Source organism: Somniosus microcephalus, chromosome 1 (genome assembly GCF_052327205.1).
Source record: "Somniosus microcephalus isolate GS21.2 chromosome 1, FLI_Smic_1.0, whole genome shotgun sequence".
Classification (NCBI taxonomy): domain Eukaryota; kingdom Metazoa; phylum Chordata; class Chondrichthyes; order Squaliformes; family Somniosidae; genus Somniosus; species Somniosus microcephalus.
The window spans coordinates 443916325-443988413 of NC_140987.1; positions in this window are offsets into that span (position 1 = coordinate 443916325).

Here is a 72089-nt window from a genome sequence, read left to right on the forward strand (position 1 = left end):
TCACCATCAGACCTGCTTTCCCACATGCTGTCCCTCTCAGACGACAAAAATCCCGGCGCCCTTTTTCGCACGCTTTGCATTCGGCAGCTCCCCGCCAGCATCCGCCCGCTCCTTGAGGAGTCTGACTCCACGGACCTGAATGAGATAGCCGAAAAGGCCGACCGGCTGCTCTCTGCACAGGCCGCTCGCGACGTCGCGCCCGACCTCACGGCAACGACCACGCGGTCTTCCCGGGCCGCTAGGCCCGACCGCCCTACCACTCCGGGTCACTGCTACTACCACACCCGTTTTGGCGCTAGGGCTCAACGCTGCACGCCACCGTGTTCCTTCAAAGCCCCCCCCGCACCGGCCCCCGCGATGGCCGCGGGGCAGAAGGAGCCCCTACTGTACGTCACTGACGACAGAACCAACCGCCGATTTCTGTGCGACACAGGGGCCCAGCACAGCATCACCCCCGCCTCCGCCCTCGAGATCCAACGCGGCACACGGGGTATCACACTGGCTGCAGCCAACGGCTCTGAAATCCGCACATATGGCACCCGCATGGTCACGCTCGACCTCGCGGGCCGCCGCTACCGCTGGGAGTTCCTGACAGCCAAGGTCCTCTGCCCACTCATCGGCGCCGACTTCCTACGTGCCCACGGCCTCCTTGTCGACATTCCGAGGCACCGCCTCGTCGACATCAACACTATGGCCCCCATCCCCGGCGCCTTTACCCCGGCCCGTTCGGCCGGCCCGACGACCTACTGCCTCGCCAGAGCCACGGACGACTACTCGGCACTCCTAGCTGAGTTTCCCGCCCTCACTAACCCGACCTTTTCGGCCAAAGCCGCCAAGCACGGTGTGGAACACTATATCCCCACCACCGGCCCCCCAGTTTCTGCCCACGCCCGCAGACTCAACCCGGCCAAGCTGGAAATCGAGCGGGCCGAGTTTACCAACTCGGCATCATCCGCCGCTCCAGCAGCCCTTGGGCCTCGCCCCTCCACATCGCCCCCAAGCCCGGCGGAGGCTGGCGCCCTTGCGGGGACTACCACCGCCTCAACGACGCCACCACCCCCGATCGGTACCCGGTGCCACACATCCAGGACTTCTCGGCCCGACTGGCCGGACGAACCGTCTTTTCCAAAGTCGACCTGGTGCGCGGTTACCACCAAGTCCCCGTACACCCCGCGGACATCCCCAAAACGGCTGTCATCACCCCATTCGGCCTGTTCGAGTTCCTGAGGATGCCCTTCGGCCTCAAGAATGCAGCACAGGCTTTCCAGCGCCTTATGGACTCAGTCCTCCGGGACCTGAACTTCCTATTCGTCTATCTAGACGACATTCTCGTGGCCAGTTCCTCCAAACAGGAACACCTCGAACACCTTCGCATCCTGTTCGGGCGCCTAGCCCAACACGGGCTCATCCTCAGCCCGGCGAAGTGCCAATTCGGCCTAACCGAGATCGATTTTCTCGGTCACCACATCACCCCTGCCGGGGCCGTCCCCCTGCCCAACAAGGTGCAGGCCGTCCAGCAATTCCCCCGCCCCACAACCATCAAGGGCCTCCAGGAGTTCCTCGGGATGGTGAACTTCTACAACAGGTTCATCCCCAGAGCCGCAGCCCTTATGAAGCCCCTATACGACTCCCTCCGAGGGAAATCCGGCAAGATGGACGTAGCCTGGACCACTGACACGGCAGCCGCCTTCGACGCCACCAAAAACGCGCTCGCCGACGCCACTCTGCTCGCGCACCCGAGGACCGATGCCCGGGTCGCGCTCACCACCGACGCCTCCGACCACGCGGTCGGGGCCGTGTTCGAGCAGTGGGTCAATGGCGCGTGGCAGCCACTTGCCTTCTACAGCCGCCAACTGCGCCCCCCGGAGGTCAAATACTCCACTTTCGACCGCGAGCTTCTCGCACTCCACCTGTCGGTCCGCCATTTCAGGTTCCTCCTGGAAGGCCGCCCCTTCACCGCGTATGTGGACCACAAGCCACTCACATACGCGATGGCCAAGCACACCGAACCCTGGTCCGCTAGGCAGCAACGCCAGCTCGCGGCCATCTCCGAGTTTACTACGGACATTCAGCACGTCTCCGGTAGAGACAACGTGGTCGCCGACTGCCTTTCCCGTCCCGCCGTCTGTGCGAATCACCTCGCGGTCGACTACGCACAACTAGCAGCGGCCCAGCTCACGGACCCAGACCTCCTCTCGGCGGCTACCAGCCTGCCAGGGCTACGCCTAGCCAAGGTCGCGCACGGGCCCGAAGCCATGGCAGTCACGTGCGACGTCTCACTCGGCCAACCCAGGCCGGTCGTCCCTGAGACCTGGCGCCGCCGCGTCTTCGACGCGTTCCACGGGCTCTCTCACCCGGGTTCCCGCGCATCCGTCAAACTCCTCTCCAAGCGCTTCGTCTGGCGCGGCCTTAGCAGAGATGTTCGGACTTGGGCCACCTCCTGCCTCACCTGCCAACGGGCTAAGGTACAGCTGCACACCAAAGCACCCCTGGGAGACTTCGAGGTACCCAGCCGCCGCTTCGACCACGTACACGTCGACATCGTCGGTCCCCTGCCGCCATCGCAAGGCCAAACTTATCTCCTCACGATGGTCGACCGCTACACACGCTGGCCTGAGGCAGTGCCGCTGACCTCCACCACCACAGCCGACATCGCCAGGGCGTTCGTTAACACCTGGGTTGCGAGGTTCGGCGTACCGGCCGACATAACCTCCGACAGAGGCGCCCAGTTCACCTCCGAACTCTGGACGGCCACAGCACGCAACCTCGGGGTGACGCTCCACCACACCACGGCGTACCACCCGCAGGCCAACGGACTTTGTGAACGCTTCCACAGGTCACTCAAGGCCTCACTCTGCGCCGGCCTGCAGGACAGTACCTGGACTGACCGCCTACCGTGGGTGCTACTCGGCCTACGCACCGCGGTCAAGGAAGACCTCCAGTCCTCGGCAGCGGAGTTAGTCTACGGACAACCGCTGCGCGTCCCAGGCGAATTCCTTCCGGAGCCTACCAAGCCTTGGTCGGCCGAACAGCAGCGGCTCGACTCTTTCTCTTCCGCCCAGCAGTTCGCCCCACTTCCGGTCAACCGATACGGCGAACTCGCACCTCACGTCCCGCCAAATTTACAGCAGGCGCGCTTCGTCTTCGTGCGACACGACGCGCACCGCGGGCCCCTGCGACCCCCGTACGACGGTCCGTACGAGGTACTACAAACCGGGGACAAGGTATTCAAGCTGCGACTCGGCGACAGGGTCGAGACAGTCTCCATCGACCGGCTCAAACCAGCACACACAGAACCAGGGGAACAGGTCCCCATGGCCCAGCCTCCAGCCAGAGGCCGTCCCCCCGGCAAGCCAGCACAGCCGGCGGCGAACCGCCCGACCCAACCAACCAGACCGGCGACCACTCAGAGCCGCTGCGGCAGAACCATTAGACCACCGTCACGACTCGTCCACTCCTCCTAAGCGGATTCTGGGGGGAGCTCTTTGGCGACACGCCACCACTGGACATAATCCGCTCACGGCGGCACAGACAGTCTAAGCAGAAGCCCCCAGCCGGGGGCCCTTTCCTCCAGCAACTTGTTTCCCGCAGGGACAGGCTGCCGGGAGCACTTCCTGTCTGGGAAGTATTTAAGTGGATGCGCGGGCTTTTCTAGTTCCTGTTTGCCATGTGGTCAGAATAAAGAAGCTGTGTTTTCAATAGCTCTGTCTCGACTCCCACGTTTGCCGCGGTATCTCAACAATCTTATATTTATGGCCCCCTAGTTTTGGCCTCCCCCACAAGTGGAAACATCTTCTCTACGCATACGCTATCAAACTTCTTCATAATTTTAAAGACCTCTAGCATAAGGTCAGAGAATAAGGTCAGAGAATGCGGAGTCAGGGGACAAGTAGCAGATTGGATAGCTAGCTAGCTTCAAGACAGAAGGTAGAGAGTAGGGGTGAAGGGTAGCTAGTCACAGTGGCAGAAGGTGGGTATGGTGTTCCACAAGGATCAGTGCTGGGACCACTGTTGTTCACAATTTATATTAACAATTTAGACTTTGGAATCAAAAACACAATTTCTAAATTTGTAGATGACACCAAATTGGGGGCAATGGTCAATACTGAGGAGGACTGCAACAAATTACAGGAGGACATTAATAAACTTGCAGAATGGGCATATAATTGGAAAATGAATTTCAACACAGATAAATGTATTACATTTTGGTAGGAAGAATGGGGAGGTCACTTATTACTTGGAGGGTGTGAGTCTGGGTGGGATAGAGGAACAAAGGGACCTCGGAGTACAAATACACAAATCACTAAAAGTTGCGACACAGGTTAGCAAGGCCATTAAAAAAGCAAACCAAGCACTAGGGTTTATTTCTCGAGGGATAAAATTGAAAAGTAGGGAAGTTATGCTAAACCTGTATCGAACCTTGGTTAGACCACACTTGGAGTACTGCGTACAATTCTGGTCACCGTATTATAGAAAGGATATAGAGGCACTGGAGAGGGTGCAGAGAAGATTTACAAAGATGGTGCCAGAAACATGAGGGTCTATCTATCAGGAAAGGATGAACAGGCTGGGTCTCTTTTTGCTTGAAAAGAGAAGGCTGAGGGGTGACATATAGAGGTCTTTAAAATTATGAAAGGTTTTGATAGAGTAGATACAGAGAGAATGTTTCCATTGTGGGGAAGAGCAAAACTAGAGGCCATCAATATAAGATAGTCACCAAGAAATCCAATAGGGAATTCAGGAGAAACTTCTTTACCCAGAGAGTGGTGAGAATGTGGAACTCACTACCACAGGGAGTAGTTGAGGCAAATAGTATAGATGCATTTAAGGGAAGGCTAGATAGACAAATGAGGGAGAAGGGAATTGAGGGTTATGCTGAATGAGTTAGATGAGGAAAGACGGGAAGAGGCTCGAGTGGAGCATAAACACTGGCATGGACTGGTTACTTCTGTGCAGTATATCCTACGTAACCTTATGTAGGTCACCCCTCATTCTTCTCTTTTCTGTAGAGAAGAGCAACGGCCTTTCAGATTAATGATATATGGATGCTAGTTAATTATAGACGCCTAAAAGGTATAAGGACATTGTTATAAAGCTGCAAAGTTTCAGCGCAAGAATACTGATAACATTGTAACATTGAATAATATAATTGGTTTTACTGTTGATTGAAGAGGTTTCATAAGGAGGATGTAACAGAGTCTATTGAAAATTACATTTGGTTTTGAGGAGTTTGTGAACTTTCAGGACTAAATCTAATTAGATGAGTAGCTGGAAAAGTGCTTAATAACAATTTGGAAAAATCTTGATGTGAGAGGTGAACCTGGAGGTTCAGTCAGTGAACACTTCTTCCTCTGCTGTAATCCAGCCTAGACCTCTGCAATAAAAATAATCCTGCTATTATCGGGAGACTCTGCTGCAGTTCTTAGAGACTCTGTTTAAATAGACTCTGCTGAGTAAATAGATTCTGTCTGCTTTAAGTCCTCCAAATCATTGGCTGACATCGTGGTGTCAATACACATTCCGTAAAATAAATTCCTACGCCTCTTCTCCCTGTTGACCATGGTCTAATTTGTACAATGCAGTTCGACAATTTCAACCCAATTTCTATTCAATGTTGGTCCACAACTTAAAACTGACCCTAATTTGGAATATTGGTACTGAATTGACAGTTTCACTCAAAGGTCACACGGGTGGCTGGTATGAGATATTAAAAAATTCACACAAATGCATTACAGGAGAGTAAGGCATGTTGTTGGAGCAAAGTAGAGGATGTTTTTATCTACAGCAATCTTTTGACCCAGGAATATATAATGCAGAAGGATGAAGAAAAAATTACTTGAAGTTAAAAACAGCAACAACAACTTGCATTTTTATAGCACTTTTAATGTAGTAAATATCCCAAGGCGCTTCACAGGAGCGATTATCAAACACAATTTGACACCGTGCCACAAATGGAGATATTAGGGCAGGTGACCAAAGCTTGGTCAAAGAGGTAGGTTTTAAGAAGCGTCTTAAAGGAAGAGAGAAAGGTAGAGAGGCAGAGAGATTTAGGGAGGGAATTCCAGAGCTTAGGGCCTTGGCAGCTGAAGGCATGGCTGCCAATGGTGGAGGGGTTAACATCAGGGATGCGCAAGAGGCCAGAATTGGAGGAGTGCAGATTTCTCGGAGGGTTGTAGGGGTGGAGAAGGTTACAGAGTTAGGGTGGGGCAAGAGCATGGAGGGATTTGAAAACAAGGATGAGAATTTTAAAATTGAGGTGTTGCTTAACCGGGAGCCAATGTAGGTCAGCGAGCACAGGGGGTGATGGGTGAACGGGACTTGGTGCGAGTTAGGACACGGGGCAGCTGAGTTTTGGATGACCTCAAGTTTATGGAGGGTGGACGATGGGAGGCCGGCCAGGAGTGCATTGGAATTATCAAGTTTAGAGGTAACAAAGGCATGGATGAGGATTTCCGCAGCAGATGAGCTGAGGCAGGGGCGGAGTCAGGCAATGTTTTGGAGGTGGAAATAGTTGCTCTTAGTGATGGCGTGGATATGTGGTCGGAAGCTCACCTTGGGGTTGACATGAATCAGTCATTCATGAAAGAAAGACTTATGAAATAATACTGAGCGGCCTGCGGGTGGCGCTGTCCAGGGAGAGTATAAATACTCGGGCACGGGCCCAGCTTGTACAGGACATTCTTAACAGGAACCAGTGAAAGACACAACTAGACCTCCATGTTGTAAAACAGTTGATTAAAGTTTTGTTTAACGCTTAGACCAAGTGCCTAGTAGTTTTCTTACGTCAGGTGGTCAAGTACGACACCAAGGTGGTGAACACTTTGGTTCAGCCTCAGAGAGTTGCCAGGGAGAAGGATGGAGCCGATGGCTAGGGAATGAAGTTTGTGGTGGGGACCCAAGACAATGGCAACTCTGAAACATAGTTTAATACACCTGAGTCTTAAATAGACGAGCTATTAGAAGCAAGAAAAAAATGTTTCCATGCGGCCACCACAGCTCGGTAGCGATTCTTGTACTTGTTATCACTGCTCAATAGTCCAGTCTGAGAGATCCAATCAATCAGTTTGACTTTAGACTGCTCCATGATTAGTGCTTTGTTAAAAGTAACAAAGCCACTGTGTACTGATGCCAACAATCAAAGCTTGTTTATTATTTTTCTACACACCACGTAGCCCTTTCATTCCCTGGGCACTTGGCAATTATTGATTAGTACCTCGGTTGTTTTTGAGAAGTGCGGCATCATCGCCGAAATCTGTCAGTCATCTATATAATTACAATAAATTAGAAGTTTTATTCTGTAACCAAGTGTGACCAGACAAAATTGAAATGGAACGTACAGCATTGCATCTTCTTGGATAAATAATGGGAGTTTACGTCCAACCTCATTAAACCCCACTGGCACATTGATTTTTAATTTAAATAAGCTGTTTAGTTTTTATATTTTTTTCCTGTTGAACTTCGACACTCCAGACCTTGAATACATTTTCTTTGCTAATATGCACACAAATCGTACTTAGTGAGGAATGTAATACATTTACGACAGTAATGCAGCATGTCCTTGCTTGTTTTTGAAAATAGCTCTTTAATCTTTTTCTTGAAAGTCACCAGTGTAAGTGCCAAAAGGCTTCTGTTGTCCTCGAGGAGTTAAAGCTTCACCGCACAACCAATTGAAAAGTTAGCTTCAAGGAGCAAAACACAGTTTGAAAGTGAGCAAGTCTAACTTTCCCAATTCAATCTTCATGTGGTGGACAGTTTAGTCTTCCAATTGGCTCCCGACCATCCTCTCTTTGGCACATATTTGAGGATATTTTGGTAACACCTGCTGGCCACAGTCTGCTGCATTGCTGTACTGTAGACTTAACTCCAGCCCGAGATCAATCCATTCCTGTTTTCACAACAACGTATGTTCAAACTCTTCATCAAAGGATTCAATTTCTTCAAAATTTTGAAGGACCGATTGGACAGTAATAGCTTATTTGACATACGGGCGAAATACAGTTAGTTACATCTGTTGAAATCCTTGACCTATTGTCCGGCCTATCCACAACAGTGTATGAGCACGTAAATTATTCCTTAATCACATAGTTAAACTTTACTTACAATAGCAAAATACTGCGGATGCTGGAAATCTGAAATAACAGCAGAAAACGCTGGAAAAACTCAGCAGGCCAGGCAGCATCCATGGAGAGAGAAACAGAGTTAATGCTTCAGGTCGAAGACCTTTCGTCAGAACTGGAAAAAAGCAGGAAATGGAGCAGATTTAAAAGCAAGTTTAGGGGCTGGGAAATGGGGGAGGGGATGAAAGAACAAAAGGGAAGGTCTGTGATAGGATGGAAGGCGGGAGAAGTAAAGAGGCATTAAGAGATATTCAAGGCAAGAGGAGATGGTAATGGGACAGGTTAAGAAACAAAGGATGGCTCTAGATGGAGTGTGAATTGCGCTGGCAGAATGAAGGACAGCTGCCATGTGGGAGGGAAAAAAAAAGGCACAAACAAAAAGTGTGGATAAAAAATATAAACCTGATAGAGGCCGAGGTTATGGTCTGAAATTGTTGAACTCAATGTTGAGTCCAGAGGGCTGTAAAGTGCCTAATCGAAAGATGAGGTGCTGTTCCTCGCGCTTACGCTGAGCTTCAGTGGAACAGTGCAAGAGGCCGAGGACGGTGAGGTCTGAGTGGGAATGGAGCGGAGAATTAAAGTGACAGGCGACTGGAAGTTTGGGGTCCCCCTTACGGACTGAACGGAGGTGTTCCGCAAAACGGTCACCCAATCTGCATTTGGTCTCCCCAGTGTAGAGGAGACCACATCATGAGCAGCGAATACAGTATACAGCGATTTACTTGTACTTCTTGCAATTTAGTTTAATGTATTCGCTGCTCACGATGTGGTCTCCTCTACATTGGAGAGGGGCCTAGCACTGCGCGCACCGGGGCCCTGTTCGACCACCGGGGAGCGGGGTGCCATGAAAACAGCGATCGTGGCCGGCACCCCACATAAAATAGTGAAAGGGGGCAGGTGCTGGCATTTGGCCAAATTATAAATGGCCGCCCGACACCTGCCCTTTAAGTAGCGCCGCCACCGCTGCAAAAATGCCCCCCCGATCCTGTCAGACAGATCGTCCAGCGATAGGTCAGGCGGCGCAAGGGAATTTTGCGGCTGGGGCGCAAGGGGGCGCTGCGCATGGTGATGACGTAATTATTGCTGGCACAATGTCGCAGGGCGCTATTAGCTACCGCCGCCGCTAACCTCCTGCTGAATTTCGCGAAAGGCGTTAGCAGTGCCGTACCCGGGCGCTATGGGATTTGCCCCCCGTTAGTGCCCCCCGGGGGGCGCTAACGAGAGGTGCAAATCGACCCAATTTTTCCCCCATGGGTTTTAGTATCGAGACTGAATTACAAGAAATATGGAAATACTTTCACACCATATAAAACGCCTCACATTAAATCTTGGAACTGTATTATCAGTGGACTCAAGTGGGAATGTCCAAAGTACAATATGTGAGTCAACTGCAGCCCAAGACCCCTGGCAATCTGGCTCACAGAGCATAAATTATATTTGCGCTTTTCTTTCTTACTTGCTGCTTTGTCCAATTTGAATTTTGAGGGCCTGCACAATTGCAAAGGGGCTGTTCTTAGCAATGTTGCCTCCTTGGCCATTAAGTCCTAATTCTAAACACTGAGGCTGCCCTACATTGGCTCCTGGTTAAGCAACACCTCGATTTTAAAATTCTCATCCTTGTTTTCAAATCCCTCCAGAGCCTCCCCCCTCCCTATCTCTGTAACCTCCTCCAGCCTAACAACCCTCCAAGATCTCTGCGCTCCTCCAATTCTGGCCTCTTGCTCATCCCCCGATTTCCATCGCTCCACCATTGGCATCTGTGCCATCAGCTGTCGAGTCCCGAAGCTCTGGAATTCCCTCCTTAAACCACTCTGCCTCTCTACCTCTCTTTCCTCCTTTAAGATGCTCCTTAAAACCGACCTCCAACTGTCTAATATCTCCTTAATGTGGTTTGGTGTCAAATTTTGTTTTGATAATCGCTCCTGTGAAGCGCCTTGGGGTGTTTTACTGCGATAAAGGCGCTATTTGAATGCAAGTTGCTGTTGTTGTTGTTTTTCATATCTGCAGTTCACTTGAGATAGATGGAAATTAATGGAGGATTGATTTGAATTTCACATGTGGCCCATGGTAGGCACCAAAACAGCCCACACAGGCTCACACAGTCTAAGGGTTACTAACATAAGGAAAACAACGGGACTCTCCCTCTGCCCCGGCACCCAAAGTCTGCTGCTCTTATCAACAGCCCAGGAGCACCGGTATTCCTATCCCGGGCCATTATTGTGGCACAGGGGCACCCCCGGTGCAGACTTGGTCCCTGGCTGGACCTTGCATCCAAATAACAGGCAAAGTAGATATATAAGGAACACCTCCGTTCAGTCCGTAAGGATGACCCCAAGCTTCCGGTCGCCTGTCATTTTAATTCACCGCCCCATTCCCACTCGGACCTCACCGTACTCGGGCTCTTGCATTGTTCCACAGAAGCTCAGCGTAAGCTCGAGGAACAGCACCTCATCTTTCGATTAGGCATTTTACAGCCTTCCGGACTCAATATCGAGTTCAACAATTTCAGATCATAACCTTGGCCCCCATTACATTTTCACTTATTTTTTATCCCCACCTTTGTTTTGGGTTTTCCCTTCCCCCCCCTTTTTTTTCTCTCTCTCCCACATGACAGCTGTCTCCCATTCTGCCAGCGCATTTCACACCTAATCTAGAGCCGTCTTTTGTCTCCACTAGTCCTATCACCATCACGTCTCGTTTTGAATACCTCTTAATGGCCTAGAAATTCAGTTGCGTTCGCCAGCCGCTAACGCCATAAGAGGGGTAGATTTGCAGCGCTAGGCACTTAGCGCCCGGGCGCAGAACGATCTGCGCCTACGCCCAACTTCAGTTGACATTTAGCGACGGCGCAAAGTGTTTGCGCCCGCTCAGCTGCGCGCGCAGCTTATGACGTCATTTCATCATGCAACGCTGTTTGTGCGCCCCAAACCGGAAATTCAGTGTCGCCCGGCCAATGTGGGCGTGGCGCTGTTAAGAACTGTGAAGTGGAACGCAACAGAGGCCCTGTGGGCCTCGGGGAGCGCTAATTAAAGGGCACTTACACTGACCTATAAAGCCCAGCCATTTTGCTGCAATGACTTCAGTGCTTTGGATTTCTGGACAGAGACCAAGGAACAGAGCTTACTGATTTGGGACAACATAGGAGAGGTATTTTTGGCTTCTGGCCAGAGCTTGGAAATTTGAATCATTGTGATTTCACTGTTTGCAAGTTTATTATGGGGGCTGTATGGGGTTCCAACCCTCAGTTCCAGCATTATGTGCGAAGGGCTCGCAGACGCTGTGTGAGAGGGCCAGCCATGCCTAGACGCAGAGGGGCCATCAGGCGTCAGCAACGTAGGCCTTACCCACTCAGGGAATACCGGCAGCAGGTGTCCTATCTCACCATGACTGCCGCGCATTGTGTTAAGAGGCTGCGCTTCAGAAGGGAGGTGGTTGCAGAGATCTGCCAGCTGCTTCACAGAGATCTGCGTCCACAGCTGATGTGCAGGACGTCTCTCTCGGTGGAAGTGAAGGTCACGGTGGCTCTGAACTTTTATGCAAGCGGCTCCTTCCAAGCCGCTGCTGGGGACATAGCGAACATCTCCCAGTTCGCCGCGCATCGCTGCATCCGGCAGGTCACCGATGGCCTTTTTGCGAGGCGACACCAATTCATCTCCTTCCCTATGACCCTAGAGAGGCAGGAGCAGCGTGCAGTCGGATTTGGCAGGATCGCGGACTTCCCCATGGTGCAGGGCGCCATTGACTGCACGCATGTGGCTATGCGGGCACCTATCGACAATGCCGAGAATTACCGCAACCGGAAGGGCAACCATTCCCTCAATGTACAGCTGGTGTGTGACCACAGGCAGCGCATCCTAGCTGTCAATGCCCGCTTTCCAGGAAGCAGCCACGATGCATTTATCCTGCGCCAGACTACTGTGGCTGACATGTTCGAGGCACAGCCTCCACCAAGGGGATGGCTTATTGGGGACAAGGGCTACCCTTTGTGTACATGGCTCATGACCCCGCTCCGCGCGCCCAGGACCCCTGCGGAGGAGGCATACAATGAAAGCCATCAAGCCACAAGGAACATCATAGAGCAAACGATTGGCGTCCTCAAGCAACGGTTCCGCTGCCTGGATCGCTCCGGCGGATCTCTACAGTATTCGCCGGATAGAGTCTCCCAGTTCGTCGTCGTTTGCTGCATGCTGCACAACCTGGCTATCCGCAGGACTCAGGCACTGCCACCTCACGTTGGACCACCACCTCAGGAGGACGAGCAGGAGGACCATGAGGAGGAGGAGGAGGAGGAGGAGGAGTACCAGCCCAGGAGGGAGCCACAAGGTCCAAGGGCCGTCCGCCGGCGGCTTATTGAACGACACTTCTAGGCCCCCTGTCAGGGAATGGCTTGTGGCAATGAACGCACCTGAATGCAGCCGCTCCGCAAGCCCTCAGCCGCTTAACGCAACAACCACTGGAAACATGACACCTGGACAAGCTGAATAAATAAAAAGCTTTATTTAACAAACTCAGGGCCCTTCCCACATGAAACAGAAAAACAGACAAGACCCCCAAAAAACAGTCACAAAAATATCTCACTCCCACAACCTGGGGAGGAATAACAAAACTTGCCCATCCAATTGGCCTTCATCCTCGGCCTTACCAAAATAAGCCCCCCCCACAACACAAACACCCCCATATAAAAAAAACCGTTGCCACCACACTCTACTGGGTGTGCCGAGAGGGCGAGTCCTTGTGCAGCCTTGTGCGGCCCCTGCCCGACCTGTTGCTCCACCTCAACCTGGGCCCTGTGGGTGTTGCAAGGCTGGGGGAAGGCTCCTGAGGGGCAGAATGCGTGACGGCAGATGCCCTTGGGGGTCGGCCTAGACGAGGACCGGCCCTGGAGGTGCCGGCTGCTGACTGCTGCAGCTGTGGCTGGGCAGCATCAGTCTCTGCAGCAGCTTGTCGCACCTTGGCTGGGGGAGTTGCAGTGGCGGCTGCAGCAATGGGGGCAAGCTGGCTGATGCCAGGCGCTCGCTGGTCGCCAGAGACACTGGCACTCGGCCGGGCTGGCAGTGCAGCAAGCGCAGCAATCTGGTGGAGGCCAGACCGCTGTGCTGCAGCAGGGCGGCGGGTGCCCTGGCGATGCTTCCGCGACACAGCGAGTGTGGCAGAAGTGAGTGCCCGAACTGCCCTGGTCTGTGCCCGCATCAGATCAGTAAGTGTCTGCACGGCACCACTCATGAACTCGCGACTCGCGTCCTGCGCTGCCGCGAGTTGCTGGACACCCCTGCCCTGTGCTGCCGCGAGTTGGTCGACACCCCTGGCCTGTGCTGCCGCGAGTTGTTCGACACCCCTGGCCTGTGAGTCCCCGAAAGCGGCCACACTATGAGCCAGGGACTCAATGGCCTGAGGCAACTGTCCCACAACCCCCATGAACTCCTTGTGGCGGCGCTCAGAATCCGCGGACATTTCATCTAGGAGGCGCACCTCCTGGGCGAGGACCGTCTCCGGACTGGAGGCCAGACTCTCCCTCTGGGGAGAAGGCCGCCATTCTGCCCGACCCTTCCCACGTGCCTGGACGCCACTGGGCCCAGGAACTGGCCTCCCCTGCAACACTTGCCCCCTCTGGGGAGAAGGCCGCCATTCTGCCCGACCCTTCCCACGTGCCTGGACGCCACTGGGCCCAGGAACTACACCCCCCTGCAGCACTTCCCCCTGGCTCTCCTCCAGGCAAGACGTCTCCCCTCCATTGCCATCCCCTGGCGCGGATGAGGCTTCGCCCGATGTGCCGCCTTCCTGTTGGTCCTCGTCGTCCTCCTCTTCCGAGGGACTGGCACTCTCAGCTTCAAGGACCTCCTCCTCACCAGCTGAAAGCAGGAAGGCACAAGAGTAGCTTTAGAGTGAGGACAGGGCGTCAGCGAGGGAGGCATGAGTGGTGGCATTCAGCGCATTGGTCGGACAGTGGCAAAGGATGTAGATCTGATGCGCTTGGGGAACGAGAGAGGTCCAAACGGTCATGTCCTTACCATTGGGTCGCAGCACAGGGTCGGCATCTCCAATGGCAACAGGGCCAGTCACCCGGCCACGCATGAGTCGAGCCACGCTCTCCTCCAGCTCACTGAGCTCCTGGAACTGGGCACAGCCTCCCCCGGTGACATTCTGGCTCTTCAAATTCCGGGCCATCTTGGCCTGCAAGAGAAAGGACGGCCTCTAAGTACATTGTGGTGGCCTGTTGTTGTGTGCACTGCCTCCCATGGTGGAATAGCTTGGCCAGTGTGGTGGCCTGTTGTTGTGTGCACTGCCTCCCATGGTCGAATAGCTTGGCCAGTGTGGTGGCCTGTTGTTGTGTGCACTGCCTCCCATGGTCGAATAGCTTGGCCAGTGTGGTGGCCTGTTGTTGTGTGCACTGCCTCCCATGGTCGAATAGCTTGGCCAGTGTGTTAAGTGCAGAAAGTGCTATTGAGGATCATGCCAGTGCCATAGCTGCAGGAGGAGTGCTGGCCATTAGGCCTTTGAGGTCCCTTTGCCCATAATGTGAGGTGCACATGCAAGGATGAGGAGGACACTGGAAAGGGTACTCACCTTGACCATCCGAGTGAGGTCGTTGTACTTCTTGCGGCATTGGTCACCAGTCCTGGGGACATCGCTGTTGACTGACACCCTGAGAGCAATTTTCCTCCAGGCTCTCCTGTACTGCCTCCTGGGAGCCTTCTTGCCACTGTCCGGGCACAAGATCTCTTTGTACCTTTCCAACCCCCTAACCAGCACCCTCAAAGCATGCTGGGAGAAGCGCTGCGCTCGTTCACGGGCCTTCTCCATGGCTTCAGGTGCTATTTGGGTCCACCAGCAGTGTTCAGGCCTAGCTGCAGGGCTCCACTATCCAGGGCGTGGCTGCAGACCAAGTCGACCCTTCCCCCTATAAGAGCTGGCCGGCGTCAGGGTGTCTGCTGTCAATCAAAACATGACCGCACCTGCGCTGCGCCTGGCCTCGATGTTATCAGTCCGCACCGCCGGCTTAGCGCCTAAAGATAGGAGTGCAACGCCAGTTTCAGCGCTCGCCCAAACTCTTGGCCAAATCTACTGAATTTCGGCGAACTGACCTGCACTTTCCGGCGGGCGCTAACTTTAGCGACCGCCCGACTTTACCGCCCCATAAGTGGCTATACTGAATTTCTAGGCCAATGTCTCTTCATTTCTCTTTTGTTCTCTCCCAGCCTGGTCTTTCAATCTATTTCATTTCCTGTGCCTTTCCAGTCTTGACAAAGGGTTTGACTCGAAACGTTGACTCTATTTTCTCTCCACGGATGTTGCCTGGCCTGCTGAGTTTTTCCAGCATTTTCTGTTGTTATTTTCGATATATAAGAAGCCCTGCAGCTGTGCTCCGGGCCTCTGAGTACAATCCTTCTGGCTTCTGATTGAGATCGGTAGCCAGAAGGCTCGCAGCGGCTCAATTCTTCCGCGGTAGGGAAGGGGTAGGTTCTCAAGTAACAAATTAAACAGCTGACCTGTTTGTTCTTGGGCTGCCTTCACTTGGCAGACGTCCAAGGCAAGCCACAGTGTCAGATTTTACTAGGTGCCCTTGAGCTAAACGGAATCCCTGGGACATAAGGCAAGATGGCTGGGGTACACATCTCCTTCTGCAATGGGTCCCCCACCCCCTACCCCTTGTGGAAGCCCAAGAAATCCCAGGGCACAACATGTCTCCATCTCTTTCTCCTGACCCTTGTGCAAGGAAAAAAGATGGTCCCTGAGTGCAAAGGTCAGAAAAATCAGCCCAACTATATACCTTCCTGGCGCATTAAGGATTTCAACAGTACATTTAATTTCAGAACAAAGTCTAGATGACCAGAAAACAAGCCAGGGATAAATCACCTTCAATGCCTGTGCAATAATCTGTCAGAACAAATCACCCGCCGATTGTAGAACCTGCCTGACGAACAGGATGAAAATTGAGCAGCTTTTACAGTGTCGGAGGTGCCATCTTTCGGATGAGACGTTAAACCGAGTCTCCATCTGACCTCTCAGGTGGAAGTTACAAATCCCGTGGCACTATTTCGATGAATAGCAGGGGAGTTTTCCCCGGTGCCCCCCGGGGCCAATATTTATTCCTCAAACCACATCACTAAAGTCAGATTATCTGGTTGTTATCTCATTGCTGTTTGTGGGAGCTTGCTGTTCTTAAATTGGCTGCCTTGTTTCCTCCATCACAACCTAGAAACATAGAAAAATAGGAGCAGGAGTCGGCCATTTGGCCCTTCGAGCCTGCTCCGCCATTCAATATGATCATGGCTGATCCTCTATCTCAATACCATATTCCCGCTCTCTCCCCATACCCCTTGATGCATTTTGTGTCTAGAAATCTATCTATCTCCTTCTTAAATATATTCAGTGACTTGGCCTCCACAGCCTTCTGTGGTAGAGAATTCCACAGGTTCACCACCCTCTGAGTGAAGAAATTTCTCCTCATCTCAGTCCTAATGTCCTACCCCATATCCTGAGACTGTGACCCCTCGTTCTAGACCCCCCAGCCAGGGGAAACATCCTCCCTCCCTGCATCCAGTCTGTCTAGCCCTGTCAGAATTTTATATGTTCCAATGAGATCCCCTCTCATTCTTCTAAACTCTAGTGACTTCCCTTTAAAAGTATTTCACTGGCGGTAAAGGTCTTTAGATTGTCCTGAGATCATGGAAAGTGCTCCATAAATGCTTCTTTCTTTCTTTCTGACTTGTGAACTCTGCAATTTATATAACATTTTCTGAAAAAAAGGCAATTATTTTTTCTTCTCAACCTATTGCAAATGGTAGGGTTCTGCTGTATTTGTGTGAAAACACTTCTTCCTATCCTCACAAAACGTTCTGGAAAAAATAATTAATTCAGAGCAGTGAAAAAGTTATTCCTGAGAAAATCAACACTTAGCATGCTAAAGAGGAACTGAGATGGTTTACCACAACAAATGCTGTGGCATGTGCTTCAAGAGTGAAGAACGCAAATATACTTTCTAACATCTGACAACCACACTTTTGGATCTTATATATATTACAAATTAAATCATATGCCGGGAGCTTCAATCCACTGATGAAGCAAATTATACTTCTTCAAAAAAAAAAATTGTAGTTTGAGAAAAAAATTGATGGAATAACAATGCTTTATCCTTCTCTGTAAACGTACAGCAGCTTTTGTATTAAATGCTGTATTTCAATGATAGAAAATGCTGGAGATACTCAGCAGGTCAGGCAGCATCTGTGAAGAGAGAAACAGAGTTAACGTTTCAGGTCGATGACCTTTCGTCAGAACTGGATAAAAGTAGGAAATGGAACAGATTTTTAAGCAAGTGTAGGAGCTGGGAAAGGGGGGAGGGGACGAAAGAACAAAAGGGAACAGCCTTCTGGACTCAACATAGAGTTCAACAATTTCACATCATAACCTCGGCCCCTGTCATATATATATTTTTTCCACACTTTTTCTTTCTTCTCTCCCACAGGGCAGCTGTCTTTCATTCTGCCAGCGCAATTTACACTTCATCTAGAACCATCTTTTGTTTCTTAACCTGTCCCATTACCATCTCCTTTTGCCTTGAATATCCCTTAATGTCTCTTAACCTCTCCTGTCTTCTCCTAACACAGGCCTTCCCTTTTGTTCTTTCATCCCCTCCCCCCTTTCCCAGCTCCCACACTTGCTTAAAAATCTGTTCCATTTCCTGCTTTTTTCCAGCTCTGACAAAAGGTCATCGACCTGAAACGTTAACTCTGTTGCTCCCTCCACGGATGCTGCCTGACCTGCTGAGGAGCTCCAGCATTTTCTGTTTTTATTTCAGATTTCCAGCATCTGCAGTATTTTCTTTTTGCCTTTTAACTTTGATTACTTTTCACTGTATATTGTGGAGAGAGTAGAGAAGCTGGGATTGTTCTCCATAGAACAGAGAAGGTTAAGGGACGATTTAATAGAGGTGTTCAAAATTATATGGGGTTTTGACGGAGTAAATAAAGGGAAACGGTTCCCACTGGCAGGAGCATTGGTAATCAGAGGACATAGTAAATATTGGGAAGACTGAAGCCATTGTTTTCAGTCCCTGCCACAAACTCTGTTCCCTAACCACTGACTCCACCCCTCTCCGTAACATCTGTCTGAGGCTGAACCACACTGTTCACAACCTTGGTGTTATATTTGACCCTGACATGATCTTCTGACCACATATCTGTGGCATAACAAAGACCGCCTGTTTCCACTTCTGTAACATCGCCCAGCTCCACCCTTGCCTCAGCTCATCCGCTGCTGAAACCCTCATCCATGCCTTTGTTACCTCTAGACTTGACTATTCCAGCGCACTCCTGGCTGGCCTCCCACATTCCACCCTACGTAAACTTGAGGTAATCCAAAACTCGGCTGCCCGTGTCCTAACTCACAGTGAGTCCCGTTCACCCATCACCCTTGTGCTCGCTAACCTACATTGGCGCCATGTTAAGCAATGCCTCAATTTCAATATTCTCATCCTTGTTTTCAAATCTCTCCATGACCTCACCCCCTCCCTATCTCTGTAATCTCCTCCAGCCCCACAACCCCCCGAGGTATCTGCACTCCTCTAATTCTGCCCTCTTGAGGATCCCCAATTATAATCGATCAACCATTGGTGGCCGTGCCTTCTGTTGCCGAGGCCCTAAGCTCTGGAATTCCCTGTCTAAACCTCTCCGCTTCTGTACCTCTCTCTCCTTTAAGTCGCTCCATAAAACCTACCTCTTTGACCAAGCTTATACAACATCAATAACTACAACTTGCATTTATATAGCACCTTTAATGTAGTAAAACGTCCCAAGGCGCTTCACAGGTCACTTTTCCTAATTTATGTGGCTCGATGTCAAATTTTGTCTGATAAAGCTTCTGTGAAGTGCCTTGAGAAATTTACAATGTTAAAGGTGCTATATAAATGCAAGTTGTTGTTGTTGTGGAATGTACTCTCGGTTCGGGACTTCACTGTTCACCATCAAAAGTGGTTGGGTTGTACCACCACTGGACAAGGCCTGAAAGCCTTAGCTGTCAGACTGCAACTATTTCAGGTTATGTGGGAACCAAAATGAGGATTAGGCTGTTGGATATCATCCTCATCAACTTACCTATCATGGAGACATTTGTCCACAACAGCATCGGTAGGAGTAACCAACCTTGTAGCGTTTGCACAGTGAGAACTCCCTTAATGGTGCAGTGTGGGACTACCATCGTTCTAAATGGGACAGACTAAGGAGCAGATCTAGCACCCCAAAACTGAGTATCCATGAGGCGCTGCGGGTCATCCTCGGCAGCAGAACTGTATACCACTGCAATCTGTTACATGGTGGCCCATCACAACCTTCATTCTTCAATCACCATCAAACTGGAAGACTAAGCTTGGTTCAATGGGGAGCGTAGAAGGGCATGACAGGAGCAGCATCAGGAAAACCATGGAATGAGGTACCAACCTATTGAAGCTACAACACAAGGCTACCTGCAGGCTAAGCACCAAAACCGCTAACTATAGACAGACCGAAGATATTCCATAACTTACAGGATCACAGAAACATAGAAACATAGAAGATAGGAGCAGGAGTAGGCCATTCGGCCCCTTGAGCCAGTTCCGCCATTTAATGAGATCATGGCTGATCATCCAAATTCAGTACCCTGTCCCTGCTTTCTCCCCATATCCCTTGATCCCTTTAGCCTTAAGAAATATATCCAACTCCTTCTTAAATATATTTAATGAATTGGCCTCTACTGCCTTCTGTGGTAGAGAATTCCACAGGTTCACCACTCTCTGGGTGAAGAAATTCCTCCTCATCTCAGTCCTAAATGGCTTACCCCTTATCCTTAGACTGTGACCCCTGGTTCTGGACTCCCCGACCATCGGGAACATCCTTCCTGTATCTAGTCTGTCTAGTCCTGTTAGAATTTTATAAGTTTCAATAAGATCCCCTTTCGTTCTTCTAAACTCATCAAAGCAAAGCCCTCTGAACCCAATTGATGTTGCTTGCATGTGATGTGAAAAAGACGCACAATGACAAAAATGATACTTCTCTCTTGGAGAACTGAGTGATTTAATTTCCTTCTTCAAAATGTTGGCAATTCCACCCTCATCCCCCTGATAGTTGATTCAAATAGGATTCATTAGCATACAATACTGCGGAAAAATATTGCAATTACACCAACTAAATAGAGTGATGGCTCCAATTAATCAATTAATGAGGCACAACGCATTACACTTGCACAAACAAAAGTTCCAAACAAGGTAAAAACATGTGGGAAAAGAAACTCACAAATGACATTTCCAGTTGAACACAGGGGGAAATGCAATCCTTGGTGCATTGTACTAATCTGAAGCTGCTGTTTTGCAGATGGCATTTATCAAACTGTGCACAATGGAACTGTTTAAATAAGAGCTTTTGAAACTGCAGGACTTACAATATTCAAATGAAGTTACAGTATATTTGAAATAAATCTCAGAATTCCCCTGATATTTGCAGCCATTACAAACTGTGCTATCAGGAAGCTGAGGTGTCATTGAAAAATAAAACACTCGACACTAAATCTAAAAATTTCCATTCTAATGGATAGCTGAAGTCATTTTACATATATAAAGACATGTATATAGAACACAAAAAATATATACATTTATTTGATAGTAAATTTAATATTTGGCATTGATTTAGAACAGTATTCTTATATTTGTTTAAAGCAGTGTTTTCCCAGATTCATTCGTATAAGAACATAAAACATAGGAGCAGGGGTAGGTCATTTGGCCCCTCGAGCCTGCTCCGCCATTCAATAAGATCATGGCTGATCTGATCTTGGCCTCGACTCCACTTGCCTGTCCACTCCCCTTAACCCTTGACTCCCTTACCGTTCAAAAATTTTGTCTCTCTCCACATTAAATATATTCAATGACCCAGCCTCCACAGCTCTCTGGGGAATAGAATTCCAAAGATTCGCAACCCTCTGAGAGAAGAAATTCCTCTTCATTTCCGTTTTAAATGGGTGCCTCCCTATTCTGAAATTATGCCCCCTAGTTCTAGTTTCCCCCTCAAGGGGGAACATCCTCTCTGCATCTACCCTGTCAAGCCCCTTCAGAATCTTATATGTTTCAATAAGATCCCCTCTCATTCTTCTAAACTCCAATGAGTATAGGCCCAACCTGCTCAACCTTTCTTCATAAGACAACCCCTTCATCTTCAGAATCAACCTCGTGAACCTTCTCTGAACTGCCTCCAAAGTATATCCTTCCTTAAATAAGGAGACCAAAACTGTATGCAGTACTCCAGGTGTGGTCTCACCAACGCCCTGTACAGTTGTAACAGGACTTCCCTACTTTTATACTCCATTTCCTTTGCAATAAAGGCCAACATTCCATTTGTCTTTTTGATTACTTGCTGTACCTGCATGCTAACTTTTTGTGATTCATGTACAAGGGCCCTCAGATCCCTCTGTAACTCAGCATTTTGTAATCTCTCCCCATTTATATAATAATTTGCTTTTTTATTTTTCCTACCAAAGTGGATAACCTCGCATTTTTCCACATTATACTCTATCTGCCAGATTTTTGTCCACTCACCTAGCCTATCTATATCCCTTTGGAGATTCTTTGCATCCTCCACACAATTTGCTTTCCCACCTATCTTTGTATCATCAGCAAGTTTGGCTACATTACGCTCAGTCCCTTCATCCAAGTCATTAATATAGATTGTAAATAGTTGAGGCCCCAGCACTGATCCCTGCGGCATCCCACTAGTTACAGTTTGCCAACCTGAAAATGACCCATTTATCCCTACTATCTGTTTTCTGTTAGTTAACCAATCCTCTATCCATGCTAATATATTACCCCCAACCCCGTGAGCTCTTATCTTTTATGTGGCACCTTATCGAATGCCTTCTGGAAATCCAAATACACAACATCTAATGCGTCCCCTTTATCCACCCTACTCGTTACATCCTGAAGGACCTCCAGCAAATTTGTCAAACATGATTTCCCTTTCATAAAACCATGCTGAATCTGCTTGACCCTATTATGATTTTCTAAATGTCCTGCAACACTTCCTTAATGATGAACTCTAGCATTTTTCCAATGAGAGATGTTAGGCTAGCTGGTCTATAGTTGCCTGCTTTCTGTCTCCCTCCTTTCTTGAATAGAAGCAATGCATTTGCAGTTTTCCAGTCCGCTGGGACCTCGCCAGAATCCAGGGAATTTTGGTAGATTACAACCAATGCATCCACTATCTCTGCAGCCACCTCTTTTAAGACCCTAGGATGCAGGCCATCGGGTCCAGGGGACTTGTCCACCTTTAGTCCCATTAGTTTACCTAGTACTTTCTCTCTAGTGATAGTGATTGTTTTAAGTTAACCCCCCACCACCCAATAGCCCCTTGATTATCCATTATTGGGATGCTTTTAGTGTCTACTACCGTGAAGACCGTTACAAAATATTTGTTCAAAGTCTCTGCCATTTCCTTGTTTCCCATTATTAATTCCCCAGTCTCATCCTCTAGGGGACTTTAGCTACTCTCTTCCCTTTTATATATCTGTAGAAGCTCTTACTGTCTGTTTTTATATTTCTTGCTAGCTTACTCTCATAAGCTATCTTCTCTCTCTGTCATTTTTTTAGTTGTCCTTTGCTGGTTTTTTAAAATTTCCCAATCCTCTGGCCTTTCACTATTCTTCACAACATTGTATGCCTTTGTTTTCAATTTGATACCATCCTTTACTTCCTTAGTTAGCCACGGATGGTTCATCCTTCTCTTTGAGACTTTTTTCTTACTGGAATATAATCTTTGCTGAGAGTTATAAAATATCTCCTTAAATGTTTGCCACTGCTTTTCTACAGTCTTATCCTGTAATATATTTTCCCAGTCCACTTTAACCAAGTCTGCCTTCATACCTTTGTAATTACCTTTATTTAAGTTCAGGACATTAGTTTGAGACCTAGCTTTCTCACCCTCAAACTGAATTTGAAATTCTACCATGCTATGATCACTCTTCCCAAGAGGATCCTTCACTTCAAGATCATTAATTAATCCAGCCTCATTACACATTACCAGATCTAAAATAGTCTTCTCCCTGGTTGGTTCCACAACATATTGTTCCAAGAAACCATCCCGTATACACTCTAAGAACTCTTCCTCAAGTCTACCTTTGCCAATTTGCTTTGTCCAATCAATATGAAGATTAAAATCTCCCATGATTATAGCCATACCTTTCTTACAAGCCTCTGTTATTTCTTGATTTATGCTCTGTCCTAAAGTGTGGTTAATGTTTAGGGGCCTGTAGACCACTCCCACCAGTGAATTCTTACCCTTATTATTTCTGATCTCCAAACAAACTGATTCTACGTCTTGATCTTCTAAGCCAATATCATTTCTCACTACTGCACGGATCTCATCCCTTATTAACAGAGCTACACCACCTCCTTTTCCTTTCTGCCTATCCTTAAGAAATGGCAAATATCCCTGAATATTCAGTTCCCAGCCTTGGTCACCTTGCAACCACACCTCTGTAATGGCTATCAGATCATACCCATTTATTTCTATTTCTGCTGTCAACTCATCTATCTTGTTATGAATGCTGCGTAGTTCAGATATAAAGCTTTTAATTTTGTCCTTTTATCATTTTTCCCTACTCTGACCCCTCTTTCTGATACACTCTTATATGTATACGTTCTGTCCCTTCCTGTCACACTCTGATTATCATTACCCCTATTGCTACCCTGCACTTTTGCCTTCTCATTTTTCTTTGACTTTTTAAATGTCCGCTCAGCGGGTCCTTCCCCCACCCCACTATTTAGTTTAAAGCCTTATCTACAGCCCTAGTTATTCGCTCCAACAGGGCACTGGTCCCAGCCTGGTTCGAATGAAGCCCGTCTCGACGGAACAGTTCCCTCTTAACCCAGTACTGGTGCCAGTGCCCCAAGAATCGAAACCCATTTCTCCCACACCAATCTTTGATCCACATGTTCATCTCTCTGATCTTATTTACCCTATGCCAATTTGCACATGGCTCAGGTGGTAATCCAATGAAGACATAAGAACATAAGAACATAAGAAGTAGGATCAGCAGTAGGCCATACGGCCCCTCGGGCCTGCTCCGCCATTCAATAGGATCATGGCTGATCCGAATCTAGACTCACGTCCACTTCCCTGCCCTGTCCCCGTAACCCTTAATTCCCTTATCTGCTAGGAAACTGTCTATCTCCATTTTAAATTTATTTAATGTTGCAGCTTCCACAGCTCTCTGGGGTAGCAAATTCCATCGATTTACTACCCTCTGAGTGAAGAAGTTTCTCCTCATCTCAGTTTTGAAAGGGCAGCCCCTTATTCTTAGATTATGCCCCCTAGTTCTAGTCTCACCCATCAGTGGAAACATCCTCACCGCATCCACCCGATCAAGCCCCCTCACAATCTTATATGTTTCGATAAGATCGCCTCTCATTCTTCTGAACTCCAATGAGTAGAGTCCCAACCTACTCAACCTTTCCTCATACGTCAACCCCCTCACCTCCGGAATCAACCGAGTGAACCTTCTCTGAACCGCCTCGAGAGCAAGTATATCTTTTCTTAAATACGGAAACCAAAACTGCACGCGACTGAAAAAAGTTTAATGTTATTGAATATTAAGATATCTAAAATTATTTGTATAATGTTGTAAAAGGCAACCTTATGATGGGTGTAACCCAATCGGACAAAGCAGCCCGCTTGATCGGCATCCCATCCACCACCTTAAACATTCACTCTCTCCACCACCAGCGTACCATGGCCACAGTGTGTAACATCTACAAGATGCACTGTAGCAACTCACCAAGGCTTCTTCGACAGCACCTCCCAAACCCTCGACCTCTACCACCTAGAAGGACAAGGGCAGTAGGTGCATGGGAATACCACCACCTCCAAGTTCCCCTCCAAGTCACACATCATCCTGACTTGGAAGTATATCGTCGTTCCTTCATCGTCACTGGCTCAAAATCCTGGGACTCCCTCCCTTACAGCACTGTGGGAGTACCTTCACCCCATGGACTGCAGCGGTTCAAGAAGGTGGCTCACTACCACCTGTTCAAGGGCAATCAGGGATGGTCAATGAATGCTGGCCTTGCCAGCAACGCTCACATCCCAGGAACGAATAAAAAAAATTGCCGTCCATTCATGGGGCTAAATAGCATTTGTGTTTAACAACTCGCACCAAGTCCCATTCACCCATCACCCCTCTGCTCGCTGACCTACATTTGCTCCTAGTCTGGCAAAGCCTTGATTTTTAAATTCTCCTCCTTGTGTTCAAGACCCTCCAAGGCCTCGCCCCTCCCTATCTCTGTAACCTCCTCCAGGCCTACAACCCCCTGAGATCTCTGCGCTCCTCCAATTCTGGCATCTTGCGCATCCCCAATTTTAATCGCTCTACCATTGGTGGCCGTGCCTTCAGCTGCCTAGTCCCTAAGCTCTGGATATCGCTCCTTAAACCTCTCCACTTTGCTACCTCTTTCTCATCCTTGCAGATGCTCCTTAAAACCTATATCTTTGACCAAGCTTTTGGTCACCTGACCTAATACAGGTAGACTATCCTTTATCCGAAAACCTCGGGACCAGCCGTGTTTCGGTTTTAGGAAAATTTCGGTTTTCGGAAGGTGCGCGAAAACACTTCGGTTTTCAGAGGTAATTCGGTTTTCGGGAGTGCGGATAAAGGATACACTATCCCTTATCCGAAAATAATGACTATAAATACTGTAGTTACAGGGATAAATACTGTAGTACAGTTTATTTGTAAGGAAAACATTCAGTAAAACTTCAAACATGTACAGGTACAAACTAAGCTAAATACCTGTAAATAAACATGCAATAAAGGTACATTACATCTGGCTTGAGGATCTTGGAGAAGATGGTACATCAGTGTTGTCATCATTGTCATCAGGTTGGAGTTGGACATCTGAAGATGGGCCAGGAACAGGATTCTCAAGTGATGAAGCATGACTACGACAGACGGCCTTTTTAAAGACTTCTTCCAGTGTCATCTGTCTCATTAACATTGGTTTCTGTCTAAGCAGTCTCTCTTTAATTGAGTAAACTTGCATAATCTCTTGCTCACTGATAAATGCACGTTTTTCAAGGCCAGCAATTAACTGATCACACATTGTCACCATATCGTCTATGGGGATTTTTTCACCTGTGTTCACAATGTCATCATCATCATCACTACTGTCCTCATGCTTGTCTTTATTTAACACCATTTCAGCAATTTCCCCATCACTCAACGAATTCACAACAGGTGCATCATTGTCAATGTTCAGCACTTCTTCGATGTCAGCTTCCTCTAACGTATTTACACTTTCGGATGATAAACCTTTGGCGTAAGTGAGGAGGTTTGATATCATCATCTTCTCCTGACTGACAGGAAATCCTTCAAACTCGTCATCTGCAGGTCCATCTTCATGAAACATCGTTGAAGGCCAAAGTCTGTGCCAAGCATTTTTTAATGTTGGTTTGTCAACATCGTTCCAAGCATTAGCAACTGCATAAATGGCATCCTTAACATTGAATTCTTTCAGGAAGCTTTGGATTCCTTCGCCTCTGTTGATTGCATCAAGCATAGAGTTCAAAAAACGTCTTTATACTTGCTCTTCATGGAGCGTAAAATTCCTTGGTCACAAGGCTGTATTAAAGATGTCACATTAGGGGGAAAGTTAATGCCGAAAACATAACTTTTCACAAGAAGTTCAGGAGGGGGATGTGCGGAGCAGTTGTCCAGGAACAATAAAATTTTGCAGTTTTCTTCCAGTCCAACTTGCCTGCAATGAGCTTGTGTCGCTGGTACGAAGTGGTTATTGAACCAGTGAGAAAATATTCCTCTGGTTACCCATGCTTTCCTGCTCGCATAATAATGCACAGGTAAATTGCATACACCTTTCAAACATCTCGGATGTTGGCTTTTCCAATCACTACCAACTTTAACTTGTGTGTGCCTGCAGCATTGGCACACCCAAGAACAGTCAACCTGTCCTTAGCATCCTTAAAACCTGCTGGTGCACTCTCATCAGCCGTTGCTAATGTTTTTCTAGGAACGTAGCGCCAGAACAGAGCTGTTTCATCAGCATTGTAAATTTGTTCAGGACCGAGGTTTTCATCCGATATTATTTTTGCAAACTCATCTATGTAATTTTCAGCTGCTTCATGATCAGCAGAAGCTTTTTCACCACAGATTTTCAGATATCTTATACCATGACGCTTCTTAAATTTATGCAGCCAACCTTCTGAATATTCACACTCAACTTCAATGTTCAGTTCTTCATGGTATATTCTAGCTTGCTTCATGACCATCAAACCAGTCAGTGGCACAGGTTCACCTCTGCATTGTCGAATCCACTCAATCAGCACACGGTCAAGATCTTCATTTTTTGCCCTATGCAATGTTTTCCTAATTTTCATTAGTTTATGGTCATCACTGTCAGTGTAAAATTTCAACAACTTGTCTTTCTGTTTCTTTAAGTCATATACGGTGGTACTTCCCACACCATATTCTTCAGTAAGATGTCGCACAGACACACCACGATCAAGCTTCTGCAATAACTCCACTTTCTGCGATATCGATAATGAGCGATGCTTCCTTCTCTGCTTCTCACTGTTACCCATTGGGGTATCTGCAGCTCTTTTTAGCATTTTCACAAATTGTTAAAAGCCAGCAAATATCTAAGAGAGCAGCAAATATCTAAGAGAGCTGCAAATATCTAAGAGAGCTGCAAATATCTAAGAGAGCAGCAAATATCTAAGAGAGCAGCAAATATCTAAGAGAGCAGCAAATAGCAGCAAATATCTAAGAGAGCAGCAAATATCACACAGAGCAGCATAACACCTGCGTGGGTCAAGCATCGGCAGCGTCGGGTCATGCTTTGCGCCACTTTCGGCTTTCAGAGGTTTTCTGGTTTCGGATGTGCGGATAAAGGATGGTACACTGGCCTAGAAATTGAGTGGGCTTAGCGCCCATTTTGCGGCGCTAGAGGGCATTGCGCTGGACTTACAGCCGGTTTTGAAATTGACTAGGGCCCAACATCGGCGTTACACCGGTAGCGCTGCGCCGGCGCCGATGACGTCATCGGTGTGCGCAGCGTCCCGGTTGCCGTGGTGACGGGCCCCAGCGCCGAAATTCAGTTGCGGCCGCCTCGCCCGTGGCAGCCGCAACTAAGACTCTGGCAACAGAGTCTTGCACGACTTTGCGCCGGCGCATAAAGGTGGAGCGGCGGCCGGCCGCTTTCCCGCCGGCCGCCTGCCCGCACCTCCCTCCCCGGACTCCCCCACCCCCCCCCCGCGGAACAGATGCTTCTCGGCTGCGAGCCCGGCACTTCCCCGAGGTGCCGGGCTCATTTTTGTGAAGATTTTACCGGCCAGCGGGCGGGTGCAGGCAGCTCCTCCTTAACTGAAGGAGGAGGCCTGCACTTCCCGAGCCTGCCGCACCGCATCAGGCGCCGCAGCGCCGCAATGCGGCGTGTAGCGCCAGTTTTCAGGCGCAAACAGCCTTCAGTAGCGCCAGCAGCCGTTTGGGCGCGGCGCTACTGAATTTTTGGCGCGCACAGCGCGACTTAGCACCGGCGCTAAATTTCCGGCGTTAAGCCCCGGCGCAGCGCAAACTCAATTTCTAGGCCACTATCTCTTATCCGAAATTGGGTGGGGTTCGGCGGGGGTGGGGTACGGCGGGGGGGTCGGGGGTCGGTGGGGGATCGGGGGTCAGTGGGGGTCGGGTTCGGCCGGGGGTCGGGGGTGGGGGTCGGCGGGGGTCGTGGTCGTGCGCATTTCGGTTTTCAGAAGTCATGCTTTGCTCCACTTTCGGCTTTCAGAGGTTTTCTGGTTTCGGATGTGCGGATAAAGATTTCGGTTTTCAGAAGTGCGGAAAAATGCTACACTATCCCTTATCCGGCTAGGCCTGTAAGTCGTGCGCCACTCTGGTCATGTCGTGCGCACGACTTACGCTGACCGAAAAAACCTTCGGTTTTTAGAGGGTTTCGGTTTTCGGAAGTCCGGATAAAGGGTAGTCTACCTGTATTTTCTTATGTGCCTCAATGTCAATTGTTGTTTGATTACACCCCTGTGAAGTGCCTTGGGATGTTTTACTATGTTAAAAGTGCTATATAAATGTAAGTTGTTGCTGTTCCCAAAAATGGTGGGAAACCAAGGGGGAGAAATTCGGTATCCCCCCGTTTGGGGCGCCATTATCGGCTGTGTGCAGTTTAGTGCCTGGCGCTAATTATCGCCTCCGATGGCATACTTGGCTTTTATCGCCCCTGGAGGTGATTGGAGCGCTAAATCAGGCGCTTCACACCTGTCTTAAGGCGCAAAGGCCGGGGAGCGAGGCACTACCTCAGAGTGCTGGCGAAGCAAGGAAGGGCAAATCAAAATAAACCTGCAAAGTGCTGCTCAGTACTCAAAACTCCTTCACACAGCGTTGAACCTCTCCAGAAGTCTCTCTCTCTCTCTCTCAGAATGCGTGGTGCAAAAATGTCACCGACAAAAAAAGGCAGGAAGCGGTCGCCTTTAAATAGCGCTCTCCTAGTCCCTTTCTGACAGCATAACGCTCCCCTCAACCTGTCGTTGCTAGCGGCAGGCGGTAAGGCAGGGGGCGCCACTCAATATCCGGTCCGAGGCGTTAACGGGGCGTTGCGCGCTCGACTGACGTCACGATCAGCCGGCGCAGGAGATCGTGGCGGTAGTGTTTAGCGCTGCCGCAAAATGTCTAGTTAATTTCACGAGCGGCGCAAACATTGCCGCGCCCGGGCGCTAGTTGCTTTGCGCCCCAATTGGCGCCCTCTTAAGGCGCTAACGGGAAGCGCAAACAACTGAATTTTTCCCCCCAAGGGTCTAATGAGGGTGAGGAACTTAACATAATTAATATCAGTAGAGAAAACGTACTAGAGAAACTAATGGGACTAAATGCCAACAAATCCTCTGGACCTGATGGCCTACATCCTAGGGTTCTAAAAGGGGTGGCTGCCGAGATAGTGGATGCATTGATTTTGATCTTCCAAAATTCCCGAGATTCTAGAACAGTCCCAGCGGATTGGAAGGTAACAAATGTTAACACCGCTATTCAAGAAAGGAGGCTGAGAGAAAACAGGGAACTACAGGCCAGTTACTCTGACATCAGTTGTCGGAAAAGTGCTGGAATCCATTGTTAAGGAAGTGGTATCAGAGCATTTAGAAAATCATAACATGATTCGGCAGAGGCAACATGGTTTTATGAAAGGGAAATCGTGTTTGACAAATTTATTAGAGTTTTCAGAGGATATAACTAGCAGGGTAGATGAAGGGGAACTAGTGGATGTAGTATATTTGGATTTCCAAAAGGCATTTGATAAGGTGCCACATAAAAGGTTATTACACAAGATTAGGGCTCATGGGGTTGGGGGTAATATAGTAGCATGGATAGAGGATTGGTTAACAGACAGAAAACAGTGAGTAGAGATAGACGGGTCTTTTTCAGGTTGGCAGCCTGTAACTAGTGGGGTGCCGCAAAGATCAGTGCTGGGGCCTCAGCTATTTACAATCTATATTAATGACCTAGATGAAGGGACCGAGTGTAATGTATCCAAGTTTGCTGATGATACAAAGCTAGGTGGGACAGTAAGCCGTGAGGAGAACACAAAGGGTTGAATTTTTCCGGCGCTCAGCGGGCGGGTTCGGAGGCGGGTCCGCTGTCAAAATAGAAAAGATTGACAGCAGGTAGGGAACCCACTGTCAAACCACCTCCACATGAGTCTCCCAGGTGTCGGGTCTGTCAGCACTGAGCAGACCCGACACCAAGCAGCGGGGGAGGCAATTGACATTAAATGGATTGTTAACATCCAATTAAGTGTTATTTTATGCCTACATTTCAATTTTACGTGCTCCCGCACTGATTACCCACTGCTCGGGGAACATGTCAGCTTAGCATGTCGTGAGTGGATTCAGCATTAAATTAACTCATGAACTGACAGCTGCCAAAGTTGTATAAAAGATCCCATGTTGCAGCTGTTCACTTTCCAAGCTCAGAAACTGTTGGTGACTGCATTTGGCAGTCAGATTGAGCTTTCTGCAGCTTGCAAGTGTTCGGAGTCAACTCTGTATCCAGTGCCACCTCATTGGAACAACCTCTCTCAACATTGACAGATCGCTTCTGTCATCTCAACCTCTCCTGCCATCTATTCCATCAGCATCGTTGCCCTTGAAATGATTTCACCTTGGTCCTCAGAATCCCACCAAGATCAGCCCCAACACCAGCATCACCAGGCACACGAGCAGCAACAACAACACCAGCCTTCTCCGCAATCAACTGAAGCTGCACAGGACAAAGGGCATCAGCACCAGATCATATTGCTGCCTGGGAGGCCAGGGATGGCCTCACCATGGCCAGATTTACTTCACTTGACGCTGTACACCCTGGATGCCACATGATGCGCCAGGTTGGCACCACCCCACAACAACACCATAAAGCATCCCTACAATGTCCGAGCCATTCCTTTTACACTCATCACCATTGCCGGGGGTTGGGGGGGCTACTGTTATGTCACACCCATAACTACCACTCACTAAGCCACTTCCAAAGGTGCACACAAATCTGTCCAAGAACGCAAAGTGATGAAAGTAAAGGTTTAAATGTTTGACAGCACATTACCAGAAACTTTACATGAACATACGCTAAACCATCCAAGTACCTACCCTTGTGTGTTGTTAGTTGGTATGCTTGCAGTAGGTTGAGGGGGAGTGTGAGGGGTGGCCAGTAAGATGGGGAAGTTTAAATGTAGGTAGAGAGGAATGGGTGGAGGTGCAAGGTAAGTTGGTGTGAGTAAGGATGTGCAGGAGTAGGGTAGGGAAGGCAGAATGATGGGGATGTGATGAGTGGCACAGCAGGATGAGGTTGAGTGTGGCTTGGCAGTAACATTTCGTGATCTACTGAGATCATTGAAAGGCTTGCACCACTGCAGCCTGGTCCTCCTGATGACATCCCTGCTTGTGTCCTCCTGTGCAATGTGCAACCAGGCTGCGTTGATCTCCTGGGTAGGTGTCTTCCACCCATTGGAAGGGAAGAGGTCCTCCCTGCGTGCTGTGACTCCCTCCATAAGCATATGGAGGGCATCATGGGAGAGCCTGGGTGCAGCCGTGCACCTCTGTGCAGTGCTTGTCAGTGTTTGCAGCACCTCAATGCTGTAGAACACTGACAGCACAACTGTCAAAATCAATTTTGGACATGGCCGCTTTAAGGAAACTGGCTGATAACGCGTCATCCAATCAGGCCATCAGACCCACTTCCTTATAATTGGCCGGGAAACTCGCAGGACAGGCTTAACAAGCCCCATTAACATAAGATCACTTGGAGTGTGTGGGCAACAGTCGACAGTGGGCTGGGTTCGCGACACCGACCCCGGCCACCCCGGACCCTCCTTGGTCAGGCGAAATTGCAGCCAAAGAGTCTACAAAGGGATACAGATAGACTAAGTGACTGGGCAGTAAGGTGGCAGATGGAGTATAATGTAGGGAAATATGACATTATTCACTTTGGTAGGAAGAATAGAAAATCAGAATATTTTTAAATGGTGAGAAACTTTCAAATGTTGGTGCTCAGAGAGATTTGGGTGTCCTCCTGCAAGAAACACAGAAAGCTAACTAACATGCATGGAAAACAAGCAATAAGGAAGGCAAATGGCATGTTGGCCTTTATTGTAAGGGGGTTGGAGTACAAGAGTAAGGAAGTCTTGCTACAATTGTACAGGGCCTTGGTGAGGCCACACCTGGAGTACTGTTGTGGAAGTACAGTTTCTCACTTAGGCATAAAATGGCTTCCTGGGCATAGAATAAAATTAATTTAAACTTTAAATGGCCAACAGCATGATTCACTAATCATGTTTCAAGGGAACGAGACAATTTAGGAATGCCACATACGTACTCCTTGTCTGTGATAAGCTTAACAAGGAGCCTCATTTACCAAACAAATAGCCAAGGACAGGATAAGGTAAACATCGGCCCACAGGCTCAGTTGGTACAGTGGGAGAACAGAAGGATCCCATAATAAAGGATTAATTAATCTTATCTCAAGGTATTTCTGTTCGTTATTCTAACAAAGCCTGGAATATGTTGTTCCAATAATTCGCAAGGTCTGTGCCTTTGTAATCAGGTATGATTCAATACTATGTCATGTGGCATAGAAAGCCTGTTTTGTTTCTGTACTGTATAAATATGTTACAAATTCTGTATTACTTTGAAGAGGTCTGATGTAGCCCTTGACTACACAACTCTTCCCTTGCAAGCAAATAAAGCCTGTCTTTAACGATACTTTGTGTTTAAGAGTCTTACTCGGGAGTCGAGACTTCGACAGTATTACTTGGAGGTTCCACCGAGATCGCGTGCTGCCTTTCGGTAAGTCACGGACAAGGGCATCGTGAATCTCTAATGACAGATCCTGAATGGCCACAGTGATGTTTTATCACATAAAAGGATTTCTCATTAGATATTGAATTGGTGTGGTCTGTTTCTTCCGACGGGGGTACTGCGATCAAGTTAAGACTCGTGTTTCAGACTTGAGTTGAATCCTGTAACTTTTGCTTCTTTTATTGTTGACCACTGAAAGGAGAAGAATACTGACAACTCAAGTCTTTAAAAAAAAAGTATCGGGCAAAGAAGGCAAGAGGAGAGTCGACAGGGCTGAGTCACAGACAGATAAGGTACCAAGTTAAAACTGCAGTATCAAGGGTGGGTCCCTTGAGCCGGGGTGAGAGACCCACGGCAGAAAGTATCATTTGAGGATTGTCACTGTGTTTTAATGACCTGTATTACCAGGCTCAGGATTATTCTCCGTTGAGATACCTTCTATGAGGGTTCAAGCCCCTCGCATTAAAGCATAAGGAAAATATATGAATATAGAGGTTAAGAATTATCGCAACCATTGTTTTCCATTTTTTGTTGACTATTGACAACATTAAGACAGAAAACTCTCACATAAAGTATAAGTTAAACGTTAAGGACTCAGTTTGTAGTGGCGTATAACGCAAACTGAGAATTGACTATTTGTTTAGTTTAAAGTATAAGATAAATGTCTGAATATTTGGTCTGTTTGCCTGTTTGGGCAGCTGCATTACTTGTCATTTCTTTGACTGTTGTTATTACTTGTTATTTTTCATCACTTGTGGTCCTTTGGACAGTCAGTAATAGTCGTAAGGGGGTAAGGGGTGAAACTTGCAATCTAGAAGAAGAGAGCCTAGTTAAAAAAAAACATACAAACTAAGATGGGAGCTGCACAGAGCAAGATCCCAGAAAAAAAAAGGAACTCCCGCTTCTTATGTCTTTACCTACTATGGTCAGATATCCATAAATGATTTACCTAAGTGGGCTAGATGGACCAAGAAAGACAGACACCCTTTCCCCGTGGATGGTACATTTAATCTAGATAGAATCACGTGTCTAGAAAACTGCCTAGCAGGCAGAGACCCACGTAGAAGGGGTGCAAAATCAGTAAATTGGTCTGCCTTCTCAGATTGGAAAAGGGAAGCAGAAAAACGTAAGGAACGCAGCATATTAGCTAGTAAAATTGAGAACAAAAATAAGAAAAGAGATCTAATGAATAAATTGATTAAACAAGAAAAGGTTACGCTAATGCCTTTAAGACAAAACCCGAAGCCTACCGCTCCTCCCTGTGAATATCCTCCCATGCCCACAACTCATTCCAGTGATGACGAGGATCAGGGATGGTTCAGAAGACCAGCCCCGCCTCCTGAATACGAAGTGCAACAACAAGGCGCAGCGGGTGGTGAATCACCCGACCCCAGTGCTGTAAGTCAGGAGAATATAATCAACACTAGACAAGATAATTGAGACAACTCAGAAAAGGGATGAAGATGTTGAGGATTATATAGAAAGAATGGAAGCAGTTATGGGACAGCATTTGGGTATGACAAAAGAAAATTACCAAATCCCTTTAATTAACGCCCTTGTAAACAGCCTCAGAACAGAACTTAAGGAACCGTTGACTTTAGTTTGCTTTGACTGGAGACATAAAACCATTCCTGAATTGACACAAATCTTGAAAGGAATACAGGAAAGGAATAAAGATCAAAAGAGTAAAGTTTCCTTGTTAATGGAGCAAGCAGCTTCTCCAGCCCCGACCGCCAGACTACTATTTACTACCAGGGTCAAAATAGGGGACGAGGTAGAGGGTATAACAGAGGCAGATTTAGAGGAAATAGTAGAGGAGGGACTGGCAGAGGCCAGTGGAACGGAAGAGGCACAAACTCTCCGTGTTTTAACTGTGGTCAGATCGGACACTGGAAGTCCAATTGCCCGTTCCCCAAACAGCAAAATCAAGGCTGGGGAGGTGCCCCAGTAAATACAAATACCCAAGCCCAGGTTCACACTCGTCCACAAGCAGGCTTTACAACAGGGGATCCTTGGGGAGGTCAGATTATGGAAGGACAATTCGGACCCCCAGGGCAAAATTATTCAGCATGACACGGAGAAACGGCCCCGAACAATACCCACTCTCTCCAATTACCACTAGTATCGCTAAATTCTAGAGATGAGCCATATCTATCCATAAATATGCAAGGCAAGAAAGTCCCTTTTCTCGTCGACACAGGAGCCACAACCTCACTATTGACAAAACAATACGCTACAGGAATTCCATGCACTGACAAGGATGTTACCTGCATAGGACTTTCTGGTGTCTCACAGACTCTGACATGGTCACAACCGTTACAAATACGAGCAGATAATTTTTCTGGCCAACATGTTTTTTTGTTATCAGACGACGCCCCCATGAACCTTTTAGGGAGAGACTTGTTGTGCAAAATGCAGGCAACAATAATTTGTTCAGAAAAGGGACTGCAGATACACGTTCCGACCGATAGATGTACTATGTGCCTTTTACAAGAATGCTCCCCTCCCATTGTCTACCAGTGGGCAAATGAAAACCAAGAAATAAGCCATAAACTAATGATAATTGTAGGAGCACTACACCGTGCCTCAAGAACAGTCTCAGAGTACCAGAAGGATTTGAAATTAGACAGCTGGCACATGAATGTGCATTGCACTGCCTTTTATGAAGGCACGGGAAAAGACACGACTATAAAAGACAGTTACTCAATTGGATCCCGTTGCATGCGGCCTGCCTGGATGCCTGCCAATTCTAGCTGCTGCCTATTACGCTGTACAACAGGCTCAAGGCATCACGCTTAATCACCGAACTGTTTTGTTTGTACCACATTCAGTGGAAGTACTGTTATCAAAATACGCCACTCAGCATCTAACATCAGCCCGTAGCAGCAAATATGAGGTTGCACTGTTATCCAACTCCAATCTCATAATTCAAAGATGTTCAGTTTTGAATCCAGCCACGCTGCTACCGACAGAAGAGGATGGAATCCCACACTGCTGTGACACGGTTACCCAGTTAGCTACCAAGCCCCGAACAGATCTATCTGAAACTCCTGTTCCTAATAGTGACTTGGTATTCTACGTAGATGGATCGGCCCTTAGGGATGACAAGGGATCACCTAGGGCTGGGTATGCCGTTTCAGATGATCATTCAGTTATGGAAGCGCTCTCACTACCTCAGTCATTTTCAGCGTAACAAGCAGAACTCTTCGCTCTTACCAGAGCTTGTATATTGGCTACTGATCAAACTGTTAACATTTATACCGACTCCAGGTATGCTTTTGGAGTTGCTCACGATTATGGACAGATCTGGAAATTAAGGGGGTTTCTAACTTCCTCAGGATCAACTATTGAGAATGCTGAGCAAATCAATAATCTTTTAAAGGCTCTAGTGTGCCCCACTAAGATTTCAGTTATTAAATGTCAGGCTCATACAGGCAGTCAGGATCAGATATCCTTGGGTAACGAGCGATCAGATAGAGCTGCTAAATCAGCCGCTCTGTCGGACACAGGGCCACTGGTCTCAGCCTTTGTTTTGCGTCAACAGAAATCAGATAATGACCCACCTTCTATTAATGATGTTTTAGCCTTTCAGTCACAGGCTAACCCGGACGAAGTGTTAGCTTGGGCAAGGGAGTTTTGCTTTAAAACGCCTGAAGGGGTATGGGTTCACCATGACGGCCGCATGATGGCGCCTAAATCTTTACTCCCATGGATTGCCCGATGTGTTCATGTGTTCACGCATGCGGGCAATGGAGGGATGGCGGACTATATTAATCAAACATGGTATGCACCAGGTATTTCGGCAATTGCAAAACAAATCAGTGAAAGGTGCACCACATGCCAGGAAATGAATCCAGGTAAAACAGAGAAAGTACAGCCTGCCTCCCACCCGAATCCATCAGGCCCTTTCGTACATTTACAAATGGATTTTATTAAATTACCGCCATGTTTAGGATTTAAGTATGTGTTAGTAATTATAGATATGTTTTCAAGATGGGTTGAAGCTTTCCCATGTAAAAAGAATGATGCTGTAACAGTAGCAAAGTGCTTGTTAAAAGAAATCATACCAAGGTTTGGAATACCTATGCAGCTTTCAAGCGACAGAGGATCGCATTTCACTGGAGCAATTATAAAAGAACTATGTAAAGCTTTGCAGATTAACCAGCATTTTCACTGCAGTTATCATCCACAACCCGCAGGACTGGTGGAAAGACATAATGGAGTATTGAAGAATAAACTTTCTAAACTTTGCAATGAAACTGGACTTAAATGGGTCGAACTATTACCCTTAGCATTGATGATAATGCGAGCAGCAACTAACAGGACCAATGGACTGTCTCCACATGAGATTGTTATGGGACGACCCCTAAGACTGCCATTCTCAGCACCATTTATGGTGAAACAAATGGACATTCATAAAATGGACGAGGCTATGCTAAACTATTGCATTGCATTAACTAAATGTATTTCCAGCTTTCACCAACAGGTAAAGGAAGCTCAAACGAGTCCAGCAGAGGGAAAGTGCCACGACTTGAAACCAGGAGATGACGTCTACGTGAAGGTTTTTAAAAGGAAGAACGGTCTGCAACCATGCTTCGAAGGACCATATCAAGTGCTCCTAACAACAAACACAGCCGTAAAAGTCAAGGAAAGATCTTCCTGGATTCACGCATCCCACTGCAAGAAGGCGCCGAATAGAGACAATTGATTTTTCTTGAAAGACTCTAACAATGAAGGCGTTACTTATATTTTGTATATTAATCGGATTACTGAGTTTAAAATGCCAAGGAGAAGGGGAAAGATCCCGAAAGAAACGAGAATTACACGTAAATACTTTTCTGTACATGTCTTACGAATATGCTAAAGCTGTTGGTAAATCCAGTTGTTGGGTCTGTGCCCATGTGCCTATTCACACCACGGGGGGAATTCCCCTAAGATCGGCTCCCTTTAATACATCTGAAACAGCAGAATGGGTGATAAGCAAAATATATACATATATATACTCCACATGCTCTCCTCTTTCTGCAAAACACATTTTCCATTTAAATGGGAACTGCAGGCTAGGAAAAAGAGAGAGGACTCCTTTCAACAACAAGCCAGTGTCGTCGACTTTATATATCACTTGGTCCGCACTTTGGGGGCTTACATAGAAGCACTTGTGCTTAGGAGAACCCCACAGGTTAGTTATAAACTGTGTGGGCCATGAATTAGTCCTCTATAAGCTGCTGTTCCCTATCTTTTAGAAAGTGCATAGTGGCACCCGAACTGCAGGCTAATATAAGCTGCAGGAAAATTAGAACACTGCAGGCTAATATAAGCTGCAGAAATATACAAAGACATAAACCTGAAATCAAATCAAACACAATTAAACCCCTACAAGAAAACACGCCCAAACACTAAAAATAAACAGAAGAAAGACGATCTTAGACAAGGTCAACCATCAATACAGGTAAATCCCGGGGATGGTTCAAAACGGCAAAGAAGTCGGTATCCTTGGCTAAAATCTAAATTTAGTACGAGGACCGATAGGAAGAGGTTAATTTCAGTTATGTTGTCCTAGTAAGGACAAAAGGGAAGAATGTGGAAGTACAGTTTCTCACTTAGACATAAAATGGCTTCCTGGGCATAGAATAAAATTCATTTAAACTTTAAATGGCCAACAGCATGATTCACTAATCATGTTTCAAGGGAACGAGACAATTTAGGAATGCCACATACGTACTCCTTGTCTGTGATAAGCTTAACAAGGAGCCTCATTTACCAAACAAATAGCCAAGGACAGGATAAGGTAAACATCGGCCCACAGGCTCAGTTGGTACAGTGGGAGAACAGAAGGATCCCATAAAAAAGGATTAATTAATCTTATCTCAAGGTATTTCTGTTCGTTATTCTAACGAAGCCTGGAATACGTTGTTCCAATAATTCACAAGGTCTGTGCCTTTGTAACCAGGTATGATTCAATACTATGTCATGTGGCATAGAAAGCCTGTTTTGTTTCTGTACTGTATAAATATGTTACAAATTCTGTATTACTTTGAAGAGGTCTGATGTAGCCCTTGACTACACAACTCTTCCCTTGCAAGCAAATAAAGCCTGTCTTTAACGATACTTTGTGTTTAAGAGTCTTACTCGGGAGTCGAGACTTCGACACTGTGCACAGTTTTGATCTCCTTATCTGAGGAAGGATATACTTGCCTTGGAGGTGGTGCAGCGAAGATTCACTAGATTGATTCCTGGGATGAGAGGGCTGTCCTATGGTGAGAGATTGTGTCGAATGGGCCTCTACTCTCTGGAGTTTAGAAGAATGAGAGGTGATCTCATTGAAACATATAAGATTCTGAAGGGGATTGACAGGGTAGATGCTGAGAGGTTGTTTCCCCTGGCTGGAGTGTCTAGAACTAGGGGTCATAGTCTCAGGATAATGGGTAGGCCATTTAAGACAGAGATGAGGAGATGTTTCTTCACTCAGAGGGTTGTGAATCTTTGGAACTCTCTGCCCCAGAGGGCTGTGGATGCTGAGTCTTTGGGCTGGATTTTGCCAGTGCTCTGAGGGCAGGTTTGGAGGCGGGTCCGCTGTCAAAATAGCAAAGATTGACAGCGGGTTTCCTACCCGCTGTCAACCCACCTCCACACTAGTCTCCCAGGTGTCGGGTCTGTCAGCGCAGAGCTGACCCGCCACCAAGTGGTGGGGGAGGCCAATTGAGCTCATTAAATGGCTTGTTAACAGACAATGTCATGCTTTTTTGAGGCTTCCTTCCAATTGTACGTGCTTCCCCCACGGGTTACCCACTGCTCGGAGAACACGCCAGCTCACTCTTTCGTGAGTTGAGTCTACTTTGATGTATCTGATCAGCTGACAGCTGCAGAAGTGGTGTCAAGAATGCCATGTTGCAGATGTTTAGTTTCAGAGCATAGAAACTGTTGGTTACTGCATTTGTAATACATATGGAGATTTCTTTAACTTACAAGTTTTTAGATCCAACTGAATGTCCAGTGCCACCTCATTGGGAGAACCTCTCTCACCAGTGACAGATCGCTTCTGTCATCTCACCTGCAGCTGCCATCTATTGCAGCAATATTGGTCCCCTTGAAAAAATCACACCTTGGTCCTCCGAATTCTTCCACAATCAGCCCCAACACCAACATCACCAGGCACACCAACATCACCAACAACGTCACCAACCTTCTCTGCCAACAACTGATGCTGCACAGGACACAGGCCATCAACCCCTGACAACATTGCTGCCCGGGAGGCCAGAGATGGCATCACCATGGCCAGATTTATTTCACTTGACGCTGTACACCCTGACTGCCACATGATGCGCCAGGTTGACACCACCCCACACCAGCACCGTAAAGAATCCCTTTAATGTCCAAGCCATTCCATGCACACTCATCACTATAGCAGCGGGTATGCTTGCAGTAGGATGAGGGTGAGTGTGAGGGGTGGCTAGTGAGATGGGGAAGTGATAATGTAGATAGAGAGGGATGGGTGGAGGTGCAAGGTAAGTTGCTGTGAGTAAGGATGTGCAGGAGAAGGGTAGGAAAGGCAGAGTGATGGGAATGTGATGAGTGGCACAGCAGGATGAGGTTGCGTGTGGCTTTGCAGTAACGTTTCATGATCCACTGAGATCATTGAAAGGTTGGCACCACTGCAGCCAGGGAGTCCTGATGACATCCCTGCTTTTGCCCTCCTGCGCAATGTGCAACCAGGCTGCATTGGTGTCCTGGGGAGGTCTCTTTCGCTCATTGGAAGGGAAGAGGACATCCCTGCGTGCTGTGACTCCCTCCATAAGCATATGGTGGGCATCATGGGAGAGCCTGGGTGCAACCGTTCACCTTTTGTGCAGTGCTTGTCAGTGTTTGCAGCACCTCAATGCTGTAGAATACTGACAGCAGAACTGTCAAAATCAATGTGGCCGTGGTCCCTTTAAGCAAACCGGCTGATGACGCGTCATCAAATGATGTCATCAGACCCGCTTCCTGTTAATTGGCCGGGAAGCCCGCAAGGCCAATCTAGGGAAAATGCCTTTGACAGAGCGGCTGCAGCTGGGAGCGGGACCGGAATGTGACAACCAGCTATCTTGCCACCATCCCGACACCGCTGAGAAAATCCAGCCCTTTGTATTTTCAAGGCTGAGAGAGATAGATTTTTGGACTCTAGGGGAATCAAGGGATATGGGGATCGGGCGGGAAAGTGGAGTTGAGGTCGAAGATCAGCCATGATCTTACTGAATGGCGGAGCAGGCTCGAGGGGCCAAATGGCCTTCTCCTGCTCTTAATTCTTATGCTCTTGAAATAGCACAAAAAAGGAAGTAATCAACAAACTATCAATTGTGCACTGACATTGATCCATTTCACCACGTGACCTAGTGTACCCAATATTATATTAAAGTGAACATCTGTACACTGTATAATGCAGAAGGGATTTAAGATTTATATCGTTATTCAGAAGAAGCAGTGTGTCTAAAATTAATTAGATCCTTTCCCAATAAAGGATTAGAGAAACACACATTCGTTATCATTTTATTCTTCAATAAAATTTAGTTGGCCACTGCATTAATGCTTGTTGTCTTTGATACAACAATCAGTGGATTTATATCTCCCTACGGTAAGATTTCTTGCAGAGTATTCTCCTTCAGCTAAAACTCCCTTTCACCTTATTCTTTGGCCATATATTTTACTGACAATGAAAATGGAGGGAAAACGAACTATATTTGTGTGTCAAAATAATTCATCATTGTAAATGATGTCTTTGAACAAATCTGAATTACCACTTTATTTCTATCGTGCCATGGCAGTGGAATATGCTGTCTTGCTTTCTTAACTTAAAATTGATTCCTAATTTTTAGTTACTAATACTTTACAGTTAACAGTTGGATTATTGCATTGCCACTGCAACAGTACTCAGCCACACTTCACCTCCGTCCTTATCACTTTCCAAGTAGGAGCATAATCTTTTGGCAATGTACCAATCAGAGGCCTGAGCCGGGAGGGGGGAGGAATATGGCGGGGGTGGGGGGGTAATTGGCGGGGGTGCGGCAGTGTTAGCCCCTCCGTCAGGCAAAACCTGCCGGGAGCCAGATCCTGGGCCGGAACAGGCCCTGCAGGTAATTTAGAAATTCAGTTTTCAGATTTTCTTGCGAGCCATGAGGGGCAGGCGTTCTCCAGTTGATCCGGTCTACCCTCCACCCCACCACCACATCCCCCAACACTATTGCGGCTAGGTCCAGCCGTCCCCTCTTCATAGGAAGAGCTCCCCTCCCCCTCCCACCGATCGTGGCCCCCAGCTCTCAGCCTCCCTCTCCACCCCCTCCCCAGCCGATCGTGGACCCCAGCTCTCAGCCTCCCTCTGCCCCCCTCCTCCCCCCAATCGTGGCCCCAAGCTCTCAGCCTCCCCCCCCCCGCATCGTGGCTGTAATGTATGTAATGTATATATACCTTAAGGGAGAGAACTACTTTTTAAAGCTCCTGTATACTGTAGTACCGGCAGTGACCACACCTGTATATAAACCCTGAGTAGTGATCTGTACAGACAGTTCTAGAGTAACCCTCATTCAGTAAACACCTGTTGAACCGTTCCCTGCAGTCTGTTGTCTGATTATTGAAGGACACAACATTAAGATACACGGACATAACATTGGTGACGAGGCAGGTTCGAACCTACCTGCAAATCTGCATCACCTCCCGGGGATTCGTTCCTGAAGATCAGTGGATTGGAGGTCAAGGCCAGAGACTCGGGCGTCGACCACGGGCAACCACCCAGTCATCCAGCGGAGATTTGAGCATCGCAGGGGAGGCTGTCAAGAGCCAGGCTTGGCTTTCCAGTCACGGTGGTCCAGCGAAACGGGCTGGCAACAGGTACTGCGCAGACCCTTCCCGGACAGCGGCGGGCTAGAGCCCGACCGAGCGGCACAGAAAAAGGCTGAGCAACGTCGACGGGGGAGAGAGAGAGGGCAGAGCGCACAGGGCGCAGCCGGTGTTCAGGGCCGAGCGGCGTCAATGGGGGAGAGAGACGAGAGAGAGCAGAGCGCAGCCGGTGTTCAAGGGCCAAGCAGCGTCGACGGGGGAGAGAGAGAGGGCAGAGCGCACAGGGCTCAGCCGGTGTTCAGGACCGAGCAGCGTCAACAGGGGAGAGAGACGAGAGAGAGCAGAGCGCAGCTGGTGTTCAAGGGCCGAGCAGCGTCAACGGGGGAGAGAGGCGTACAGGAAAACGCGAGGCGCTGCCATTGCCACGAGGACCGCAGAGAGCAGCGTTGGCAGCAGCGCAGGAGCAGCGTGCGAAACACACAGGGCATCGCCATTTGCCACGAGGCTGAGAGCGGCGTTGGCAGCAGCGCGGGAGACGCCATTTTAAGCCGCAGCGGGGAAGAAAGGAAAGCGCGGGAGATGCCATTTTAAGCCAGTCTAACCACACCCAAAAATGCCGAAGAGTGGCAGTATCACAGCATTCGACAATGAAGTTGAAGATTGGACGACATATGTCGAACGCATAGAAGTATACTGCAAGGCGAATTAAGTGCCAGATGACAAGAAAGCGCTGGTATTGTTGAATTCAATGGGTGCAAAAACGTATGGCTTACTACGAAACCTAGTAACCCCAGAGAAGCCAGTAGAAAAGGATTTTGAAAACATAGTGTCAATCCTACAGGACCACTTAAACCCCACACCGCTGCTGATAGCAGAAAGATTTAAGTTTCACAAAAGGAACCAGCATAAAGATGAAAGTAATGCTGAGTGTTTAACGGAACTGCGCAAGCTATCGAAACACTGCCAGTTTGGAATGGGACTAGCAGATACTTTAAGGGACAAGTTTGTGTGTGGGCTTCAAAGTGAAGGAACCCAGAAATGGCTTCTATCAGAAAAGGATCTTACGCTGGACAAGGCTTTCAGCATTGCAGTATCACACGAAGCAGCAGCATGGGGCGCTGCAGAGATACAACGGAGACCGCAAGAATATGGCACAAATAAAATGTCATATGGAACAGTGAAGTGATATCACTGCGGCAGAACAACACACGACCATAATGATTGCTGGTTTAAGGACAAAGTGTGCAGACAGTGTGGAAAAGTAGGACACATAGCTGTTGTGTCGGTACCTTTCTACCTAGACATAATTTAGGACTCAGAACTCAGAGATTCAAACATGAAGTGCTTTATTGGAAGGAAAGGAAGTTCTGGAAATTTCCGAACAAAGAGAGCTAAACTTAACTGAGAGAACACCCAACCATTTATCTCCTGTGACAGCGCCACCACAGGTGGGAGGAGAACACACAATACATAACATTTCCTCCCCTCTTAAATGGAAGGTCCACATTATTCCTCAACAGGTAAGTTACTTTCAATGCACTCAGCGAACCTAGGGTAGAGGTAGACTGCCTCAAACCCTGACTTTACCCTGGGGTTTATTCTGCCCCAGTCTTGTGGGTAAGTCACTAAGCCTACAGATCCAAGCATCTTGGAGGCCGCCGCTCTCTGACAGGATACCGGCGGTCATCGCTGGCTTCCACAGCAATAGGCATTGACACAGGCCTGGCTGGAGAAGGTGCCTGTGTCAGTTGAAAGTCAGGAGTTTGCACAGTTGGAACAGTCTCTTTGACTTCCTGTGTTAGAGAAGAGCACTGTGGCAAGGGAGGCTGGTTTGCGGTATCATCCGGAAACAGTTCAGGCCAACCAGCCGTTGGAGCCTCTGTGACTGTCTCTGCTCCTAGCAACAGTTGATCTGTATGTCTTCTCCAGACGACGTCCTCAGCAGTCTCAACCGTGTAAGACACAGGGCCCGTCTGCGCAATCACCGTAGCAGGAATCCATTTCGGTACAGTGTTGTAGTTTCGAGCTAGGACGTGCTCTCCCGGATGAAACCGTCTCTCTTGGCTCTTTTCTCTCTCTTTTCAACTTGAGCTTGTTGTTGACGATGGACAACCTGCTCTGCCCTTGGAGGTTTGAGTAAGTCAAAACTTGTCTGCAACTGCCTCTTCATCATGAGCGAAGCAGGGGAAGTTTTGGTTGTGGCATGCGGCTCGCTCCTGTAGGACAACAGGAAGCTGTTCAGGCATTGGTGGATTGAGCCCTGACCTTGCGATGCCTTCAAGGCGTGCTTCAAAGTTTGCACGAACCTTTCTGCCTGGCCGTTGGTAGAGGGATGATAGGGCGCAGACCTGATGTGTTGGACACCATTCACATGCAGGAAGGTTGCAAACTCCTGTGATACAAATTGTGGACCGTTGTCACTTAAGAGTTGTTCCGGTGAGCCATAACGGCTGAACATCTCACCAAGTTTCTCAATTGTTTTCTCTGCCGTGGTAGACCTCATCACAGCGACCTCCGGCCACTTGCTACGAGCATCCACAACCACCATAAACATCTTCCCTTCGAAAGGACCGGCGAAGTCCACATGTACTCGCTGCCACACTTCTGCAGGCCAATCCCAGGGGTGTAGGGTTGCCAGCTGTGGAACATTCTGGACCCTTTGACATGGGGAACATATTTTGGCTTTCTCCTCAATATTCCCATCGAGACCTGGCCACCAGAAGTAGCTTCTTGCCATTTCCTTCATCTGAACCATCTCACTGTGGCCTGTATGAAGTTGTTGCAGTATAGGTTCCCTCAGAGGTGGCGGAATGATGACACGGCGTCCCCAAAGAAGACAACCTGCCTGGACGGAGAGCTCATTTCTTTTTGAAACGTAAGGTTTCAAACTAGGAGAATCTCCTATAGCTCTCCCTCGAATGACATCGTCCATTACCTCAGACAGGACTGGATCGTTGCGGGTGTACCTTCGCACCTGAACTGCAGTGACAGGTGCTCCCTCCACTTGTCTAAAGTAGAAGATGTCTATCTGACGAGGCTCTGGGGGAGTAACAGGCAAGGGTAGCCTCGAGAGACCGTCTGCGTTGCCGTGCAAGTCTGATTTGCGATATTTGATGTCATATGTGTGTCCTGACAACAGTAAAGCCTACCTTTGCATCCTGCTTGCAGCGAGAGACGGAATTCCGGTGTGGGGCCCGAAGATTGAAGTCAATGGATGGTGGTCCGTCAGGAGTGTGAACCTTCTCCCAAACAGGTACTGATGAAATTTTCGAATTCCAAAAACGATTCCCAAGTCCTCGCGCTCGATCTGCGCATAGTTACTCTCGGCCTTGTTCAAGGTGCGTGATGCGAAGGCGATAGGTTTCTCTTCACCCGAAGGCATGATGTGGGATATGACTGCTCCCACACCATATGGTGATGCATCACATGCTAGCTGCACGGGCAGCTTTGGGTCAAAGTGTGTCAGGACCTCCGATTTCAGCAATGCTTTCTTTGCTTGGGCGAAAGCTTCGTTGCACAGTTCAGTCCATTTCCATGTTTTGCCTTGACATAGCAACTGATGTAATGGCTTCAGCAATGTTGCTAAGTCTGGAATAAACTTCCCATAGTAGTTAAGTAGCCCCAGAAATGAACGTAACTGGCTCACATTCTGGGGTGCTGGGGCCTCCACGATCGCCTTGACCTTTGACAGCGCCTTATGCAGGCCAATAGCGTCAATCACATGCCCTAGGTACTCAACTGAAGACTGAAAGAATTCACATTTGTCTTTACGAACTCTGAGTCCGTATTCTTTCAGTCGTTGTAGTGTCGCATCCAAGTTCAGAAGATGATCCTCCTCATTTGTCCCAGTGACAAGGATGTCGTCCAGGTAGCACTGGACTCCTGGCAGTCCACTCAAAATCTGATCCATTGCCCTTTGGAATAGAGCAGGGGCCGACGTAATTCCAAATGGAAGGCGGCAGTACCTGTATAGCCCCTTGTGTGTCACAATTGTCAGCAACTCCTTTGATTTGTCATCAACATGCATTTGTAGATAAGCCTGGCATAAGTCTATTTTGCTGAACTTTTGCCCTCCGGCCAGGCCCGTAAAAAGATCCTCAATAAGGGGAAGAGGGTACTGTTCCGCAGACAGCACCGGATTAATAGTCACTTTAAAATCCCCGCAGATTCGAACAGATCCATCCTTTTTCAGGACAGGAACAATGGGTGTGGCCCATTTGCTCACGCTCACAGGCTCCAGGACTCCATTCTCGAATAAGGCCTCCAAGTTAGCCTCAACTTTTGGCCTAATTGCATAGGGTACAGGTCGGGCTTTGTGAAACTTCAGCTTGCTGTCAGGTTTAATGTCCAGTCTCACGCTGATCTTTTTCATGCTCCCAAGTTCCCCATTGAAGAGTTCTGCATGTTTGTTTAACACTGCAGTCAGACCTGACTCTCCTTTTGACATCATGCGGACTGCAGGCCAGTCCAGCGTGATTTTCTCTAGCCACGCACGTCCCAGTAGCGATGGGTAATTTCCCTTTACCACATATAGTGGCAGTTTTGCAGTCTGTCCGTTCAATTTAACTGTCACCTCAATGACGCCTCTCATGGCCACAGGTCCGCCGGTATACGTCTTTAGCACAATGTTTGTTGGCTGAAGGGTAAGATGCTTTAGCATTTTGTTGTAGACAGTGTCTGAAACAAGGGACACAGCCGCGCCTGTGTCCACCTCCATTCGCACTGATTGTCCCTCCACCAGTGGTGACACCCAGTAGCCATTTGAATCACCTGCAACCGTCAGTATGTGCACCTCTTCCTCCTAAGTCGCTCCCCTCTGTTTTGCTTGTTCCATCATACTGCACTGAATGAACACTCTTTTTCCTCTCTTGTCCAAATACAGACATTTTGCTTCCATGCTTCCCAGCTCTGTCTGTTCTTTTTTTACCTCTACAGGCGCGTTCAATGTGACCCTTTTTGCCACAATTTCGGCATTCCAGCTCCGTACACCAGCAGTCATTAGCGTGATGGCCCGTTTTCCCACAACGGTAACATGCCACCGCATTCGCCAATACAAAATAGTCAAAATGTTCCGTATATGCGCTCCATTGCTGCACATTTTCATCAAAATCACCGAAGTTTCCTAATATAATAGCCATCTCACATTTCAAATTAAATTTTCTGTTTACTCACTGCACCCATAACATACGCAGATTCATCCACTCCTCGTTGCCACTTGTTGTGTCGGTACCTTTCTACCTAGACACAATTTAGGGCTCAGAACTCAGAGATTCAAACATGAAGTGCTTTATTGGAAGGAAAGGAAGTTCTGGAAAGTTCCGAACAAAGAGAGCTAAACTTAACCGAGAGAACACCCAACCATTTATCTCCTGTGACAGCACCACCATAGGTGGGAGGAGAACACACAATACATAACAATAGCAAGAGTCTGCAGGTCGGAAAAGAAAACCAGCAGCAAGAAATCTCCACAGGAGAAGCACAAGAAGGTACATAAGGAGACGGAAAGTAGTTCAGACGAACAGAAGAGTGATACAGACTCTGGAAGCAAGGAGCTGGGTTGTCTGAAACTACATAATGTGATCAAAATGGAGGATCACCAAACTATCTGGGACACGCTCAAGATAGCAGGAGTCCAAGTGAAAATGGAATTGGACACAGGATCAGCCCTAACAGTCATAAACCGAAGGGACTACAAGCGGCTATTCTCACATATACCCTTGAGAGATACAAAGATTGTCTTGAAGACGTACACGGGGCAAAAAGTCTACCCCAAAGGAAAAATAAGGGTGAACGTTATATATAACGGCAAGGAAACACCAAAAATGGACCTATATGTATTGCCAGATGGAGGGCCACCACTACTAGGACGTGAATGGATCCGGAAGATACAGCATTCCATACAAGCACTGACTGTAGATGCCAAAAAGGATGACGACGTCACACCTGGACGACTGTCAAAAATGCTAACCGATGCACAAGAAGTGTTCCAGCAGGGACTCGGAACACTGAAAGGCATAACAGCGATGATCAAAATAGGGGAAAATGCAAGCCCAAAGTTTTTTAAGGCCAGACCGGTACCTTATGCGATCCGCCCAGCCGTCGAAGCAGAGCTGGAAGGTTTGGAATGTTCAGGAGTACAGTCCAAAGTGGACTGGAGCGAGTGGGCTACACCCATCGTTCCTGTAATGAAGAGGTCGTTGAGTAATACGCCTGGGGAACCAAAGAAGGTTCGCATCTGTGGGGACTTTAAGGTGACAGTGAACCCAGTCCTTCACACTGTACAATATCCGCTTCCGCGGATTGAAGATATTTTCGCCTCGCTATCAGAAGGGAAACGCTTCACTAAGATTGATCTGGCCCAGGCGTACCTGCAAATGGAGGTAGAAGAAGCCTCGAAACAGTACCTCACGATCAACACTCATAAAGGTCTCTACCAATACAGCCGGCTGGTGTTTGGGGTAGCATCAGCTCTGGCTATTTGGCAAAGGGCAATGGAACAAGTCCTGCAAGGGATTCCAGGGACCCAGTGTTATTTGGACGACATCCTGGTCACGGGCGAAAATGACAGTGATCACCTCGCCAACCTGGAGCAGGTGCTCACTAGATTGAAGGAATATGGGCTCCGAGCTAATCGCCACAAATGCGAGTTTTTCCAGAAGCAGATCTCGTATTGTGGCCACGTTATTGATAAAGAGGGGTTACATAAGTCCCCTGAAAAGATTGAGGCGTCAAGGCTCCAGCACCGGAAAATGTGTCACAACTGAGGTCGTTCCTCGGGCTGGTGAACTACTACCATAAGTTCTTGCCGAATTTGTCTACCGTACTACACCGACTGAACACCCTACTGCAAACGGGGGTACCATGGAAATGGAGTGACGAATGTAAATGAGCTTTCCAGAAGAGCAAAGCAGTGATCACATCAAAAGAGGTGCTGGCTCATTTCAACCCAGCACTACCAATTCGGTTGGCGTGTGATGCATCACCCTATGGCATTGGAGCGGTGCTGTCGCACAAATTCCCGGACGGCTCGGAGAGGCCAGTAGCCTTTGCGTCTCGGTCACTAACCTCAGCCGAGCGTAACTACGCCCAGATTAACAGGGAGGCCCTCAGCCTAGTGTGGGGAGTGAAAAAGTTCAATCACTATCTGCACGGGCAGAAGTTCACCTTGTTGACTGACCACCAACCACTTGTCTCCATCTTTAATCCAAAGAAGGGCGTTCCGGTGGTGACTGCGCAACGGCTACAAAGATAGTCCCTTTTTCTAGGGGCGCACCAATATGAAATCGAGTATAAGGGCACGAAACAGCATGGAAACGCTGATGGGCTATCATGCCTGCCACTGCCTACTGTGGAGGAAGCACCAGCAGTGGATCCTGTCGAAATATTTCATTCGACTATAATTGAATGCTTGCCAGTAACTAACGCTGGTATAGAGAAGGAGACCCGAAATGACCCGATACTGTCTCGGGTATATGATTTGACGGTGAAGGGATGGCCAGCACATGGCGACTCACTGTTGCCAGCATTCTCATCCAGAAGAGAACAGCTGTCAGTATGCCAGGGGACCTTGATGTGTGGATCCCGAGTGGTAATTCCACCCAAGTTAAGGGAGAGAGTGCTCAATGAGCTTCACGAAGGTCATCTGGGAGGGGTGCAAATGAAAAGCCTTGCTAGGGCTTATGTGTGGTGGCTGGGGATCGATCAGCAAATCGAGGACCTGACAAAGAGCTGCTCAGGATGCCAGAAGGTCCAAAATGCACCACCACATGCCCCTCTACACCCATGGGAGTGGCCCTCATCTCCATAGCAACGGGTGCATATTGATTTTGCTGGTCCATTCATGGACTCAATGTTTTTAATAGCCGTGGATGCGCACTCAAAATGGCCTGAGGTGATCAAAATGTCCTCCACCACCACGGAGAAAACTATTGCAGTCCTACGGACCATTTTTGCCAGGAATGGCTTGCCAGAGCAGATTTGCTCTGATAACGGACCACAGTTTGTGTCCGAAGAGTTTCGAAGATTTATGAAAAGGAATGGGGTAAGGCATTACACATCCGCCCCGTATCATCCAGCCACAAATGGATTGGCTGAGAGGTTCGTACAAACCTTTAAAAAAGCAGTAAAGGCCATGTGCGATGACGACATTCCACTACAGCATAAGGTGGACAATTTCCTGTTAGCCTACAGAAATGCGACACATGCAGTCACCAACCAGGCCCCGGCCATGATGTTCTTTAACCGAAGGTTGAGATCTCGTCTGGATTTGCTCAGACCAAATGTACGAAGAGATGTTGAGAGTAAGCAAATCCAGCACATCAATGAGAAGCCGACAAGGAGCTTCAATGTAGGGCAACCAGTCTTGGCCCGCGACTACCGAACAGAGAAATGGCAACCAGGAACGATATGCACACGGCAGGGGCCACTAATGTACACAGTGGATGTTGGGGAGAACATTGTGAGGCGCCATGCTGACCAGATCCTAGAGTCACAGGAACGAGTCAACCCTGTAAAGTCTGTGGGTTGTTTAGTGAATTAATACACAGACTCCAAGAGTAACTTAAAACAGGACTTTACTATTCGAAGGTCAGGGCGAATCTGCCCAATAAATCCTGACACAGCACTTATATACCGGTGTGGTCACCGTCGGTATTATAGTATACAGAAGCCAACAAAGTAGTACAACACCTAAAGTAGTTCTCTTAAATGTGGACGGTTACATACAATAGTTCTCTTAAAGGTAGACGGGTACATACACTACAATCCTCCCTTTTTAGCTTACAACATACTGATTCCCCATTAAACATACATTATAACATATATACAACTTTATGCAAGACAGTTCACAGATTCAGTCTCTCTGGAGGTTTCCGGACTCTGTCCGGATAACGCCTCGGTGGTGTCGTAACTCCCGGCGGGGTAGTAGGTGCTTCTGGCAAGGTCGATTCGGCTTGAAGGACAGTGTCAGGTTCATCTGATTCCAGTATTACCAGAGCGGAGGTAGGTGTTCTGGGTATCTCTGTCTCAACATTAACCGTGTAAGGTGGTGGAGTAGGTTGGCCATTTGTGGCTGACCCTATGATCTAGTCAACATGGCGCCTTATTATACTGTCCCCAATGTCCACTGTATACATCAACGGCCCTAGCCTTTTTCCAATAGTTCCAGGCTGCCATTTCTCGGTACGGTAGTCCCGGGCCAAAACTTGTTGACCTATCTGAAAAGATCTAGTTGGCCTTTCATTCATGCCCTGGAATTGCCGGTTCTCTACGTCCCTTCTGACGTTTGGCTAAAGCAAATCCAGCCGGCATCTTAGTCGTCTATTAAAAAACATCATGGCAGGAGTTTGATTTGTGACCGCATGTGTTGCATTCCTGTACGCCAACAAGAAGCTATCCACCTTATGTTGTAAGTTAATGGCTTCATTACCCATGGCCTTTATGGCCTTCTTGAAGGTCTGGACAAACCTTTCAGCCAATCCATTGGAGGCGGGATGGTATGGGGCTGACGTGTAGTGCTTAACCCCATTGCTCTTTAAGAATTTCTTGAATTATTCGGACACAAATTGCGGTCCATTATCAGAACAGATCTGTTCCAGCAGCCCATTCCTAGCAAACATGGTCCTTAACACTGTGATGGTTTTTTCCGTGGTGGTGGTGGACATCTTTATTACCTCCGGCCACTTGGAGTGTGCATCCACCGCTATTAGAAACATTGAGTCCATAAATGGACCAGCAAAGTCGATGTGTACCCTTTGCCAAGGAGATGAGGGCCACTCCCATGGATGCAGAGGAGCCTGTGGTGGCGCGTTTTGGACCTTCTGGCATCCTAGACAGCTCTTAGTGATTTCTTCGATGTCCCTATCAATGCCTGGCCACCACACAAACGCTCTTGCTAGGTTCTTCATTTTCACTCCACCCAGATGTCCCTCGTGCAGCTCCTTTAACACCTTCTGTTGAAGTTTGGGTGGAATCACCACTCTAGATCCACACATCAGGGTTCCTCGACACACTGACAGCTGTTCTTTTCTCTGCGAAAATGCTGGCAGCGTTGGTTCGCCCTGTGCTGGCCATCCCTCCACCGTTAAATCATAGACTCGTGAGAGAGTCGGGTCATTTCTTGTTTCGTTTTCGATCATCGAATTTGTTACTGGTAGACATTCCACTATGGATGAGTGGAACATCTCTACCGGGTCCACTGTAGTCGCTTCTTCTACTATCGGCAATGGCAAGCGCGATAACCCATCAGCATTTCCATGCTGTTTGGACCTTTTGTATTCGATGTCATATTGGTGTGCCCCAAGTAACACGGACCACCTCTGTAACCTTTGCGCTGTCATGGTGGCAAGGCTTTTGTTAGGGTTGAATATGGACACCAACGGCTGGTGGTCTGTCAGTAATGTGAACTTCTTGCCCTGCAGGTAATGATTGAATTTCTTTACGCCCCACACAAGGCTGAGGGCCTCCCTATCTATTTGAGCATAATTTCGCTCCGCGGAGGTCAATGATCGGGACGCAAATGCCACTGGCCTTTCCGAGCCATTTGGTAACTTGTGTGAAAGTACTGCTCCAATTCCATAGGGGAAGCATCACAAGCTAGACGAAGAGGTAACGTTGGGTTGAAATGAGCCAACACTTCTTCAGAGGTAATCAACGCCTTGCTTCTGCGAAAGGCCTTTTTACATTCCTCACTCCACTTCCATGGTACTTCTTTCCGCAACAGAGCATTCAGCGGATGCAGCACCGTGGATAGATTCGGCATAAACTTGTGATAATAATTAATCAACCCCAAGAATGATCTTAACTGTGATACGTTTTCCGGAGCAGGGGCCTTCACGACAGCTTCTATCTTGTCAGGTGACTTGTGCAGCCCCTCTCGGTCAATGACATGACCGCAGAACGAGATCCGTTTTTGGAAGAACTCACATTTCTTGCGATTAACTCGAAGGCCATATTCCTTCAACCTAGTGAGCACCAGTTTCAAATTTGTGAGGTGTTCTTCCTCGTCTTCTCCCGTAATCAGGATATCGTCTAAGTAACACTGCGTGCTTGGAATTCCTTGTAATACCTGCTCCATGGCCCTCTGCCAAATTGCTGGAGCCGAAGCTACCCCAAAAACCAGTCTATTATAACGATACAAGCCTCTGTGTGTGTTGATGGTGAGGTACTGACGCGACTCTTCCTCGACTTCCATTTGTAAGTATGCCTGTGCCAGGTCTATCTTGGTGAAGTGTTTCCCTCCAGCCAACGAAGCAAAGATGTCTTCAATCCGCGGAAGCGGGTATTGTACCGTGTGAAGCACCGGATTCACTGTGATCTTGAAGTCTCCGCAGATGCGGACCTTCCCCGGTCCCCCTGGCTTGTTACTTGGTGAAGACTTCATGACGGGAACAATGGGTGTGGCCCACTCACTCCAGTCCACTTTTGACAGTACCCCTGATCGTTCAAGTTCTTCCAGTTCTGCCTCCACAGCAGGTCGTATCGCGTAAGGTACCGATCTGGCTTTGAAAAATTTTGGGCTTGCATGTTCTGCAATCTTAACCTTTGCTTTAATTCCTCGCAGTGTTCCCAGTCCTTGCTGGAATACCTCTTTAGCTTCGTCCAATATTCTGGACAACCGTTCAGGTTTGACATCTTCCTTTCCGGAATCTACCGTCATGGTGTTTAGTGAATGCCAGTCTATCTTTATTTTCCTGATCCACTCCCGTCCCAGAAGTGGTGGACCTCCCTCAGGCAACACATACAGGTCCATCCTTTGGTGATCTTTGTCCTTGTATCTCACCTTGACTTCTATCTTTCCGATGGGGTATACTTTGTGCCCCGTGTATGTCTGCAATACTAGTTCCGTATCCCGTAGGGGAATATGCTTGAATAACTTTTTATAATCATGCTTATTCATGACCGTCAACGCCGATCCGGTGTCCACTTCCATTTTCACTTGGACTTTTGCAATCTGTAGTGTGATCCAGATAGCTTGTCGCTCAGCTTCATTACTCACATTGTGAATTCTCAGACTATCCAGTTCCTTGCAGTTGGAGTGTGAGTCCGAATTCTGTTCTTCCGGACTCTTCCTAGTCACCTCATGTACCTTCCTGTACCTCTTTTGTGGTGACTCATTATTGTTGGTCTTCTTTCCTGACCGGCATACCTTAGCTATGTGACCGAGCTTGCCACATTTCCTACATTCCTGGTTTTTAAACCAGCATTGGTTCTGGTCGTGTGTTGTCTTCCCACAACGATAGCATTTTGTTGTACCCGAAGTAATTTGCTGCACATTGAGTGCCGCTGCCTTTAGCTGCATTTCTGCCGTTCCTTTCGCTGCGGCTTCGTTCGATGCAGCAATAAGGACAGCCTTATCAAGTGTAAGATCGTTCTCTTCGAGCAGTCGTTTTTGTGTTTCTTCCTTCGACATTCCGCACACGAATTTGTCTCTGAGTGCCTCTGCCAGATTTTCCCTAAACTGACAGTGTTTCGCTAGCCTACGCAGTTCAATCAGGTACTCCGCGTTGCTTTCCTCTTTCCGTTGCGTTCTCGCGTAAAATTTGGATCGTTCCACTAACATCAGTGGTGCGGGGTTAAAATGATCCTTCAGGACAGCAACAATATCATCGAAAGTCTGATCCGCCGGTTTAGCTGGTGCTAGTAGATGCTTCAAGGGCCCGTATGTCTTCGCGCCCATCGAGTTTAGCAAGGTTATAGCTTTGCCATCTTCTTCTATTTTATTGGCCTCACCATAGATCTCAATGCGTTCCACATACGTGGCCCAGTCTTCTACCTCGGAATTAAAATCGTTCATGTTACCACGCTTAGGCATCTTCCTCTCTTCCTGATAACACCACGGATTATTTCTTTAAATTTTCTTTTTTTTCTTCAAGATGGCGGTTCCCGCGAAAATGGCGGTTTCCCGCGCTTATCTTCTCTCCCCGCCCACTTCAATGGCGGTTCCCCGCTTCCGTCTTCTTCTCCGCCTAATGGCGGCTTCCCGCGTTTCTTCCCCTGGCGGGAGGGGTACACTTTCCCCACGGGCGACGGCCACTGGCTTTCAGGTTCACAGCCTGCGCGTCGGCTTCAGTGCTTTCCCTTTTCTCGGCAGGGCAACCGGCGCTGGGTACACCCCGTTGACGGTGAACAGTTTCAGCCGCTGGGCTGGCTCTCGCTCAGTTCCCCTTGCTCGGGCTCTGTCTCTCTCCCGCTCGCTCGGCTCTACCGGCGCTGGGTACCCCCCCGTTGACGGCGAACAGTTTCAGCCGCTGGACTGGCTCTCGCTCAGTCTCCCTTGGTCGGCTCTGCCTCTCCCGCTCGCTCGGCTCCCAATCGCGCCTCCCAGCCCTCTCGCAGTCCGGTGCTTCCCTCCCCGGCTGCGGCTGAGTTTTTATATCTTCCCGCGCTTACGCTCCCGGTCGCAGCGCTTCGTGGCTTCGGTCGCTGCCCGGCCTTTTTCGCCGGTCACGGTCTAGCTGTCTCACGACGCCGTTGCATCCCCAGCCTGTCTGTACCGCGGCTTCCTTGCTCCACGCTGCCCCAGTCTCAGCGCCTCTGGGCCCGACTTCTGTCCGGCTCCTTTCCCCCTCGACCGTGGTCGAGTGCACCGCCCTTATCCTTCGGTTATTCTTTTTACTTTTCCCTTACTCACAGTTACCGTGGCCGGCTGGCTTCTCGTGCTGATCGGCTCACTCCTCACCGTGGCAGAAGGGACAGTCAGTGCCTGTTGCTGATGGAAGTCTTTGTCTCTGAATTCTTCCTCCTTTCCAGCTCTGCAGACTCGAGTTTTCTCCCAGCAGAATGACGAGGGCGGTTGCCTCTTCTCGACGCTCGTTAACTGCTTCGGAAGTATTATTGCCGCAGGGTACGATCGGACTCGTCGCCACTGTAAAGTCTGTGGGTTGTTTAGTGAATTAATACACAGACTACCAGAGTAACTTAAAACAGGACTTTACTATTCGAAGGTCAGGGCGAATCTGCCCAATAAATCCTGACACAGCACTTATATACCGGTGTGGTCACCGTCGGTATTACAGTATACAGAAGCCAACAAAGTAGTGCAACACCTAAAGTAGTTCTCTTAAAGGTGGACGGTTACATACAATAGTTCTCTTAAAGGTAGACGGGTACATACACTACAAACCCCATGTCTCGGCCATACGTACCTGGTGAGGAACCCGACATACAGGTCGCATCTACCTCAGAAACAATAGCATTGGAAGCTGTTGAATCAACTGACGACAGGGTGCTAGAATCGCCTCCGCACCAAGAGCGAGACACTCGGGAAAGGCGTTATCCAGAAAGAATCAGGAAGCCTCCCCAGAGACTGAATATATGAATGGACTATTTTCATATAACATTGTATATTAAAAATGTTAATTGTTAAATGAGTATTATGGTACTGTTAATCTAAAAGGGGAGGAATTGTAATGTATATAATGTATATATACCTTAAGGGAGAGAACTACTTTTTACAGCTCCTGTATACTGTAGTACCGGCAGTGACCACACCTGTATATAAACCCTGAGTAGCGATCTGTAGAGTTCGTTCTATAGTAACCCTCATTCAGTAAGCACCTGTTGCATCGTTCCCTGCAGCCTGTTGTCTGATTATTGAAGGACACAACATTAAGATACACGGACATAACAGTGGCCCCAAGCTCTCAGCCTCCCTCCCCCCTCCCTCCCCCCCCATTGTGGCCCCCAGCTCTCAGCCTCCCCTCCCCCGTCCCTCCCCCTCCCCCGATCGTGGCCCCAAGCTCTCAGCCTCCCTCCCCCCCTCCCCCCCATCGTGTCCCCAAGCTCTCAGCCTCCCTCCCCCCTCCCTCTCCCTCCCTCCCCCTCCCCCGATCGTGGCCCCCAGCTCTCAGCCTCCCTTCCCCCGTCCCTCCCCCTCCCCCGATCGTGGCCCCAAGCTCTCAGCCTCCCTCCCCCCCCCTCCCCCCCATCGTGTCCCCAAGCTCTCAGCCTCCCTCCCCCCTCCCTCTCCCTCCCTCCCCCTCCCCCGATCGTGGCCCCCAGCTCTCAGCCTCCCTTCCCCCGTCCCTCCCCCTTCCCCGATCATGGCCCCCAGCTCTCAGCCTCCCTTCCCCTCCTCCTCCTCCCCCCAATCATGGCCCCAACCTCTCAGCTTTCCTCCCCCCTCCGAATCATGGCCCCGAGCTTTCCCACTCACTAACTGGCTGGAACCCCATGGATCCCAGGCTGCGGCCTCCTGCCGCTTGTTTGCGCTCCTGTCCATCGGCTGGGCTGTCAATCTGGCCAGCTGTCAGGCATGTTATTTACATGAGGCCCTGCCATTAAGATCAGCAGGGCCTCCACGTCCCCGGCCTTGACGTGTTGTTCAAGCGCGACCGCGCTCCCCCGCATTTTCCCCCGCCTGCCCATTAATATCGGGGCCGCCCTCTTTTCTTGTAGCCGGGCAGCTCAAGATCTTTACCCCTTCAGTTTCTACACCGTAAACCTGTAAACACACCCAGCACCACATGAAACGCTGCATTTACATCTCGCTGCCATACTCAAGACAGTTGCAAGGGACATACTGCGGAAAGATCTGCCACCCCACGTGAAACTGATGCATTTCAATTGATGTTTGAAATATAATGGGAATAATCAAAAAGATGGGTTCGATGAAGAGCTTATTTTTTGTGCAAGTGACTGTCACAAGGAGCAGGGGTGGCCTCATGAAGATGCACTACAGTAATTACTGTAAAAACTGCTGCATTAACAGGCAGTCATTTTGTGAAATGCTGGCAGATCAAGACGTCACACGAGATTGCAAAGCTTAGTTCCAACATACTCATCAAAAGTACTTGACGTTTTTTTAATTTCAGCGGCTTTATTCTCTGCTCAGCACCAGACAGTCTGTTGCCCCAGGCAGTCTGTTTTGTTGTTTTATATTAATCTGTATACAGATCTGACTACCAAATCATTTCTAAAATCACCAGCAATTTATCACTGCAAATATCCAAAAAGAAACAAAAATAAACCAAGCTGTGCGAGTTTTGAGATTGATAATAATCCTACTGCTCAGAAACAGGCAGCTCTAAGAAGGATGTCCAGACAATGAACAAAAGTGGCCAAGTGGGCAACCTATCTGAGTAAGCTTTAATTTCGTCATTTCCAATGTTATCGCGATCTTGTCCAAGATGGTCATGATCTCATTGCTGGTTGTGGGATCATGCTGTGTGCAAATTGGCTACCGCAATTCCTACATTGCAACAGTAATTCATTGGCTGTAAGGCGCTTTAGAATGTCCTGAGGTTGTGAAAGGTGCTATAGAAATGCAATTTCTTTCTTTTTTAACATCTGAAGCACCTGGTTCGGTTACATAAGCACAATGTGTTGAAGCCACTGGTTAATAGTTTGACATTCCTTATTAATATGATCTGGAAGCATACAGCATAGAAGGAGGCCATTCAGCCCAACGCTCCTGTGACGACTCTTTGATAGAGCTAACCAGTTAGTCCCACTACCCTCACACAAAAGCAAAATACTGCAGAGGCTGGAAATCTGAAGTAAAAACAAAATGCTGGAAATACTCAGCCGGTCAGGCGGCATCTGTGGAGAGAGAAACAGAGTCAACGTTCCAGGTCGATGGCCCTTCGTCAGAACTGGAAAAAGCTGGAGATGGAACAGGTTTTTAAGCAAGTGCAGGGGCAGGGAAAGCGGGGAGGGGAGGAAGGAACAAAAGGGAAGGTCTGTGATAGGATGGAAGGCAGGAGAGATTAAGAGACAAAAGGGATGATGGTGCAAGGCAAGAGGAGATGGTAATGGGACAAGTTAAGAAACAAAAGATGGCTCCAGATGAAGTGTAAATGGCACTGGCAGAATGATCGACAGCTGCCATGTGAGAGAGAGAAAAAAAAGATAGGGGCAGAGTCCCACTACCTTGTTCTTTCCCCATAGACCTGCAGTTTTTTTTCCTTTTCAAGAATATATCCAATTCCCTTTTGAAAGTAACTATTGAATCTGCTTCCACCACCTTTTATCTGAGGATATAAAAGCAGATTTTGTTTTGCATTCATAAATTAAAGAATGATTTTGCAATTTCTCAAATTGTTTGGTTACACTAGCGTGCCTTGGGTATGGTAGTGCAGTGGTTATGGTGCTGGTCTAGCATCCCAGAGGTCCTGAGTTCATAATCCCACCAAGCTGTGCAATTGAGTTCTGTAAATCGGGTAACTAAGAAGGACTTTGAAGCAGCTGGATTGTCATTAAAAACCCGACTGGGTCACGAATCGCCTTCAGGGAAGGTGACGTGTCACCCTACCTGGTCTAGCCTACGTGTGACTCCAGTCCTACACTTAGTGCTTGCTGAAGTCACACAAATCCTGAGAACAAAGAATGGCTGGCGATTCGGGTCCTCACCTTGACCGGTTTTCTGAAATCACTGCCAATTACAAGTTGACAGTTTTAACTGGTAAAACTGTCAACGGCTTATATTAGTATTAGCGGTTGTAACATTCAGTATTGTAAAAAAAAATCCCAGTTGCATTAAAACTGTCAACCACCAACAAGCGGTAATTTCAAAAATCATCCGTATGCGTTACTAATCCTGACCATTTACTTCCCCATAGCAAAGGAGGAGTGTTAGCAAGTGGCTCATCCCAAGCTGCACTTACCATCAGTTACAGAGCAGGATTAGCAAAGTCCAAGAAACAGATCATCTGACCACCATATTGGTGAGGGAATAGCCCATTGCTGTTAACTGAGGGGAGAGAAAAAATATACGGCGAGGGGGAGGAACAAGAAAGTATTTGCTTTTTAATGGTAGAATATGTTATCAAGAACAAGCTCAGCTCAGAATACAATGATTGAAGTTTAAAGGAGCTTTTTTACAGGTGGCTTTAGGCAGGCCTAAACCCACGAGCATCAAGCACTAATGGAACTTGGGTCCCAGCTTTACGTTTATGTTTAGCGACCAGGATCAGGGAGTGGTGGGAACGATGCCAAATCCAATGCAATTACCATTTGAAAAACAAACAAAGGGTTCCCTGATTGGACGCTCCCAGCAAGCAACAGTGACTGCCGCGCGCACTGGCCCTGGCACTGAAATTCTCTGGCCCACAGGTCCTCATTTTCCACTCATTCATTTAAATGGATGGAAAAAGCAAGGGCTGTGGACCCATGGTTATTCCGATCAGCACCCATTGCCAACGCAGCTCCTCAATGGTCATGTCCAACTGAGGAATCAGACCAAAGATTATCATCATTTGAAAATATTCCCCAAGGCCTATCGGTTCAGTACCAATATGGCAAGGAGACCTCCTCCAATAAAGGAAGACTTGAATTTATATAGCGCCTTTCACAACCTCAGCATGTCCCAAAGCACTTTACAGCCAATGAAGTACTTTTTTGAAGTGTAGCTGGGAATTCTAACCCCCCAAAATTAGGTGGGTTGGGATCGGGTGGGAGGTTAAAATATTGCAAATGTGAATCCCGAACCCAACCCGCCTCCAACCCGCCCACCTCTGGGTTTAACGGAGGTGGGACAGGGGCGGGCAGCCAACCCGCTCCCAGGAGGCAGGTTGGCCCTTTAAATATTATAATGAGGCTGGTTTAACTGTCGCCGCCATGATCGCAACATCTGCAATTTTAATCTGCTCTCCTGAGCAGGCAGCAAGGGCAGGTGCCCGGAGCCAACAGGGCCCTTCTTTACATATGCATGTGGCGGCCCGATGACATCATTGAGACCCGACTGTCATTTTAACTCAGGCCTGAGCGGGGAATCCACCCGGAGCTAAAATCGGGGCCAAATTTTGAGTTAGTAGCAGTTTGATATGCAAAACTAATACAGTCACTAAATACTCAGCCCATTATTGGATAAGCTATAATATTTTCATTTATATACCACCTTTCGCATTGAAATATCTCAATGGGTGTCATACAATTAATTGCAGTGTCTGTTATTTGGGGAAAAACTGACACCCATTCTGTGCCAACAGCAATCCACCAACAGCCATGATGTGAGCAATGGATTTGTTTTTGGTGGGAGTTGGTTGATGGAGGAGTGAGCGACAAGTTGCAATCTCTCCACTGTCTAACTCCTTCTGTCTTACGTCGAATCGGGCATGTGACCAAGATAGATTAAATCCAGTTGGTTCTTTGTATTGTACTTGTCTTCAATCCCATGTCCGGAGCAAAGACCCAAGTTTGGGAACCTTCAATTCTCCACCAATTCCCATTCTGCACTAGGGCCAAGGGTCTTCATTATGGTAGATAATTAAAGTTCCACTGTACCTAAATTAGAGGGAATAACCTTGATCTCATCATTCTCATAATTAGGAAGAAAGAAGCCAATATTTACCCATATGAGTAGGTTTTTTTTAACCCATTTGAGAAGAAATGAGTCACATCGTCCTGACATCACTCTGCAAATGGTATTTGCACATACCCAGTTGCAATTCTATTGATAATTAATGTGCAGAGAATTGAATGGGTTTCATTTATAGTCTGGCGCTGTGGTATGGACGATATAAAATACAGTTGAATCTGCAAAGTAAAGACCTGTGACAATGATAAATGAGGGTGAGTTGCACATAATTGTATTACAGTGTGAATATTAATAAAGTTTCTAAAATAAAGTATTAACTCAGTCAAATGAAATGATGAGGAACAAAACTTAGCAAATTGGTTTTCAACAGAAATGTTTCCCTGGGATAGAGACTGGGATACAGCCAGACGATGACGAGGGAGGAGTGAGAGACGGTCAATTTATAATTTCCTACATGTTTGATTCAAGGATATTAAAAGGAATTTGTGTTTCCACAGGTGTCGTTGCCTTGCTGTTTGAGGTATGAGGCTTGGGGTCCTACAATGATTTCTGTAGAAAATTTGCCTCACAGAATCCAAAGCAAATAAGCCACAGCTCACTCACGCAATGAGACCACTGAAGGAAATGAGAAAGGCTGCCTTTAACGCTATAGCCCAATCCCGTGCCCAGCTATAGCAGCACCACATACTGTGCCAGACTCCTGGGCCCAGTACTCCTGCAGTAGGCCATCTGACAACAACTCCGCTGAAATAATAACAGAAAATGCGGGAAAAACTCAGCAGGTCAGGCATCATCGAGAAGAGAGAAACAGAGTCAATGTTTCATCTCGGGGACCTATCGTCAGAACTGGAAAAGGTTAGAGAAGAGAGATTTTTAAGCAGGGGCAGGGAGGAGGGGAGGAAAGAACAAAGGGAAGGTCTGTGATCGGATGGAAGGAAGGAGAGATTGACTGACAAAAGGGATGATGGTGCAAGGCAAAAGGAGAGGTAATGGGACAAGTTAAGAAACAAAAGATGATTCTAGAGGAGGTGTGGATGATGATGGCAGCATCATTAATGTTATGTTCATTAATAAATAGACATTCTTATTATGAACACAGCTAGCTTTTGCTAGTTACTTTATTGAGTCATGTGGACTTGGTACAGTATCTGTAGAGATGCAGCATTGTGCTCCTGTGTGCAGGCTGCCATCTTGACTGTTGCCTTGTGGGTAGCCTAGCCTCATGGGCAATGTAGTCTTAATGAATGTATAGCTGGGTAGTGTAGTTTTATACATACAGCTATATACAGCTCTACTGCTCCACCTAGTGTCCACCACAGAATGACATGTTATCGATCACTACATCCCCCTTTCTTTGGAGGTTTAACAAAATCAATATCACTCAACTTTCAAGAAAACAATAAAGATAATATCAGTAACACTTTTGTTAGTGCTCTATAAACATAAACATTTTCAAAACAGTCAACACATTTTCAAAGCTTTACATTGTACTCAAAGATTAAGTCTATCAGGCTCTTTTACTTCACGTGTGGATCTTCTCAACACGGGTAAGTCTGATGTGTCTTCATGAGATTGTTCTGGCGGTGAATGACAAGATGCAGTTGCGGCATTGTCATCGATCTGCTCTTGTATAGATCGAGGTCTCCTTGCGATCTTTGCTTGGAGAGGGTTTCAGTGTTTCCTTCACTCTTCATGCCATAACTCTCAATGTAATCAATGCACTCTCGAAAAACTGCTGGCAGCTGGATCCCATCATACAGCATAGTCCTCTCAGCAGCCTTGGCTAATGGAACACCAAAGATTGGCCTGCGGGAAGAAGGAGTATCCACCGGAACTGCTTCCTGCTCTGGTGCAGGCTTCTTCTTTTTCTTTTTCTCTTTCCACTGCTTAACAACATCTGCTGCGGTTATATCTTTGGACTTTTTCTCCTTGTGTTTTTCCTCTTTGTGCTTTTCTTCCTTTGGCTTCTCTTTGACCTTGAAGTATTTTTCTTTCTTCTTGGAGAAACTAGGCTTTTTGAAGACATGGATACCCTTTGGCCTTTTCATCCTTGATGGGCTCTCTGCTTCATCACCTGAGTCATCTGGTCTGCTTATGGCACAGTTTATACGGTAAACTCTTTTGACCAGTTCTAAGTCCTCACAAGCTTTGTCACCCAGTAGTGAATCAAGCCTTTCAGCCACAACAGAAAACATGAGATGATGCACTTTGTCTTTGACTGTCACTTTAAGTCTGCATACACCTAAGCTATCTATTTTCTGTCCATTATAGTCTTTCAGTAGTACTGACTTTTTCTGTATTTTGGGCTTTTCTTTCATATTGTTAATGTCACTCATACTGATTAAGTTTGCTTTTGCCCCAGTGTCCAGTTTCAATGTAACTAATGCTCCATTTATCTGCAGTGGGATCACCCATTTGTCCTCTTTTATTGCATTAACTTTATGTTCAGCATTGTCTATTTCTGAGGGCTGCACATTTTCTGTATCTTTTTTGATATCGTCACATGACACCATTCCTACAAAAAATGTCTCACTTACATCAGTGTCCTCAATCACATTAACTCGTTGCCCTTTCTTAGTTTGTACTTTTGAAAAGCATTGTTTGGCAAAGTGATTCTTTCCATTACACTTTGTGCACATTTTTCCAAACGCTGGGCATTGTCTTAACTGGTGTTTGTAACCACAGCGTTTACAATTAAAAATTTCATCCTCCGATTGCTTTTCATTTCTGTTCTGCCCACGTTTCTTCCCCTTGTAGGACACAGCACCAACAGCGGCATTATCACTCATTACATTCGCATCATTATTGATTTCACTGAAAGTCTTGGCGTGATTTCGAGCTAGCTCGCGGGCTTTGCATATTGTCACAACATTTTCCAATGCTAGTTCGGTTTCTCTCAACAGACGTTCCCTGACTTTTTTATCATGAATACCAAACACAATCTGGTCACGAATCATGGATGCTTTGAGCTCAGAGAAATTACATGTCTGTGCTTTCAGTTTCAGATCAGTTAAACAGCTAACAAAAGTCTCATTTTGTTGCTGTGTCCGAGAACGGAAGATGTATCTTTCATATGTCTCATTCTTTTTGGGAGAGCAATGTGCATCAAATTTTTTTAGCACATCTTCTAATTTTTCTCTGTTCTCCACTGGATTAAATACAAATGTATCAACTACCTCTATCGCCTGAGGGCCTGCAACCGTAAGCAGCAACGCTATCTTCCTTGCGTCTGGCGTCGTACCGAATCCGATGGCTGCAATGTAGAGTTCGAATTGCTGTTTAAAAGTCTGCTAATTGTAGTCAATTTTTTCTGTGAGATTCAAACACTCTGGTGGCTTCATTTTCTCCATGTCGCTTTTCACAATTTTCAGCAGATCTTCACCACCCTGGTACCATGTTATGTTCATTAATAAATAGACATTCTTATTATGAACACAGCTAGCTTTTGCTAGTTACTTTATTGAGCCATGTGGACTTGGTACAGTATCTGTAGAGATGCAGCATTGTGCTCCTGTGTGCAGGCTGCCATCTTGACTGTTGCCTTGTGGGTAGCCTAGCCTCATGGGTAATGTAGTCTTAATGTATGTATAGCTGGGTAGTGTAGTTTTATACATACAGCTATCTACAGCTCTACTGCTCCACCTAGTGTCCACCACAGAATTACATGTTATTGATCACTACAATTAACAGCTACCATGTGAGAAAACAAGGGGAAAAAATATATAAAGAAATACAGGGGCCGAGGTTATGGTCTGAAATTGTTGAACTCAATGTTAAGCCCAGAAGGTTGCAAAGTGCCTAATAGAAAGATGAGGTGCTGTTCCTCGAGCTTGTGTTGAGCTTCATTGGAACAGTGCAAGAGGCCGAGGACGGAGAGGTCAGAGTGGGAGTGGGGCGGAGAATTAAAGTGACAGGCGACCGGAAGCTCGGGGTCACGCTTGCGGACTGAACGGAGGTACACAACTAAGACTGGTGTATTCTGCAGCAAATAACATTGCAATAAAGTGACTTCACAAAATGTTTGTGATTTTCTGAACAATAAAAAATAGTAATTTCTAAACCACTTGAAAAGTAATTTTCAACCCTGCCTTCTCTCAGCAACTTTGCAACATTAGTGAGGTAATGTGCTCTAAAGACAAGAGGCTGCTCAGGCTTTGGAAGGAAGGTGAATGGTTTTCTTACGCCTGATTGCTATTAGTTTGAGAAATCACAAGGAAGTGTCTGCTGTAATGTCCTCTAGAGATCATCTGCTAATAAAGTTTTTTAAAATTTGTTCATGGGATGTGGGCATCGCTGGCAAGGCCGGCATTTTTTGCCCATCTCTAATTGCCCTTGAGAAGGTGGTGGTGAGCCGTCTTCTTCAACCGTGGCAGTCCGTGTGGTGAAGGTGCTCCCACAGTGCTGTTAGGGAGGGAATTCCAGGATATTGACCCAGTGACGATGAATCATCGGCAATATACTTCCAAGTAAGGATGGTGTGTGACTTGGAGGGGCACTTGGAGGTGGTGGTGTTTCCATGTGCCTGCTGCCCTTGTCCTTCTAGGTAGAAGAGGTCATGGGTTTGGGAGGTGCTGCCGAAGAAGCCTTGGCGAGTTGCTGCAATGCATTTTGCAGATGGTGCACACTGCAGCCACGGTGCACCGGTGGTGGAGGGAGGGAGGGGAGTGTCTGTGGTATAAAGGGTCTTTAATTTATATATGCATTACTTGGATTTTAATAAAAACAAGGGCCTCATTTCTTTGCACATTTTTTGGGGGGCTATTTTGAAGAAACATACAAAATATGGCCCCGATTTTCGGCTTGTGTGGGAAATGGTCGGGTTTCCCCGAATGTGGGGTTTCTGACACACGTAAAAAAGTGTCAGCCAGCTCCACGCAATTTTTCCTCAAGTGGCCAATTAATTCCCAGCATGTGGGAAGCCTTGCTAATTGTCCAATTCGAGTCAGAAATCCCCACAGTATGATGTCATCATTCGTGGTGCTTTCAAGGTCCATAGCAAGCACTGCATCCTCTGAAGGCTTCCAAACGAACCATACAGGATGGCAGAGGAGCCGCAGCAGCTGTGGCCAGTGCCAGACCCCGAGCTGCCTTCAAATTCAACGAGGCTTCACTGCAGGCATTATTGGATGGGGTTAGGGCACACAGGGAGGTACTCTTCCCTAGGTCAAGGAGGAAGAGGCCTCCCACTGAGACCAATGCTGCATGGATGCAGGTGTCAGCAGATGCCAACTCACTGGTAGTCACCAGAAGAACCTTGGCATTACATCTCTAACTCCTTCCTTAACTCCCCCACAGTACCATCCAGAGCCCCCGTCCTCACTGAGGAGGAGGAAGAGGCTGTGCAGCCAGACTCCTCAGAGGAAGCTCCAACATCTGAGGGCGCAGCATCAGCAGATGTAAGCGCACCCAGCACCAGCACAGACACTCACACCTCGGGGGGACCTTCGGGACATAGAATAGTGTTGTCACCTGGTGTTTCACAGCTCACAAGTGAGCCTCAGCAGATTCTGGAGACAGGGACAGCAGTGGAGAGTCCTCGGCGGAGGGCGCAGGACTCTGCCAGCTCAGCTCAGCTGCGCTGCATGTCGACCCTCTGCCTCTGGGTCCATCCACAAGAGAAGAGGTGATGGATCTCCATGCACAGATGCAGAAGTCTCTGGCAGGTTTTGTCTCCAGGGTCACTGCGAGTGTGGAGCGAATGGAGGAGTCCATAGTGACCATGAGCAGAGCCTTTGTGGAGTCATTGGCGCATGAACGCATCACCATGGAAAGGTTGGCAACCTCCATGGAGGAGATAACTCGACAGGGTACGGAAAACATGGTGAGTGCTCATAAGAGAATGACATCTCTTGAGGAGCGTTGGCCATCTGTTGAACAGAGAAACCAGATCTTCATGGAAGTCCTTCTGAGTAGGACTGCCAGTGCAGAAACGGGTTCCCATGGCCCCCTAAAGCACAGCAAGGTGCTCTCAAGCCACTTCCAAGCGCTGGCCCCTTCTGGCCTGTGCAGCTTCAGGTGAGTGAGCAGCAGCCTGGTGCCCCTGGTGCTGATCCTGCTGTTCCTGGTTCTGCGGCTGCCGCCTCTGCTGCTGGAGATCCTCTAATGGCAAGAAGGGAAGGAAAACATGGCGTCCCATGCTTCTCGTAGATGCCTCTGCTGAGGAAGCGCTGAGTGAATGTGGCGAGAGGGGCTTCCCAGGAGATTGCATTGGAGAAGTGTGTGAGGCTCCAACCTTCCACAGCTGTGCCTAAGCCTTGAAGAAGTAGCCCCAAACCTGCCACAACAAGTTCCTTCAACATACAAGTGCTGTCCCTTTAAATCGCAGCTTCTCCGATTGACCTGCAGCTGCAAGCAAGCAAGCCAACTGTTTTCACGCCAGGTCTCATCAGCGGGGTTCCCCGCAGGCGTGTTTAGCGTGGGGAACCCCTGAAAGTCACAAGGGCACCCTAAAATCGCTTAAACAAGGTGATAATTGATCATTACTGTTCCGACGGCCAGTCCCACCAGCGGCGGGTGGGACTGAAGCGGGTTGGAGAGAAACGACAGTCCGAAAGTCAGACGGGGCGGGAAATCAGGCTGGGGGGGGGGTCGCGACCCGCCTTTCCGGCGATTTTCGGCCCCCGGCCGCATGAAAAGCCGCCTGACGGCTGCCAGAAAATCGACCCCTATGTGTACATTTTCCTGATCTTCATTTGACCATATACAAAGCACTGGAAGAGATAGTGATATTGCTTAAGCTATAAATATTGGCCAGGACACCAGGCAAAACTCCCTGCTCTCCTTCACTGTAGCGTAATAGTAACTTCAATGTCCATCTGATAGGGCGAGGTGGGGGGGGGGCCTCAGTTTAATCCACAACCTTCTGACTCAGAGGCGAGAGCGCTAACAACAGAGCCACGACTGACACGCATGCATTCAGTTTCTCATTAAAAGAGGCATACAGTGCAATTTTCAGGTAAATCAGAGGACAATTTGCTTGAACTATTCAGTTTTTGCATAAGTTTAAAGTGTGGATAAATAATCAATAAAGTGTGTCTAGGTTTTTGCTGATTTTTTGCTTTAGTGTCTATTAAAATATAACAATGAAATCTGCAACTATTACCCAGTGAGAAACTGTTGTCATACTCAAAGTCTGCTGTATTGGCCTCAATTTTATACAGAATTTGCTGATTTACAGCCAATTAGGATGGAAAATCTGAGCTAGCAGAAGCACATTATTATGCTGTGCTGACTTCATATAGGTTGCTAATTGTGTGCAGTATGTTATCCCTTGGATTAAGTCAACTATCCGATCAGAGGGGGTGAGGGGGTGGATTAGAGCCATTTTGTGGCTGGGAGAGAGGGGAGCCTAAGGCAGCAGAGACACTCTGCTCCCCCTGGCCTCACTAAGGCACGTTTTTGATTTTCCTTAGAGAGCCTCCATTTCTTCCCTGCCATTAGCGCCCCACTCATCAGGCTGTTAAAGTGCCATCAGGGTCCTAATGACATCATAGGACGCTAATTTGCAAATATTCATGAGGCGCGCCTGGTTGTGATAGGTGCGGGAGCTGATTTTTTTAAAAAGTGCCCAATTAAAATTGTGGCCAGCAGGGATTGAGCCCGAACGGGGTGATAAGTAATCACTGGCCATTTTAACTATGTGCCCGCCTCATTCCCGCCAGGTGGCAAGGGGGTTAAAATTCCTCCTTTTCTGTTTACTGGCTGGAAGGATTATTGTGTCACAGTTACAATGATAGTGGGGTTAAAAGAGTTAAATTATAAGGGCAGGTTGCTTAGACTGGGCTTGTATTCCCTTGAATATAGAAGATTAAGGGGTGATCTAATTGAGGTGTTTAAGATGATGAAAGGAGTTGATAATGTAGATAGAGAGAAAATATTTCCTCTGGTGGGGCGAGTCCAGAACAAGGGGGCATAACCTTCAAATTAGAGCCAGGCCGTTCAGGGGTGATGTCAGGAAGCACTTCTTCACACAAAGGGTGGTGGAAATCTGGAACTCTTTCCCTCAAAAAGCTGTTGAGGCTGGGGCGTCAGTTGAAAATGTCAAAACTGAGATCAATATATATCTTCGACCTGAAACGTTAACTCTGTTTCTCTCTCCACTGATGTTGCCTGGCCTGCTGTGTTTTTCCAGCGTTTTCTGTTGTTATTTCAATATATTTCTGTTAGGCAAAGGGTATTAAGGGTTACGGAACCAAAATGGGTGGATGGAGTTAAGATACAGATCAGCCGTGATCTAATTGAATGGCGGCACAGGCGCAAGGGGCTGGATGGCCCACTCCTCTGGTGTTGCTAAATTGTATGAGGTTTACAAAGTTTAACACTTAGCTTTGCACAAGAAATATTAAACATAATCAGTTAGTGTCAGCACAATCCATCAAACCAAGAGTTCTTTATACAGATTCAATTTGGTGAAATAGTAGCACTGTGTATCTCTTTAGCCATTAAGTCGAAACTAGTTTCAAAACTTTACAAGGCAATCCAATTGCTAAGCAATGGGAAACTTACACATTTAGCCAAAAGGTAACATAGAATCCCTTTAAAATGTCCATCAAATAGTTCTGAGAATCAAGAAACGTAGAGAAAAATCGTGACCTTTTCATGGTATTATTTGAGAATGGCAATTACATTTTAAAAAGCAATTGCTTTGTAAGCATTTAAAAAAAAAGAAGCTTTAGGCGTTGTTTTGTGTAATTTATTTTCTTTTTAGCCAAGTAAAGCATCGCCACTAAAATGGTTTCTCATTCCTTTGAAAAAAGGGGAGTGTCCAGAATGGAGTGGGAGGGGGAGGATCCAGTTGCCGTGGTCGACGTAGGAACCAACGACATAGGCACAACTAGGAATGAGGTTCTGCTGAGGGAGTTTGAGGAGCTAGGATCCAAATTAAAAATCAGAACCTCAAAGGTAACAATCTCTGGAATGTTACCTGAGCCACGTGCAAATTGACACAGGGACAAGTAGATCAGAGATTTAAATGCGTGGCTCAAAGAGTGCTGTGGGAGGAAGGGGGTTTCGATTCATGGGGCACTGGCACCAGTACTGGGAAAAGAGGGAGCTGTTCCGTTGGGACGGTCTCTACTTAAACCGGGTAGGGAACCAGTGTCCTGGTGAATCGAATAACTAGTACTGTAGATAGGGCTCTAAACTAAAAAGGGGTGAGGGGTCAGGTGAGGGGTAATTTAGAAATCTAAGGAGAGAAGTCAAAGCAATGGTGCAGTGTAGTGATTTGGGCAAAGATAAACACGACGGAACAGAGAGCTTAAAGGTAATCGTGCATCAGCAAATAAGATAAAAGGAGGGAATAATGGTAAAAGGTTAAAACTAAAGGCTCTTTACCTGAATGCACGAAGCATTCACAACAAGATAGCACAAATAGTGATAAATGGGTATGATCTAATAGCCATTACACATTACAGGGTTAATTATTAATCTTATAGTAAAGGATCCTCTAGGGGAGAGTGATCATAATATAATAGACATGGTTGCAAGGTGACCAGGGTTGGGAACTAAATATTCCAGGCTACTTGACATATTGAAAAGGCAGGC